This window comes from Choloepus didactylus, chromosome 9, assembly GCF_015220235.1.
Source record: "Choloepus didactylus isolate mChoDid1 chromosome 9, mChoDid1.pri, whole genome shotgun sequence".
Taxonomy (NCBI): domain Eukaryota; kingdom Metazoa; phylum Chordata; class Mammalia; order Pilosa; family Megalonychidae; genus Choloepus; species Choloepus didactylus.
The window spans coordinates 102938752-103003274 of NC_051315.1; the positions used below are offsets into that span (position 1 = coordinate 102938752).

General features: G+C 36.9%; 1 protein-coding gene and 1 pseudogene across 1 annotated transcript; both read right to left on the minus strand.

The window, feature by feature from the left end:
- Positions 1-13915: 13915 nt before the first annotated feature.
- On the minus strand, positions 13916-14154 carry LOC119544968 (annotated as a pseudogene).
- Positions 14155-36686: 22532 nt separating this feature from the next.
- MYL1 (myosin light chain 1) lies at positions 36687-60329 on the minus strand. The gene is made up of 7 exons (XM_037849716.1): positions 60198-60329; positions 48633-48660; positions 44666-44809; positions 40152-40325; positions 39618-39695; positions 37560-37602; positions 36687-36988 (listed from the first exon to the last, which is right to left on the minus strand). Exons 1-6 carry the CDS (start codon positions 60327-60329, stop codon positions 37574-37576), a joined length of 585 nt encoding a protein of 194 aa, XP_037705644.1. The 3' UTR covers positions 36687-36988; positions 37560-37573.
- Positions 60330-64523: the final 4194 nt, after the last annotated feature.

Here is a 64523-nt window from a genome sequence, read left to right on the forward strand (position 1 = left end):
AAGAAGAGAATGAGAAAGAGGGAGAACAACTAAGGAAAAGGAGAGAGAAGTAGTAGGGGCCAGACTATTTAAGATCTCACACAACTTTGTAATGACTTTGACTTTCCGAGTGAACTGGAAATGCACTAGAGAGTTTTGAGCAGGGAGGTGAAATAATCTGACTTATGTTTCAAATTGCTCATTGCAGCTGCATTGTGGAGAACAGATTGTAAGATGGACAAGGATAGGAGTAGGGAGATGAATTCGGAGACTTTTGCAACAATCCGGTTGAATTGTGGTAGCTTAAGAACCAGGTCCTAGAAGTGGAGGCAGTGTGAGTAGCGGTCAGATTTTGGGTCTATTCTAAAGAAAAAATAGGTGGGATTTGTTAATCTTTAAATCTTTAAATCTTTAAATCTTTAAATCTTTAAATCCTTTTAATGCATTGGATGTGGTGTGGTGTGGTGGTTAGGTTCATGTGTCAACTTGGCCAGATGATTGTGCCCAGCTGTCTGATCAAGCAAGCACTGGCCTATCTGTTGCCATGAGGACAATTTGCAGACTTAAATCATCAGTACATTGATTACCTCTGTGGCTAATTACATCTGCAATTGGCCAAGGGGAGTGTCTTCCACAGTGAGAGATGTTTATTCTAATCAATGAAAGGCTTTTAAGAGGGAAGTGATAGCTTCGGCAGACAGAAGACAGAACTTTCGTCTATCCTTCGGCCAGCCAGCTTCTCCAGGGGAACTCATCAAAGACATTCACTGGAGTGCCAGATTGCAGCCTGTCCTATGGAATTTGGAATCGTGTATCCCCACAGATGCATGAGACACCTTTATAAAATCTCATACTATTTACAGATACCTCCTATTGGTTCTGTTTCCCTAGAGAACCCTGATTAACACAATGTGGGGAGTGAAAGAAAGAGGTAAATCAAGGATGATTCCAAGGTTCTTGGCCTGACTAACTGGAAGGATGGAAATGCCTTCCTAATATGGAAAAGACTGTGTGAGGATGAGATTTTGGAGTGGGCAATCAGGATTTCATTTTTGGATATGTTGTGTTTGAGATAATTTGTGTGGCATCAAATGGAGAGATTGACCAGGCACTTGGATATATGAGCTTGGACTTCCGGGGTGAAATATGGGCTACAGATATAATTTAGGAGTTATCAGCATATAGATGCCATTTAAAATTATGAGTCTGGATGGGATCCCTATCCAAATTAGTGTGAAAAGAAAATCTGAGGATGGATGTCAGGAAAACAGAAGAACTTCCAGGAGATAGAGGAAAACCAGGAGAGTATAGAATCCTGAAAAGCCAGTGCAAAATGTGTTTCAAGGAGGAAAGAGTGACTAAATTTGTCAAATGCAACTGATAGGTCAATTATGTTGAGGACTGAGAATTGAACATTGAATTATGGAATGGGGGTAAATTGGTGCCTCGATCAGAGCAGTTTTGGTGGAATGGTGGGAGGAAAGCCTGAAGAGTTCAAGAGAGAATTCAAGGAAAGGAATTGGAGGCAATGAGTAGGGACAACTCTTTCAAGGAATTTGGCTGTGAAGGAAAGTAGAGAATTGAGATACAAGCTTGAGGGGGAAGCAGGATCAAGAGGGTTTTTTAAAAGATGGGAGATATTATAGCAGGTGTTGTAATGGTGGAAATCATCAAATAGAGAGGAAAATTCATAATTCAGGAGAGAAAAGGGAAAATTGCAGAAGCTATGTTTTTGATGAGGCAAAGGGGGATGGAAGAGGGTGGCCTTAGAGAGGAACAAAGCCAGCGTTTCCTGAGTAACTGGAGGGAAAGAAGAGTTTACGGGCACAGATGCATGTAGGTGGGTAAAGAGGTAGTAACAGCTTTTAGAATCCCTCTTCTGGTTCCTTCTATTCTCTCAGTGAAATAGAAACTGAAGGCATCCTTTGAGAGTGAGATGAGGCAGGAAATGTTAGAGATTTGCAGGTAAAGGAAAAAAATATGAAATCATCTCTAGAAGAGTGAGGAAGTAAATGTCTGAGGAAAAAGTAATAGGATTGCTAGATTAAGGATCATATAAGGTCATGAATTGAAATTGAGATCAGTCACCAAGGCTGTTTCTCCAGACCCTGTCTGGAGTTTTTGGCACAAAGTAGGCTGAAAGATGGATTTCACCAGGGCTTATATTTGGCATGTGAGTACTACCAGAAAGAAAGGGGCATGCATGGGCATAATTATCATAATGGACAATGGAAGCTAAGCTATAGTAAGAGTGAAGGAAGCGCATGAATGTTTGAGTGATAGTGGAGAATCAAATCATGGTAGAATCAATGGCTTGCAGAGCCAAGCTACTAAAGAATTGAGCTATAAAGTTAGGAAGTGCTATGATGTTTGAATTTGAGATTTTGGAGAGGGTACAGTTCTTGGTAATGGCAAGGTCTTAGGGCATGATCATGTGAATAGGTGGCTGAGGTAATGTCAGAAGACAAGATCACTGGAGTAGAGGAGGCCAACATGCTGTGAAGCCAGAGTGTTGGGGGGATTATTTACATGGATATTTAAACCACTGATAATTATGAGGGTGAGTGACTTGGGGATCTATGGATGACTGCAGCAAGAAGGAGTAGCAGCTGGCATGGCCTGAAGTCAAGATGAAATGTTCTAGGGTGGATGGGGAGAGAATGGTCTGAAAGTAGCTCACCTCACTTCCAGGACTAGTTGTTTATGGGTTGTGAGAGAGAAAACAGGTTTCACTTGCAGGGAAAATGGAATTCTCAAGGGGATCCAGATTAAAGAGGGAAAAGAGGAAAGTGTAAGCAAAGTATGGTTGAATTCCCTCAGTATCACTGGCTGTTTTTTTTTTAAATAAATTGGATGTAATGAGATAAAAGAAGTAATTTTAAAGGGAACTTAAAGAGGAGAGGCTGAGGCTATATGTTCTCCTTCTTTTACTGTTCAAAACATTTTCCCTTAAGAGACAAACAATTGTCCATTCTACTATAAGCAGTCTGATTGAAGAAATGTTACTGTTTGTCATTGTTGCATTAAGTGGAAATGAAATGCTTTTGAAGCCATCTGTATTTTCCATATGAAACATAGATTTTTGATAATAGACATTTTAGTTGAATACTCTAATGAAGTGTAATCTAAGTCATAATGAACCAATTAATCTAGAAGGATGATGTAAGACCAAAACATTTTGTAGCTAGTCAGATGTTCTGAATATAATTATCTGGTTAAAGGAACAGCATTACTTAAGATATGAGAGGAGTAGTAGAATACCCTACTGATAAATAGGACCTCACCTAAAAGTAAATTTGATTTTTTTTTAACCAAATGAGGATGAATATTTAGATGAACATGGATTGAATTTTAAGTGAGACACCTGAAGACTCATGATTTAATTTGGATTGTAAAAACCCAGTTTTGATACATGCAACAACTTGGGTGGACCTGAAGGGAATTATGCTTAATGAAAAAGGCCAGTCTCAAAAGGTTACATACTATATAATTCCATTTATATAACATTCTTGAGATAACAAAATTATAGAGATGGAGAACAGATTGTTGTTTTCCAGGGGTTAGGGATTTGGGGGGAAGAGTTGGTGTGGTTATTAAAGGTTAGCAAGAGGAAGCTTGCTACAGAATAGTTCTGTTTCTTGATTGTGATGGGAGTTACATGAAGCTACATGTTTCAGTTTGCTAAAGGTGCCAGAATGCAATATACCAGAAATGGGTTGGCTTTTAACAATGTGGATTTATTAAGTTACAAGTTACAATTCTAAGGCCATAAAAATGCCCAAATTAAGGCATCAAGAGGATACCTTCTCTGAAGAAAGGCTGCTGGCATCCAAGGTTTGCCTGTCTCATGGCAGGCATATGGTGACATCTCCCATTCCTTCTCCCCTGGGTTCTGGTTTCAACGGCTCTCTCTCTCAGCTCCTGTTGGTCCTTCTTGCTTCTCTGAGCATTTCTTATCTCTCTGCTCTCTGGGCTTTTACTGTCTTTTATCCTCTTCGCAAAGGACTCCAGTAAAGGAATTAAGACCCACCCTGAATGGGCTGGATCACATCTCAATTGAACCAAAAGGTCCCACCCGCAATAAGTCTGCCCCCACAAGAATGGATTAAAAGAACATGTTCTTTTCTGAGGTACATAACAGTTCAAAACCAGCACACTACACATGAGGTAAAATTGCATAGAACCACACACATACACACACACACACACACACACACACACACACACACACACAAGTGCATCTGAATAAGCTTGGTGGATTTTACAAATATCAATTTTCTGGTTTTGTATTGTACAATAGTTTTGTAATATTGGAGGAACTTCCCTGTATATATTTATTTGCAACTTCCTGTGAATCTTTATTTTTAAATTAAAAAGGCCTGCTAAGTGTCCCCCAAAACACAAAAAACAAAACCAAAAAAATAACACAGAGATCAATTGATACATAATTTAGAAATCCAGCAGTGAACTGTGGGGAAAAATGGTATGAAATTTGAAAATTACTCTTTAAGAAGCCTTTTCTATTTTCATGCACTGTTGAGCACAATTGACTGATACTCCAACTGACTTTTCAGCATTTTACAGACCAGGAAATTACTTTTAGTTCTTTCCACATATTTGTCTTATGGGCCCACTTCCTTGCCACATTTATTGACATAATTTCCCCTAAGAGTGTGTTCCAAAAAATATCTATATCTGTGCAGATGAACTGTTAATAATTCCTTTTTTGCAGACAGTGATAGGGATGGAATCCATTGTTTCCCTTTTTGACTTGACTCTCAGGAAATTCACAGCTGAGATTTAAGAAATACAATGAGATTTATGTCCAATAGCAAAAGGAATTACTTTATATCTGAATAGATAAATAAGACAAAGATTATTAAAATGTCATAAGAAGTAAAAGAGCACTACTGTGTCATTCAGCCTGACTGGTTCTTTGACTCTCTCACATTTTCAGTAAATTAGCTCCGCTTTGTGAATACATCTAATACAAGCTGATTTTAGTCAGCTTTTTTCTTGTTTCTCAGAGCAGTCTGTCTCTGCCCAATATTCTTCCCCTTTCAGAGTATCTCTCTTCTAGAATGATTTCTGCTTCTGGTTTCACTGACCACCCATAAAAGAAATGGGGAAAGAGTACATCCACAGCAGGTCCTAACAAAGACTGGCTTTTCTTAAAGCTATGTACTGTTCCATCTGCAGGCAAAACTATGTCCCAGTATTTGTTTTGCTTCTATTTATTTAACTTCTCACAATCACAGGATCCAGAAAGGCTGGCTTAAACAATGGGAATTTATTACTCACAGTTTTGAGGCTAAGAGAAAGTCCTAATCAAGGTGTCATCAAGGCAATGCTTTCTTCCTGAAGACTGGCAATCTGGGGCTGGCTGCCAGGGATCCTTGGTCCTTGGCTCTTCTGTCACATGGAAATGCATTTGGTGGTGTCTCCTGGCCTCTCCCTTCTCTCCCTGGTTCTCTTCCTTGTTCAAGGGAAGCTCTTGCTTCCCTTGGCTTTCTCTTTATATCTGTTTGCATTTTATTCTGCTTATAAAGGTCTCCAGTAATAAGATTAAGAGCCATCTGGATAGAGGTGAGCCATACCTTAACTGATATAACCTAATCAGAAAGTCCTTACAAAGTGTTCACATCCACAGGAATGGATTAAGTTTAAGGACATGTTAAACCACTATAGGCGCCTTTAATGGAATTTAACCTAAGGAGACAGGGGCATTGTCCCCTACTTTGAGGCAGAAAACTGCGTTCCTTTGACAATAAAAGAGGCTTCAATGACTCAATAGGGACAGGAGGTAATGGTGCTCAGCAGACATGACCAAGTGCAGCAGATACATAGTGGAAAATTGAGGGTGTCAGCAGACATAATGGCGCCCAATGGAAGCTTATAGATATGGCAAGTTCCCAGCAGATGTCATAATATTCAGCAGATGCCACCAGCACCTAATACCCATCAGCTAAGGCACAGGATGTTTTGAACTGGGTGTTCAGTAATGCAATAGGAAGGACAAGCAGAAACACTTCTGAAACACACCTGGGGATTCTCAGAAATGCTTGCTGGGAGCAGGGTGAAGGGAGAACCTTACATAGGGGCCTGCAGATCTTGCCTTAAGGTGGGGGTAGGGAATGTTACTGAAATCTGGCTTTTTGTTGTCACATAAATAGAACATTTCAGATACACTACTTTAAGTAGCCCAGACTTAGTATTTTGTCTTAGGCCAAACATATAAAAGGATTTTAGAGAAAAATGTGGCCTGGAGTCACTCCTCCAAGAATGTTGTAATTTTTTTTTCTGGCAAAGAAAATTTGATAGGCTTTTGTACTTTTGTATAAACCACATCCAAATCTTCCTACAATGAATTCCTAATATAAGAAGGAACAATCCTCCACACACCATAAATGATTTAATAAAAGCCAACTAGCTGAACAGGTACAAATGACAAGGAGGTGTTGGCATGGGGGGGGGTGTGTAAGTGATGCACAAATAATAGATTTTAGAATTTAACTGACTGATCAAATTCCATGAAGAGGAAAATGACTTTTTGAGAGGTGAGAAAATCACTTGGAAAAAGTTCTTTTGATATTTGATTTTGTAATTAATTTTGCAGAGAAATGCCATGACACAGTACAAAGGCAGTGAGATAGCCGTATGGCCATTGTTGCTTTCTATATGAAAGAGGCCTGACAACAAGGAATTGCATTCTAAAAATAACCATGCTTTTGAACCGACCAGACTTGATGAGGTACAGATGGAAAAACAGCTTTATTTTGTCTCACCACTCTCCTTTACAGTCTCTCTGTTGAACATCTTTCCCTCTGGATAAAATCCTCCATCATCCCTGATGGATTTTCCAGTCGCTCTTACACAATAAAAAGTACTCCTGTTCCTTTTAGTCAAAAGAACAATCTTATTTTCATAATTAGAATGTCCCATCCACTCCAAGGACCCTAAACCCAGTCCACTACTGCGTAAAATGTCTCCCTCCACCCCTAACCTGGACACCTGTGGTGAGAAATGGAATCAGCGGCACTGTCCCCCTCGCTGTCATCCTCCTTCTCCTCTGACCTTCTCCTTAGCTGCTTTTTTCTGATTTGATGGTCAGGCCTGGGGAGTGGGGCAAGAGAGGATTAGGGAAAAAGAAACCCGACTTTACAGCTGGTGTGGTCACAAGGGAGCCTTTGTCCCTCTGGCTGTACGGGACACACACGGATGGGAAAGAGGCACATGATAAGCCTCTCTGCCTAATGAGCTCCCAGCCTTGAGCTTCCAAATCAACTCTACACAGACACTTTTTTGGGGTCACAACCCCCCTCACCAGGCAGTCCTCTGGGGTGAGATTCAAGCGATTTCATGTGGGCTCCTTCCCACAGATCTACCTGGTCCACAGGAAAAGTCTTCTCTCCTCCCTGCTGAGGTGCCATTGCAACTTCCTTCCATGTAGCCCTTTTTCTTTTCCTTTTGCTGTCTCAGGGGCACCTCAAGGCAGAGCTATTCATGCATTCATTCATTCATTTATGTTAGAGAGGTTAAGGTTTATAGAAAAATCATACAGAAAATACAGAGCTCTAGTACACACCCTCCCCCCCACACACAGTTTTCTCTATTATTAACACTTTGCATTAGTGTGATAACTGTTACAATTGATGAAACAAAATTATTACAATTATACTATGAACTGTAGTCCATAGTTTATATTAGGGTTCACTGTTTATGTTGCACACCCTTACGGTTATTTTTTAAAAAAATTTATCCTAGTAACAACCTATAATTCCCCCCCACCTTTTAGCCACATTTGCATATATAATACAGTGGTGTTAATTACATTCACAATGTTGTGTTCCCATCACCACCATCCATTACCAAAACTTTTCCAGGAAGAACTTTTTAAGTCCTTTTAGATTTTTTATCTAGGAGGGGCCAAGATAGAAGACCTCAAGCTCCTTTAACCTCAGAAGGCCTGTGCTAATTCCTCCTGGTGGTCCCCTTGCAGATCTTCTCAGTTGCTTAAGGTAAGGGGGTCGAGAGATGTAAGCACTCTGATAACTCCTCAGTCTCCTGTAGAGACTCATGCTTCTGCTGGCTGATCTACTTTTACAGTCTCTTAGCAAGTCCTGCAGAGGTGCTCTGCCACCATGCTCCAGGATGCAGGACACTTGTCATGTTCTGCCTGAGAAAGTAAGTTCCAGGGAAACTCCTGGAGTCTGCATCTCGTCTGCATCTCGTCTGCATCTCTGTTAACAATAAAGGGTAATAATATAGGTGGATGAGGATCATGATTTTAAGACATCAAGAAAATACCATGTTTAGTACATCCCATTAAGAAGATGTGCTGGTTAGTTTCCAAGTGCCCTTCTAAATCTTTCCTCTGCCCTTCTCCACCCTGCTCTGTGGCCTGGGAGTCTGACCTTTACAGACCCTAATATCCGGGCTCCCTTGTCCTTTGGCTCTTGCTTGGATTTTGCCAAAAGAGGTAAACCCAGGAGATTGGAAGGTGGAAAGAGAGAGAAGCCAGGGTGTACAGTAATGAATTTGGCCTCCAAAAAGAGGAATGGCTTTTGTCCCTGTTGGGGGTGGTGCTGTTGGGGTGGAAGCCTCTACATCCTTGGAATGTGTTTTTTGTTGTTCATGGCAGGCCCAGGACCTCACCTGATAGTTCATATGCTAACAAGAAGAGAGGGTAGGGCCAGTCATATCTGTAGTCTTAGGGTGGGGGCTGGCCACACCAGACAGAGAGACCAGGTGATCAGGGGGTGGGGATTTGTGCCACCTCATGGCAGCCCTAGACGGTAGAGAGGGGTCTGGAGATTGAATTCAATCACATGGGCGTTGATTCCACCAATCCTGCCTATGTAATGAAATCCCATATAAACTCTGGACCCTGAAAACTCAAGTGAGTTCCCACGATTGATAGGATACATGTCTCTCCTGGGATGGTGACATGTCCTAACTCCTCATGAAGACAACACAGAAACTTGTGTTTGAGATTCTCCCAGACCTTGTCCTATGCTTCTCTTCCTTTGGCTTCTTCTTCTTTTTTTAATCATATTTTGTTATTGTAGAATATAACATATATACATAGCAGTGATAACTTTCCAAGTGCAATTTAACAAGTAGTTAGCAAATTTCAAAGAATGCTATGAGTTACAGTTCCAGTTTCAGTTATTTCCTTATTGTGAAATATAACATATCTACGAAAAGGTAATATCTTTTAAAGTATGATTTAACAAGTGGTTATATAGGAAATTTCCAAAAATGTTATGAGTAACAGTACTATAATTTCAGTTATTTCCTTATTGTGAAAAAAAACATATATACAAAAAGGTGATAACTTTCAAATTGCAATTTAGCAAGTAGCTATAGAATGAATTTCAAAGGATGCTATGGGTTAGAGTTCCACCATTTCAATTCTTTCCTTCTAGTTATTCTAATACTCTAGCAACTAAGAAGAAAATTATAGAGAGATTCAGTAGTTATAATCCATTGTTAAATTCCATCTTGTCTGTCACTACCCCTTCCTCTAGTTTAATCACTTTCCCATTCTTCAGGGATGTCTAGGCAATTATGACCCTAACTTGTTCAGGTTCAACATTGTAGGAAAAGAGGACACATCTGGTTGATATTCTTGAAGAGGCTGTTGCCTTTGGGTTTTGGGACTTAGCTGGCATAGGAGCTCTCTGGAGGATTTGAGTTTCTGAATAATAAACTTAGTAAGTGAAATTTTTATAGAGTATCACATAGGAATCTGGGTATTCTTTAGGGTTTTCAGGACTACCATTGACTTGGGCTTATCTTACTGTGGTCATTTGACACATCTAGCTGAAGCATGCATAGGAGTAACCTCCAGGACAGCCTCCCAACTCTTTTTGAATTCTCTTAGCCACTGAAACCTTATTTTGTTGCCTTTCTTTTCCCCCTTTTGTTCAAAAAGGCATTCTCAATCACTCAATGCCAGGGTAAGGCTCATTCCTAGAATCTTTGTTCCATGTCACCAGGGAGACTAATTCATCTGGGGGGTCCTGTCCCACGTCAGGGGGAAGGTGATGAATTTGCTTGCAGAGTCGGGCTTAGAGAGAGAAAGTCCACATTTGAGCAACAAAAGTGGTTTTCTGGAGATGACTCCTAGGCATAACTATAGATGGGCTTAGCTTCCCCTTTACAACCATAAGTTTCACAAGAGCAAGGCTCAAGATTGAGGCCTTGACTTATAAGGTAGGGGCCTCCTAAGTTCACATAGCATATGTTCTGTCCATGATAATCCATCCGTATCTTACATTATCATCACTTAGTTGTACAATCCTCTTCTCTCCATTTTAAACAATTCTCATGACCCAAAACAACTCATAGCTCCTTTCAGTCTTTAATTATTTGTCCTTAGTATTTGCATGGTACCAGTAAGGTATTCCAACTAATTATAGTCCCTAGTATGTAATAGGTAGATTTTTCCCATATATCATTCTGTTGTCAACTCTATATACTAGTGTCATATCTTAGAAGTATATCATACAAGCACCTATCTATATTTGTGGTGCTGATCTGTGGGATACATGCCTTTAAACAACCCCTTTCAATCATATTTGCTTTCAATACACCTCTGATACTTATAATCTCATTAACAAACAATCACCTTATCCACTCCCATACATTTGAATTCACCATCATTAACATATCTGAACATATTAGGTTGTCATTCCTCCTCCACTAACTTCTGTCTATCATTAGGTCCCCAATATTCTACATTATAAGACACTGATTTTACATTATTCAGGAAGTTCACAGAAGTGGTACCATAAAATATCTCTTCTTTTGTGTCTGACTTATTTCACTCAGCATTATATCTGCAAGGTTCATCCATGTTGCCATGTTTCAGGACCTTGTTCCTTCTTACTGCTACATAGTATTTCATCATATGTATATACTACATTTTGTTTATCTACTTGTCTGTTGAAGGACACTTGGATTGTTTCCACCTCTTGGCAATTGTGAACAATGCTGCTATGAACATCAGTGTACAAATGTCTGTTTATGTCACTGCTTTCAAATCTTCTGGGTATATACTGAGAAGGAGAATTGCTAGATCGTAGGGTAATTTGATATCTAGTTTTCTTAGAAACTGCCTGTTCTACTTTGCTAATGCTGCTGGAATGCAAAACACCAGAGATGGACTGGCTTTCACAAAGGGGGTTTATTTGGTTACATGGTTACAGTCTTAAGGCCATAAAGTGTCCAAGATAACACATCAACAATTGGGTATCTTCACTGGAGGATGGCCAAAGGCATCCAGAAAACCTCTGTTAGCTGGGAAGGCATGTGGCTGGTGTCTGCTCCAAGTTCTGGTTTCTAAATGGCTTTTTCCCAGGATATTCCCCTCTAGGCCACAGCTCCTTTTCAAAATGTCCCTCTCAGTTGCTCTTCGGGTGTTTGTCTTCTCTTAGCTTCTCCAGAGCAAGAGTCTGCTTTCACCAACCTTCTTCAAAGTGTCTCTCATCTGCAGCTACTTTCTCAGCTTCCGTGCATTCTTCAAAGTGTCCCTCTTGGCTGTAGCAAGAGTGCTCCTTCTGTCTGAGATTATATAGTGCTCCAGTAAACTAATCAAGGCTCATGCTGAATGGGCGGGGCACCACCTCCATGGAAATTATCCAATCAGAGTTATCACCCACAGTTGGGTGGGGTGCATTTCCATGGAAACAACCTAATCCAAATGTTCCAATTTAATCCCCACTAATATGTCTGCCCACACAAGATTATCTCAAAGATAATGGCATTTTGGGGGACATAACACATTCAAACCAGCACACTGCCAAACTGTCTTCCATAGTGGCTGTACCTTTCCCACTAGCAATGACTAAGAATTCCAATTTCTCCACACCCTTTCCAGCATTTATTGTTTCCTCCTTGTTTAATGGCAGCCCTTCTTATTGGTATGAGAGGGTATCTCATTGTGGTTTTGATTTGCATTTCCCTAATAGTGAAGATGAACATTTTTTCATGTGTTTTTTAGCCATTTATATTTCCTCTTTGGAAAAATACCTTTTCATATCTTTTGTTCATTTTATAATTGTGCTGTTTGTACTACTGTTGTTGAGTTGTAGGATTTCTTTATATATGCAGGCTATCAGTCTCTTATCAGATACATGGCTTCCAAATATTTTCTCCCTTTGAGTTGGCTGCCCTTTCATCTTTTTGACAAAGTTTTTAGAGGCACAGAAGCTTTTGATTTTAAGGAGTTCCCATTTATCTATTTTTTCTTTTGTTGCTTGTGCTTCAGATATAAGAAGCAACCTCCTATTACTAGGTCCTAAAGATGTTTCCCTATATTATCTTCTAAGAGTTTTATTGTGCTTTCTCTTATATTGAGGTCTTGGATCCACTTTGAGTTAATTTTCGTATAGGGTGTGAGGTAAGGGTCCTCTTTCATCTTTTGGTTATGAATATCCAGTTCTCTAAGCCCATTTGTTGAAGAGATGGTTCTGTTCCAGTTCAGTGGACTTGGGGGCCCTATAAAAAATCAGTTGACCATAGATCTGGGGTCTATTTCTGAACTCTCAATTCAATTCCATTGATCAGTATGTCTATCTTTGTTCCAGTACCATACTGTTTTGACCACTGTGGCTTTATAGTAGGCTTCAAAGTCTGGAAGTGTAAGTCCTTCCATTTTGTTCTTCTCTTTAAGGTTGCTATTGGCAATTCAAGGTCCCTTTCCCTTCCAAATAAATTCAATGACTAGTTTTTCCAAGTCTGAAAAGCAGGTTGTTGGAATTTTGATGAGAATTGCATAGAATCTGTAGATCAGTTTGGGTAGAACTGACATCTTAACGATGTTTAGTCTTCCCGTTCATGAGCACAGAATATTTTTCCACCTATTTAGGTCCTTTTAAAAAACTTCTTTTTGTAAAGTTTTGTAATTTTCTGTGTAGAGATCTTTCATGTCCTTGGTTAAGTTTATTCTTAGGAATTTGATTTTTTTAGTTGCTATTGTGAATGTATTTTTTTTTTAATTTCCTCTTCATTTAGGTCATTGTTAGTGTATAGGAACATTACTGACTTATGTGCATTAATCTTATATCCCACCACTCTGCTGAATTTATTAGCTTAAGTAGTTATGTAATCGAATTCTCAGAATTTTCCAAATATAAGATCATATCATCTGCAAATAATGACTGTTTTACTTTTTCCTTTCCAATTTGGATGCCTTTTATTTCTTTATCTTGGCAAACTACTCTGCATAGAACTAGCTCAATGTTGAATAACAGAGGTGACAGTGGGCATCCTTGTCTCATTCCCGATCTTAGGGTGAAGGCTTTCAGTCTCTCACCATTGAATACTATGCTGGCTGTGGGTTTTTCATATATTCCCTTTATCATATTGAGGAAGGTTCTTCAATTCCTACCTTTTGAAGTGTTTTGTCAAAAATGACTGTTGAATTTTGTCAAATGCTTTTTTAGCATCTATCAAGATGATCATTTGATTTTTCCCTTTTGATATGTTAATGTGTTGTATTACATTAACTGATTTTCTTATGTTGAACCACCCTTGCATGCCAAGAATGAAACCCATTTTGTTGTGGTATATAATTATTTTAATGTGCCTTTGGATTTGTTTTCAAGTATTGTGTTGAGAATTCTCCCTGTATTCACTAGGTAGATTGGTCTATAGTTTTCCTTTTATTTTATTTTATTTAATTTGATCCACAGTGTCTTTTATTTCAAATCTGCTGTTGTGTGTCTCTAGTTTATTTTTAATTTGATCCACAGTGTCTTTTTTTTTTATTTTTTTTAATAAAAACAACCCCACAGCATTTATTCTGATCTGCTAATAACATAAAGGTAATAAAAACAATATGAGCAAATGTTTTAGAACTACACTCCTAACAAAGGACACCTAAAAAAATGTGTTGCTTCTCAACAACCTCTCACTTTATTGATCATTTCTAGTTGGAAACGCTTTGTAGCAGGGTAATATTATCTCCTATAGCATGATCTGACCCAATTATTTTCTTGACTTTGTTTTAGAATGAATCTCTTCTGCATCATCTAATATGAGGTCCAGGTACTCATCAAAACCAATAGTACAGCCCTCTATCCCCATATTTACCTGTTTGTAGAGCCACACCTGAATCTGGGATCTATTTTATAAATATCTAAAGAAGAGGTTGATGGGCTGCACCATCTTTATGTTCTTCTAGAGGCTTCTTGATTTCCTTTATATCTTTAGCCATCTCATTGAAGTTGTTTTGGAGATTTGTGTGTACTTCTTTAATTAATTGCTCCAAATTTTGTGTCTCTTCTGGTTTTTACTTTTTTCATTTGTCTTGTCCATATCTTCTGGATTCTTCAAGTGCTTTGTGATTTTCTGTTGGCTTTGGGGCATTTGCTTGTCTTCATAAGGTTATTTTGGGAAATGAGGACTATTTTTGCATTTATATATAATTTGGGGGAGTTATAGCTTGTTGGAGTGCAGTTTTCCTATCCTACCAGCAGGTGGTGTTCTCAAGCCAGTTTTCCCTGAACTTCCCCTATCTGCTGGATGGAGTCCAAACCAGGTGAGGAACCAATCAGTGCACCAGATCTGCATGTGCACTGGGGACTGCCTGCCCTGGGGCTGTGATGTGGGTGCCATTGGCAGGGAGTCCACTCAAGGGCACCCAGATTAAACATGCCTAGCTCCCTGCCTGCTTAGTGCCTGTGAGCCTCTGGGGGTGTGGGAGGGACTCCTGATTCTTCCTTATGGTGACTTCTCCTATCCCCACTTCTTACTGTGCACTCTCCCAGACTTCCATGGGTTAAGAGTTAAATGCTGCCTCCCCAGTTCCCTCCAAGAGCTCCCTGCTGTCTGGCTGTGGAGGATCACCTCCCCAACTAACTGCCAAGGTGGATGCATGGGAATGGAGAGCCTCTTCTTATTCCTTTGCCTGGAGGTTGTCTCCTGCTGCTGGCCTGGGAGGTGGACCCAGCCAAAGAAACTCACCCCATCCCTGGAGTTGAGGTGCCGTCTCTCCGCACTTTTGTCCACGTCTCCTCCACGTACTGTGGGGGACCCTCGATGGCTGACCACACCCTGAAACTGTGTTCCCAGGCATTCTCCAGCCCCTCTCTAGTTTCTTTCATGGAGGAGAAGCCCATTCTGCCTCAACTACTCTGCCATGTTGCAGCTTATTCTTATTTGTACCCTTTTACCATAATAAAACTGTAATCATAAATGTAGCACTTTCAGTGAGTTCTGTGAGTCCTTCCAGCAAATTGTCATAACAAAGAGGGTGGTAGGAACCCTAAATTTCTAGCCAGTTAGTCAGAAATGCAGGTAGCTTAAGCTCTTGAGTCTGAGCTGGTGCCTGGAAGGCAGTCTTGCAGAGCAATGCTTGCCCTTTACCATTGGGGTCTGGCTTCCCAACCCCCAGTAGAGTCAGAATTGACTTGAATTGTATGTAGCTGGCGATTGGGTTACTGCAGTATTTCTAGTCGATCAAAGAGTTGACACAGTTGTAGAAGTTTTTGCAATTTATATAGAGAGTATTCTCTATCAGGGTCTGGGGTGATAATGACTTCCCATCGTTGCTAGTCCCGGATGCTTCATTCTCTCTTGTTGGTTTCCTAAATCCTAGCCACACCTCTATAAACATCCCTTTATTACACTTTCTTACATTATTCTTTTGACTATGCCTTCTGTATGCTGTTAGGAGCTGTTACAAAAGGAAAGGAAATACATATTTCCATTAAAAAAGGGCTATGTTCTAAAAAGTTTTAGAAGTTTGAAGTGGTTAAGAAGATGGACTCTGAGTCATCCTGGACTGTCTAGATACAAATTCTAGCTCGAATACTTCTTAGCCAAACATTATTTATCTCCTTAAGCCTCAATTTTCTCACATATAAGATGGAAAGGACAATACTACCTACCTCATAGGATTATTTTAAAGATTAAATGACCAAATCCATGTAAACTACTTAGCACAATGGCTGGTCCATAGCAAAAGTTTACGAGTAGTATAATAACTATTTTTGTTTACTGTTTAGAACTGCTGTACTATTTTTCCAAAACAGGGAAAGTATGAAAGAAGTTGAAGTCATGGCCTTACTGAAACCAAACAAACAAAATGAGCAGGCTTCCTGGCCTGCAAGCCACAGTCCCTGATTGACTTTTTAAAGGAGAAATAAAAATTTATGGAAGAATATGAGGTACCTTCCTTAAGGAGAAGTAAAAATCAATGGAAAAATATGGAGGTGCTTACAGGTCAGTGTCAGGCAGGAGGACCAGGCTTGGAACAGACAGGATTACAGTATGTCCATAATGCAGAAGAATTCCTGGAACATTTTACCTGGCTGCTACTCTGGAATGAATGACCTCTAAACATTTCTTCTGTCTTTGAATCATTTTGTTCATGAATCCAGACCACAGAAGCTACTGGGCAATTGAGGCCACCTGCTCACCCCTAGATTTACTTGGGCTATGGGAGAAAGGAGCCGAAAAGGACCCAGGATCCCTTCAGCTTATGTGGTGGGAGAGGAGGAGGTAACTGTATCTACTGCACACAAGAGGGGAAGATGTCGGTTCAAAGGAAATCATGGTGCTGTTAGGAGGCCAAAAAGGAGCCATGTCCTCTACAGATATTATTTCTGCCTTACAAGAATTCACATCTTAGTTGAAATAGCATATTACTGACTTAATCACAAGGAAGAATCTCAGCTATTGTAGTGCAACAGAGGTAGAGGGATGCACTGCAGAGAATACTAGACAAAGTAAGGATGTATGAGTTCTAATCCTTATCCCATCTTTAGCAAACTTGGGTAAGTCTCCTCTCCATCCAAAATTACCAGGGAGATTAAATGATCTCTAGCATCCTCTAAAAACGGTTTTCTTTGTTTTTCCATGGAAGAATCAATGTTCATGAGAATTTCTTCCCATTGTAAAATGTGTTAAGCATTACTTGCAGGAAAACTGATCTGGATTTCTTAAACTATGAACTCAAACTGAACCACAAAACACCCTGCAACATGCAGAATCTCAGTTTACCTTGTAATTATTTATGACAGGGTCTATTTCCCTAACTAGACAGTGAGCTCTTTAAGGGCAAGACCATGTCTCACTGATTTTTGAGACTCCAGGCCCAATGCCTGGTGTATGAGAGTTGCCTAGTAAATGTCTGATGGTAGAAGAGGGAAACAGAAGCCGAGTAAAAAATCATAATTCCCACTTTTGGGTTTTGACAAAATTTTCTTTTCCTATGCTGATTATCATGAAAGTAAATCAATTTATTTTGGTAAATCAGTTCATTTTAATTGCCCCAAATTTATTAATAGTCGACTATGTGTTAGGTATTATGTTAGGTTTTAATTATGCAATATATACATCCTAAAAAAAAAGCCACAAACTATTGCAAAACCATCAACATATCAATGTAAATGCTGCTTGAGCCCAGAAGTGCTCTGGATATGGGGAAGGGATAGGTTAAGGACATCTTCAGCTAGGAGGCCATATTAAATCTGGATATTGAAAGATGAATGAATTTCTCCAGATAGACAAGTGGGGAATGTTCTGTAGTTTTTAAAATAGTAATAATAACCATGGCTAATATGTATTGATTGCCAGGCACTTTGTTAACTGCCTTGTGTAGATCATCTTAAGTATCATAGCTCTCTTAGGTAGGAATTATCCTCATCATCCTCATTTAGAGCTGAGGAAACTGGAGTTGAGATTAAGTTGGGTAACATGCACAAACCCATAGAAACAGAAGAAGTGGAGTTTGTATTTGAGCCCAGCAAGGCATGAGAACCCACTTTTAACCACACACTATAATGTGGATGTGTTCAAATAGTTTGAGACTTGTGTGTGTGACCACCAGGAATGAGTTAATTTACCTACCCTTTAGCTGCCCTCTTGTCTGCCTCTTTCGCTATCTTAAAAGCAACTAAACATTAGCGAGTCATTTAGAAATTTCTGGAGAGAAAGCAGGAAGAGGCTTTACATTATATATCCCCTAGCAGATTAGTTCAAAATCCTCTTCAGTTTGACTTTCCTCACAAGTGCCCTTTGCCCATCAACCCTCTCCATCATTCTCTCTGACTCTTGCCTAATGCATTTCTATCATGTGGACCAAATTCATGTGCTCCACTCATCTTTGTGCTCAGCAAAGCACACTACTGAAAAACAAAAACAAAACCCTGAAATTAATTGGTCCCACCTTCCTTGAAAGGTAGTTCAATGACTTTGGGATTTGACTCCCTTCTCCATGCAGTTTATTAAAGCATACACCGTCATCTTCCCAAGAAAAGTTCTACTAAATATAATTTTCTCCATCTTATTACATAAAACATGTTAAATGGACAAGGAGATTGGATGTTGTGAAAAATTATCTTTTCATTTGTTGGCTTTGTCCCTTATCTGATGGAATGTGCATTGGATTAGAGGAGTCTTCATGACAGAGACCATCTCCAGTATAAATTATTTAATGGCCGTCCTGTTCCAAAATAGCACTACTAAAAGAAAACCACCCAGGCATTTGCTTTACATAATTAGAGCTTGCAAGGTGAGATAATAAGTGTCAGTAATTGAAGTAAATTAGGACTGGACTCTTTCTTTAGAGGAGGAGAGCTTTTATCCTGCTCTTTGAAACATGTTAATCCCACTTCCACATCTCCCCACTTCACAGGCGTGGGCCATTGACACTCTAGTTCTGCAAGTTCAGGTCTCCTCTCAGAGAGTCACTAGAGCAATTCACCTTCTCCCTTTCCTTAGGCATGCTGTTTTAATGGTTTTCTAGGTACTCATTAAGAAGCCAATTCTCATATTTTTCCTTTCCAAAATTATTTTATCCTTGTTAATATAGTAGCATGCATTTTCAGGATGACAGACAACCAGGTGACTCCCAAATATGGGTAAATAATTTACATGGGGAAAAGCCACAGTAGTTCATTCTCTAATATTTTTATGTCAAATTCTGAAGGGACATTTTAGAGATAATTCACCACAAATATATAAGCTCCTTTATTCAAAAAGAAAATTATCTAGAGATAATTAGAGATGTCGCTGTGATCTATCTATATATGTATCTATCTATATATATATAATGTTGCTGTTTTATATATATATATATATATATATAGTACCTGAAGTGAAACTTAGAACACAGAAAAGTAAGCTACACATTATCACCAGAATAGTAGCTAACATTTACTGAGTAATGACTATATGCCAAATGTAGTCTTGTTCACCTAATGCACAGGGCTGTCTAATCCTCACCATTCCTGGGAAGGTGGTATTATCCCCCTTTTTAAAGAAAAAGAAACAGAAATTCAGCAATATTAAGTGGCTTGCTTATGATTTCGTATCTAAATCTTTCTGGCTCTCTAGCCCATAACCTTCTACAACAGCTCCCTACTCAAAGAGCAAAACAAAATGTAAGCAGCTCTCCTTAGTACTTTATAAAATGGTAAGTGAGCAGTCATTTATTCAACAAATATTTAATTTGTAGTTGTATTCTCCACTTCATTTCAAAAAGAATGAGAAAGCTTATGAAAGCAAATAGAGTAAACTCAATAGGTTATAAAATAAAAAAGAAAACTAGATAAAGTGAAAATAAAAATTAAACAGATGAATCAACATGGATAAAGTTACTACAGAGAAAGTGTTTACAAAAGCTGTACTGCAAGCATTGCCCCAAAGACTCATATAAGGGAAATGCTTCTTCCCTTTTAGTCATAGTATTAAATTATATATTTTCAATATTTCACACATGCTTTTTGTTTGTTTACTTCACAATCACATGTCTAGTTAACCAACAAACGAGTGTGGATTGAGGCTGATTTGCTGCTTTGGTGCATTTATTAATTTTCATTGTTGTCAATTTGTGTTAAATTTATGGGACCTAAGCTTCTTATCAATACCATGAACACTTCAGTTTTTCAGTTTTGGGCTCATTTTTATAAGACTATGTATGAAATGCAGTAAAATATTCAAATAATTCCAGAAAGACAGAAGTACAGGCATCCACTGTACAAACCCAGACGGTGTTGCTTGGCCAAAGGTAAACTGTTTTTTTTTGGTAGGAAATGGCAACAAAAGACAGGTGGAAACAGCCATTTAACTGGAGGCCAAAAAGGGGGTTAAATTTAGCATATAGATGGTGGTTAAAGAAAGTCACCGAATAGTGTTTGTTGGGGATTAAATTGTGTACTCCTCAAAAAACATGCTTAGATCTTAATCTGTGATCCTGTTGGTGTGAAACCATTTGTAGATGTTATGAAAATGCTATTATTTGTGAAAGTGTGACCAAATTCAATATGTCAGTTTCTCTTATTAAGAAAAGAAATTTGGACGCAGTCAGAAGAAGCCAGAGGGGAGAGACAGACCACCATGTGACAAAGACTACCATCACCAGAACATTACCAATCCCAGAAGAAAGCGCATTGCCTTGTTGACATCTTGATTTTAGTTGTCTAGCTTTCAAAAATGTGAGACAATAAATATTTGTTGTTTAGGCCAAGCTGTCATGTGGTATTTCTCATAGCAGCCCTGGCAAACTGAGACAGTGTTCAAAAGAATAGTTGAACGAAAGTTGAACCTCAGAGACTTGTACGCAGAAGCTCATGCTGTAGTGTCCTGCACAGATGCTGGAGGTGGGTTGCAAATGTGTTCAAGAGATCACAACAAAGAGAAAAAAACAATTAGTTACAGGGTTTATAGTATCATGAAATTGGGAAAAAAATTCCGTTGTTCATGACAACTTTTCCTAGTTCTGAGAGAAATTTTCTCAAAGGGAAAACCTGCGTGATATGAATACTTAATTTACTCCCCTTTAAGAAATAATAGGTTGCCATTTAGGAAAAATGTCTTCAACTTGGGTAATTATTTTCTCTTCTCCATGACCTCTCTAATAAAATTGGTATAGAAATTCATCAAGTGACAAGATTGACCTCTAAGCCTATTCAAGATTCTGGGAACAAGCTTGTAATAGGTATGGAGTTTTCTTTTTTAATTGTATTCAAGCTTAGCATGGCTCAAGAGAAAATCAACACATATGAGGAAGGGAGGTGACACAATCAAAGGAAGAAATGACATGGAATTTTAACTTCAATTCTGGCTATATATAAGCTATTATTAAGGGATTTCAGGTGCCAGTTTTGTCTCTGAAGTAGGAAAACTTACAATAAAGGAGACCATTTTATCATTATTATTCCCTTAGGGGTCTTCATATTTTTCAATTAGACTATTACCACTCTTCTCAGTTTGGGTTTTTTTTTTTTTTTTGTTGTTGTTGAAACAGTTAAAAAAAAAAAAAACTAAGATTTTTGGTGTTTTAGAGAAATTTAAGTAACTATCAGGGCTTAGCAAACTCAACAAATAAACTCAATCTAAAACCATATAAACTTCAAGGGAAATTAAATCCATTTCTGACTTAGTTATAGTTTACTCATTTGAACTATTAATTGGATGAAAATGCTTGATATTCAGAAAACCTTATGAACCATTTTTTAGCATCCTTTTTATTTGATCCAAGAAGTTAATTTTCATGGGTTATAAATAAAGTTTATATCTAGAAAGATGAAACCATGAAGTTTATCAAAGTTTTTTATATTTTATGCCACCAATATTTCCAAACAGATTTGATATGGCTTAAAATAGAAACACAATTCAATAGGGTAGTTAAAAATAAAGGCAAAGGAGGAAGAAGATGGTGGTATAGAGAGGAGTGGAAGCTAATTAGTCCACCTGGAACAACTAATAAACAACCAGGAACAACTAGTAAATAATCTGGAATAATTGCGGGGGGACAAATGTGACCATCCACTCATCATACGCTAACCTGAATTGGGAGGAATGCCTGACATTGCAGCATCAAATCTGCAAATAAAAACTGTGGATCCGAGTTGGGAGCCCCTCCCCCTACAGCCTGAACTGCAAAGCCTCACTGTGATAGAGCACAGCACTCTCTGAACAAGTGAATATAGTTCAGCTGAGCTCCAACTCTGGTTTTAATCAACAAACATGGACTGCTCAGTGCAAGCTATGAATCCCCAATAAGCAGACAGAGGCTTTTGGTGATGACTGAGCTTGGAGAGCTGGAGGACCTCTCTGGGAGGGAGGGGAAGCCCAGAGTACCTGGTGCTATCTCTGGCTGATGGGTGAAACTGAGGGGGCCACAGACTGGCCCTGAAAGGGGGCTTTCTGTCCTTTTTTTTGGCTCAGTGGAGAGAGCCTCAGCCATTTTCAGTTCACACCACTCTGACCCGGACAAGGGTGGAGGTAGCAGAGTCAGAGAGACTATTTAAATGCTAATGACCTCTCCCTAGGGGGTGTATCTTCCCTAAGAGGAAGAAAGTGGTGCCAAGCTCTACCACCCACCTTCCATTCAGAACCAGATCCCAGATCCTGGGGGAAAACAGCCATGGGCCACACTTCCTTACACAAGTCTGGAGTTACAGGCTGACAGGCACTACTTGCTGGGCAGAAAAGCACAGTGACTTGAGGCCTCTCAAGGTGTATCAATCTTCTAAGACACCTTTAGGTAAACCAGATACTATTGCCTCCTTCCAAGACCTGAGCCCGTTCTGGTCTGGGAAAACCTGATTGGGGTAACCAAGAAAACTAGATACCTAGACAACAGAAAACTACAACCTACATTAAGAAAAACAAAGTTATGGCCCAGTTAAAGGAACAAACTTACACTTCAACTGAGATACTGGAATTGAAACAACCAGTGCTGAATCAATTAAAAAATTTTAGGGACGATATGGCAAAAGATATGAAGCATACAATGAAAACACTGGGCATACATAAGGTAGAAACTGAAAATTCAAAAAAACAACTGGCAGAATCTATGGAAATGAAAGACACAACACAAGAGATGAAAGAAACAATGGAGGATCAAAACTTTTATTTATCTTAGTGTGGTAAGTAATAAAAGATGCGACAACAATTGATAATCATTTTGGGCCTTGTGCTGGAATTTTGGTGAAAATGCTTCTGTTGGACACTTTGGGGCTCTGGTATTTTCTTTTGCTTTAAAAAATGGCCATGGCTAAGCATAGAGAGCAGTGGAAGCTAGTTAGTCCCCCTGGAACAATGAATAAAAACTAGTAACAACTAGTAAATAATCCAGAATAACTGCAGGGGGACAAATGTGACTGTCCACTCATCATACACCAACCTGAATTGGAAGGAATGCCTGAGATCGCAGCATAAAATCTGTAAGTAAAAACTGCAGATCCAAGCTGGGAGACCCCTCCCCCCTCTAGCCCAAGCTGCAAAGCCTCGTGGTGCTAGAGAGAAGCTCTCCCAGCAAGCGAATATAGCTCAGCTGAGCTCCAACTGGCATTTTAATTAGTGAGTGTGGACTGCTCACTACAGGTACAAATCCCCAACAAGCAGAGGCTTTGGGTGATTACTGACCTTGGAGAGCTGGAGGGGGCCACAGACTGGCCCTGAAGGGGGCTTTCTGTCCCTGTTTTGGCTCAGTGGAGAAAGCCTCAGCCATTTTCAGTTCCCAGTGCTCTGACCTAGACAAGGCTGGAGACAGCACAGGCAGAGAGAGACCACTGAAATGCTCATCACCTCTCCCTAGGGGGATTATCTTCTCTAAGGGGAAAGGAGTGGGGCCCAGCTCTACTACCTGCTTTCCATTCAGAACCAGACCCCAGAGCCTGGGGGAAAACAGCCACGGGCCACACCTCTTCACACCAGTCTGGAATTACAGGCTGACAGGCACCACCTTCTAAGCAGAAAAGCACAGTGACTCAAGGCCTCACAGGGTGTACCAATCTTCTAAGACACACCATCAGGGAAACCAGATACTGAGTATTCTTTCTAGGACCTGAGCCTGTTCTGGTCTGGGAAAACCTGATTGGGGTAACCAAGGAAACCATGCCTAGACAACAGAAAACTACAACCTACACTAAGAAATATGAAGTTATGGCCCAGTCAAAGGAACAAACTTACACTTCAACTGAGATACAGGAATTGAAACAACTAACAATAAGTCAATTCAAAAAGTTTAGGGAAGATATGGCAAAATAGCTAAACCATATAATGAAAACACTGGGCGTATGTAAGGTAGAAATTGAAAGATCGAAAAACCAACTGGCAGAATCTATGGAAATGAAAGGCACAACACAAGAGATGAAAGACACAATGGAAACATACAACAGCAGATCTCAAGAGGCAGAAGAAAGCACTCAGGAACTGGAGAACAAGGCACCTGAAAGCCTACACACAAAAGAACAGATAGAGAAAAGAATGGGAAAATATGAGCAACGTCTCCAGGAATTGAATGACAACATGAAATACAGGAATGTACATGTCATGGGTGTCCCAAAAGGAGAAGAGAAGGGCAAAGGCGCAGAAGCAATAATAGAGGAAATAATCAATGAAAATTTCCCATCTCTGATGAAAGACATAAAATTACGGATCCAAGAAGCGCAGCATACCCCAAACAGAATAGTTCTGAGCAGGCCTATGCCAAGACACTTGATAATCAGATTATCAAACATCAAAGATAAAGAGAGAATACTGAAAGCAACAAGAGAAAAGTGATCCATCTCATACAAAGGAAGCTTGATAAGACTACACATGGATTTCTCAATAGAAACCATGGAGGCAAGAAGGAAGTGGGGTGATGTATTTAAGATACTGAAAGAGAAAAACCACCAACCAAGAATCCTATATCGGGCAAAACTGTCCTTCAAATATGAGGGAGAGCTTTAAATATTCTCTGACAAACAGACAATGACAGTTTTTGAACAAGATATCTGCTCTACAGGAAACACTAAAGGGAGCACTACAGACAGAAAGAAAAAGACAGGAGTGAGAGGGTGGAACACAATTTTGGGTAATGGTAGCACAGCCATGTAAGTACACTGAACAAAGATGACATGAGTATGGTTGAACGATGAAGGTTAGGAGCATGTGGGACACCAGAAAGAAAGAGGACAGATAAAAACTGGGACTGTATTACTCAGTGAAATCTAGGGTGCTCGACAATTGTGATAAAAGGTACAGATATATTTTTACATGAGGTAGAACAAATGAATGTCAAGATTGCAAGGTGTTAAAAATAGGGTGGGATTGGGGGGAAAATACAATCAATGCAAACTAGAGATATAGTTAACAGAAACATTGTATTATGCTTCCTTTAATATATCAAAGGCAATATACCTAAGCTAAATGCATATGGGGGGGGCATAGGGAAAGAGTATGGGACTCTTGGCATTGGTGATGTTGTCTACTTTAGCTTAATGCTATCTTTCCTTTTGTTGCTTCCTAGCTGTCATGTTTTGTGTTTTTTTCTCTCTTTTTTCTTTCTCTTTTGTCTGTCTACCTTCTTTGACTCTTCCTCCTTCTTTGTGGAAGAAATGGACATGTCCTTATATAGGTAGTGGTTATGGTGCTGAATACATAAATATATGACTATACAGGGAACCGTCAATTGTTTTTTGGATGGAATGTATGGTGTGTGAATGAAACTGTCTTAAAAAAATGTGTTGATGAAGAAACCTTGAGGGCACTATATTGAGTGAAATAAGACAGATACATAAGGACAGATATTGCAGGGTCTCACTGATATGAACTAATTATAACATGTAAACTCATAGCCATGAAATATAAGTTACCAGGATATAGAGCAAGGCAAAGAATGGGGAGTGGTTGCTTATTATGAGCAGAATGCTCAACCAGGGTGAATTTAAACATTTGGAAATGGACAGAGGTGATGATAGCACATTGTGAGAATAACTAACAATGATGAATGGTGTGCGAATGTGGTGGAAAGGGTAAGCTCAGAGTCATGTATGTCACCAGAAGGAAAGTTGGAGGTTAAAAGATGGAAACGTATCAAACAGTGACTCTTGTGGTGGATAATGTCTGTGACTAACCATACAAATATTAGAAATCTCTCTCATGAACTAGAACAAATTTATGACACTATAACTAGAACTTAATAATAGAGAGGCATATAGGAAAAAATATACCTGTTGCAAACTGTATACTACAGTTAGTATTTTAACATTCTTTGATCAACAGTAACAAACATTCTATACCAATACTATGAATCAGTAATGGAGTGGCGGGATGGTTGGGGATATGGGAGTATTTGAGTTTTCTTTTCTTATCTTTATTTCTTTTCTGGAGTAATTAAAATGTTCTAAAAATTGAAAAAAATTAATTGTGGTGATGGATACACAGCTGTATGGTGGTACCATGGGCAATTGATTGTATACTTTGGATCTTTGGATAATTGTCTGGTATGTGAACAATATCAATAAAAAAAATAAAGGTAAAGACTGAGGTGTAAAAGATGTAGGGGAAAGAAAAAAACAGTTACATGGGGAAAATTTGAAAATACAATAAATTTGCACTGAGCTTCCTGATCACCAAAGCAAAAGGTAAACCAAATGTTCTATTTACTTTGGAAGCAAAACCTAACACCTTGTTCTATCAACATCCTGGGTAGTATGCACATCACATTGCAAAATCAAAATTAAGAAGATAAATCACCAACTCAGGGACATCTTGTCCAGCAATAATTCCTAAAATAAATAACAATGAGCCTTCCTGTAAGATATTTCTTAACAAAAATAATTTCATCCCTGACTTTTGGAATCATGTGAGAAATATGCTGTTTTCCCACCATGAACAACTAAATTGAAACTGGGTAATCTTGGTAATTCTGTGGTTTTTTTCATTAAATATCTGTTCAAGTTTTTATCTGGACAGCCAGTCCTTTTAAAATATAGGTATCCTTGGAAATTTTTTTTTTTTGAGTGTGGGTGGGGAGTGTAAATACACTACTCTTTTAAAAATGATTTGTCCCTGGGTTTTCCTTTGACACTGGTTGAACACACATTTTGTTTTTATTTCCTGATTATGAAATAACGTACCCTCATTACAGAAAAGTTAAGAATGTGCATGTAAAGTAAAGAAAACAAGCAAACAAATCTCATTTTACCTGCCTATCAGTAACCATTGTTAACATCTTGCTATCTTTCTCAAACTTTGTGAAGAGTGTACATTTATTTTGTAGCATAAAGTGTTGTACTTGCTAAAACTAATGAAACTGAAATTGAGAGTATTGAGACTGAAATCGATTGCAGAGGTCTATTAATTTTACTGGATTAAATATTGTTAGATTTTATTTGCTAAGTCATGCTCATGGATTCATTTATAGCTTAAGATATTTGACAAATAAACTATGAACTTATATGTTGGTAATGGGAAATAACAATTTGGATTACTTATCAGTAAAGAAGAAACAGTTGTCTTTGGAATTAATAACAAAGGAGAATAACTGGGTTAACCTATTTCTGGTTTTTTCCTCAAATATCACTTTCTCGGTGCAGCCTTCGCTGGTCTTTCTGTCCCTAACCTTCACTTCCCTTGAGGCTTCCTCTATTAGTCAACATTCTCCAGAGAAACAGAACTGACAGATTGTATATTTAAATATTTAGAGATTTATTTTTTTTATAGGTATTGGCTCACACAACCATGGTGTTCCAGTTTGCTAATGCAAAACACCAGAAATAGACTGGCTTTTATTTTGTAACAAAGTTACAGTCTGAAGTCCATGAAATGTCCCAATGAAGGCATCAACATGAGTTGGCCTTAAGAAAGGTCAATGGTGTCCAGAAAACCTGTCAGCTGAAAAGGCACGTGGTTGGCATCTGCTGATCCCAGGTTGTGTTCCATCTCTTCTCTCAGCTCCTGTACATTCTTCAAATGTTGCTCTTGGGGCATTTTGACCTGTCTTAGCATCTCTGGAGCAGACTGTGGGCTACCATCTCCAAAGTGACAGCAAAAGTCTACTTTCAATGGCCTTCTCCAAAATGTGTCTCTCAGCTGATCTAAGGTCCTTCTGTTTGTGAGCTTTTTTATAGGGCTCCAGTGATTAAATCAAGACCCACCCAAAATGGACAGGGTCATATCTCCATGGAAATAATCCAATCAAATGGCTCACTCACAGTTGACTGAATCACATCTCCATGGAAACACTCAATCAAAGGATTCCAAACTAATCAACACTAATATGTCTGCCCCCACCAGATTGCATTAAAGAACACGGCATTTTGGGGGACAGAATACATCCAAACTGGCACATGTGGTGATTGACAAATTACACAGGGAATGCTGCAAGTTGGAAACCCTGATAAAGGTGACCTTGAATTCCCCAGATGTATGTTGGCTGAAGTAGAGATAGAAATTCTTCTTTCTGAGTGCTGAGATGTTCAGTTCTTCCTTTAAGCCTTCTAACTGATTGGATGAGGTGACTCTTTTCATTGCTAAAGGCAATCTCCCTTATTGATTGTAGATATAGTCAGCCATAAATATAATCAAGTGACTAATAATTGAAATCCATCTACAAAATGCCCTCACAGTGCTTGTTGGGCCAAACAAGTAGACACCATAACCTAGCCAAGTTGACACATGGAATTTGCCATCACACTCCCCATTCTCTCCTCCCCTACCATATATTTTTTCCTAGCGGATCGCCTTCTAACCTCCTGTATCATTTGCTTACTTATTTTCTTAATTATCTATTTTCTCTCCAACAGAATGTAAATCCATGAGCGCTGCCATTTTTTCTGTTTTGTTCAATGACATACTAGATAGAGGCAAGTCCCAAGTGAATAATTTTGATATGGGTCAGTTCAATTCTGTCCTCATGATATTTGACATTATTGAAATAGTCTGACAAAGAAATAGACTGACAAAGGGGCAGCAAATATATGGCACACATGCCACCACTTTTGTGTGTCATGGGATGCAGGCTCAGGCACAACAAAGGATTTCAGCAAGTGACTGCTTTATTACTTACACAGCACAAAGATTCCAAAAGCACAGGGGAACAGACCCCACCCTGAAGAGGCCAAATGCTTGGTCAGGCTCGGTGGATGGTAGTGCCACCCGCCTCTCTTTGTGTTGGAGATGAGGGACATCTGCCCTGACTGATGAGCTTTTATACACTCGGGGGTTGGGGGAAGGGGGCGGGTTCTGCCAATGAGCAAATTTTATGCCCTGGAAGGAAGCTGGGGCTGATTAAGATTTAATGGCTCCCCTGGCCACCTGCAGTATCTTGCAAAATAGAAACATAAAAAACACCTACATGCAATAAGCACAAATGGAGACATAAACATCTGCACACAAGTAAGCAAAAGGGGAAATGGAAGCAGATAGGTGAGTGCAGAGAGATGGCCACTGAGTGCATCCTTGACTTTCCCAACAACTTCTTCCTTCCATTCCCATGGCAGACATCATTAGTCAATTACAACACTCTTCCCTATTGCAATTAGCAACAGCCACATAATTATGGTCAAAATAGTGTTCTAGACAAACACTACCAATTGAAAAAGAGTTTACACTCATTTTCCATCTGGATCTAGAAAGTGGATACCTAGTTCGAGTTGTCTTATCTGCAGTTCTAGAGATTTCCATTTATCAGCACTGTCATGTGTTCATTCATTCATTCATTCATTCATTATTATATCCACCAACATGGTATCCAATACCTATTGGTTTACATTGCTCTGCTGAACATTGGAGATACAAACATCAATTAGACATGTTTCTTACCCTCAAGATTAAGAGGATGGAAGAAATAAGGAATATGTTTATTTATCCATTCATTCATGCTTTCAGAATATTGATTTAGTGCCAACTATGTGTCAGACATTGTTCTAGCTGTCAGGGATACAGAATGTTGTAATACAAACAAATAATTATATCATATTATAACAAATGTGGTAATAGTTTAAGGTGCTATAGACATACATTGATGAGTGTGGGTGGAGGAAGTAAGGGAAGGCCATTGGAAGAGATGATACTTAAGCAGACTTGAAAGATGTAAAATTGTTCTTCTGAATATGAACTTCCATGACAATTTCAAGAAGAGATAGTGATAAGAATAGCTACCATTTCATTATTATTACAATATTCTGGGCCTTTCATCTATGTTGTCACATTTAATCCTTATAACAGGGCTTCCTAAATATTCTATGATATAATCAAGGTTACCAATCTAGGATGTAGCAGAGTGGCTTTGAACCCAAGTTTGTGCTTTTGCCCACCACATCATTCTGTATGGCTGGGAGGAATAAGAATAAATATTAGGAGATGAAACTGAAAAAGTTTCTAGAGGGCTTTGTGAGTCTTGATGACCTTTGGACTTTATCTTTCTGGCTCTGGGGAGTTCTTAAAGATTTAACCAGACAAATCATGTAAACAGTTTTGATGTTTAGAAAGATAAAATTATACATATTGGAGGCAAATGTGGAAACTGGAAGACCAGTTAATAGCTTATTTCCATAGTCTGAGGGCAAGATGATGGAGGACTAATTAACTGACAGTGAGAATGGGGAGGAAAAGCTCCAGGTAGAATCACAAGGTCTCAGTGATTGAATTGATGTAAGGAGGGGGATAGAAGGGAACTGAATACAATTCCCAGTTCCCAATTTGGGCAACAAGGTGGCTGTTGGATAGGGAATACAAGAGAAGGAGGAAAATCATGGTTTGGAAAAGGTAATTACTTTGGTTTTGATTGCATGGAAATTGAGATCTCATGGACATCCTCTGGACATGTCTGGTAGTTGGTGGGATGGCTGAGTCTAGGGCTCAGGAGAGGAGTCTGGGTAAAGACACAGGTCTGAGTGCTGCCAGCATTGGATTGAATTTGCAGTATAGGTGTGGCAGATAGAATAATGGCCTCCTCAAAGGCATCTAGGCCTAATCTCCCGAACTGTGAATCTGTTATGTTGCATAGTAAAGGAGAACTAAGGTTGCAGATGAAATTAAATTTGTTAACCAGCAATTTTCCTGGATGAGCCATATGGGCCCAATGTAATCACAAGGTCTTTGAAAGTGGAAGAGGGAGGCAGAAGAGGAGTCAGAGTGAGAGGGAGATGGGACTATGGAAGAAAGGCCCAAAGAAATGCAGTGTTGCTGGTCTTGAAGATGGAGGAAGGGGGCCATGAGCCAAAGAATACGGGCGGGCTCTAGAAGCTAGAAAAGGCAAGGAAGGGGATTTTTAGCCCAGCGAGACCCATGTCAGACTTCTAGCCTACAGAACTGTAAGATAGTAAGTTTGTGTTATTCTAAATTGCTAAGTTTGTGAGAATTTGTTACAGCAGCAATGGAAAACTAATACAGTAAGAGAATGGAAGTTTGTGGAGTGAGAAGAAAAACAGGCTGAGAAGAGAATCTGGGGAACATCAGAGGAAGAAGAGTACATTCAGAAAGCAGCAATGGGGCAATCAGAATAACAGCAAGAAAACAGTGTTTCCCCAAACACCAGAGAAGAGAGAGTTTCAAGAGGTCAGGCTGAAAAATGTTTCAGAGAGATTAAGGTAAAGACGGCAAAACTACCTTTGACCTTGGGCATTGACTATTTCTAAAGGAGCAATTTCATTGTACGGAGAAAAACAGAGAGCTTTTTTTCTTTTTTCTTTCCTATTGCTGAGCAACTGGGGTGTGAGGAACTGACAGTGCAGAATGTTCTTTGATAAGCATAATAATGAATAGAGGTAGCAGAAACTGGAGAAGCACTGAACAAGACTCATTGTCCTCAAGGATCTTATCTTTCAGTAAAGGATGTAAGTAATAAAAACAGGCAATTAAAATTCAAGGTAATAAATAAATGCTTTGAGAGTTAGAATAGAATGTTGTGGGAGAACAGAGGAGATGCATCTCATTCAGTGTAGACCAGATGATGTCTTTAGCTGAGGGTAGCCAGATGAAGAAGGTATAGAAGGGAAGAGTTCCTTTGAAGAGAAGGAGCAACATGTCCAAGTTTCCATAAGTGAGTGAGTGTTGGGTGTCTGAGATGCTCTCTGGAGTTTGTATGGCTGAAGTGTAGAGTGTGAGGGTGGAGGTGAGGCACAGTGAAAGATGAGACTGAGAAAGTAAGCAGAGACTAGTTACGAGAAGTTTTGCAAAACAAGTTGAAGAGTACTGAAGTTTATCCTGGGGGCAACACAGCCTTCCAAGGGTTTAGAGCAAGAGAATGACATCATTGGGTTTACATTTTAGAAAGATGACTCAGGATTAGGGATGGGATTAGGAGTGGGGGTGATAAAACGTGAGTCAGAGAGACCAATCAGTAGGCTACAACAATCATCCATGAAAGAATTGATGGTTGTGTGCACAAAGATAATGACAGTGGTAATGAAGAGAATTCAGATGGTCCAAAAGATATTAGGGAGATACACTGTTGATTGATTGATAGAATATGTGTGCCAGGGGTGAGGTAGGGGACAAAATATGATTGACAATTATTTGGGGGACATTATGAGTGTTCTCATTTGGATATTTGATTTTGATATGATTTTGAAATGTCGGTGGGACATGTCCAGGAAGCCAATGGATACACAATCTTGAAGGTCATGAGAGAAACCTTGTCTGAGTGCTGAATATACAGATTAAAAAATAATTTAAGACATTTGAGAGGCTGACATCACCTAGGGAGAGAGTTTGGAGTAAGAAAAAAGAGGGCTGAGGACAGAACCCTGAGTAGCAATGAGATTTCAGAGATGAGCAGAGAAATCAGCTACAAGAGAATTAGGAGGAGAAGCAAAAGTGGAGCATCACAGAAACAAGGGGAAAGAATGTTTTCGGGAGAGTGGTTAATAATATAAATGTAGAGAGGGAAAGTAAAATAAGAACTAAACAGCTCTTGCTAATTATCTATTGCTTTTGGACAGGGCATTGTCCATTCCTGTCTCTGTTAATTTTTTTTTTGGTCTGTTTTGATCCAGTAGATCCCTTTATAGTTTGAACTTAATCTTTGCAAGGGTTAACATAAAAATAAAGCTAATCAAACACAGTGACAGATTCTTATAAACTCAGGAGACAGTACTAAAGAAACTGAGAAGAAAAATACTTGAGGGCTTGCCATATGTCATATAATTTACATTCTTAATTTTCTTGAAATAAAAAACAACTCTTTTAAACTCCATTTCTAGAAGATGAACTGAAAATTGGAAAAGTAATTTCCCCATATCACACAACTCGGAAATGGTAGCAGTGAGATTCAAACCTAAGCCTGCCTCCCAAGTGCCTGCTCTATAGGGCAGGCTTTGATTGCTCCACAGAAAGGCTAATAGGTGAAGGTGGAAAAGTAACAAAGAATACATACATGCTTGTCATTTGGACATTTTTGTTGAATTAAGTGTTCAAACTGAACTTCACCTTCATCAAATGATAACCACTAGGTACACTTTAGTCTATATTATGGGTTGAACCTTAAATATGCCATTTAAAAAATAACAAATGATATTTTTGTTTATTACCTTACAATTTTTCATCATACCCTCAAGCATTACGGTTACCTACTGCTATGCTAATAGCCTTGTACTTATTCTCATCCAATATAAAGAGTATTATAAGTTATTTTTTCCTCCATGGGTTGAAGGAGGACACTTGGAAAGGATAATATGTTTTATGCTTTCAAGGATAAAGAGAAAAACCTCACCTATTGCTACTTAATTCTTCTCTGCCACTCACATGATTTCTAGCCAAGGAATTTAACTGATTTTTTTGTTTAAGTTCAAAAGAGCTAGGAGTAATTTTGGGCAATTTCAAGATCTGTGCCTGAAAAGTCTAAGCTTTATCCCTTCTCAGTGGGCCCACCCTTAGATTTGTGGGCTTGGAAAGATGGTACAAATGGAGATCCATCCACATACCAGAAATTTAAATACATGAGTTATCCATCAAAGTAACAAACTGTTAAATAATATATACTCTGATCTCCTCACTTGACAAATATAGCTTCATAATAACTTGGAAGGCCAGGTTAGAATTCTTGGGCTCCTCTGTGATCTGCCCCAGAATATGGTGGTTTGTCCTCCTCCTTTTCCCGCTTCTGCTCTATTCTGTGCTGCAGAGGTCTCGTGGGTACTCACATGTGTGAACTCCAATCTTACTTAAACAAACAAACAAGCAAACAAAATAGCTGGCTTTGTCTACCCCCTTGGTCTTAGGGTTGCATATACCTGTGGAGAAGTTCTCCCTTAGGAGGAGAGACTTGGGACGAATCCTGCTGGGTTCTGGAAGAGGGTTTGGGGTCATTTAGTAGGGAAGGGTGGGGTCCTAGGTTTGTGGAGAGCAGTCTAGGAGTAGCAGCATGAGCTCTAAGGTTGCATGCTCTATGCCTTGGTAGACAGACTCTTTGGACCTGGGGGTGCGTGGCTGGAGGAGGACCAGATTGGGATCCTCCAAAATATGGGTCCAAAGGCATGGGTCACATTTGCCTGGTCTAAAGGTGGTTCTGCTTCTTGGTTCTGCATGGCCATGGTGGAGGCAGAGTAGCTCTGGTCATTCACATTGTAGGTGCTGTTAGGTGAAGGCCAAGGCAAGGTATAGCTAGTACTTCCAGCTACCAAATATTAAAGATTATCTAAGAAAACCTATTGTGGGTTGAAGTTTCTGGAAGGATTTCCAGCAGGTCCTTAGTACCCTATCACCCTTCTGTTTGCACTGACTTTCCTTAGCCCAGGGCTCATTCATCAAACTGTAAAGTTTGACATAATTGACTGTATTATTACATCTTTTTGTTCCTTCTCAGCTTCAGTTATCTTGATCATTCAAGGAAGCATAATTCTTTAGTCTGAATTATCCAGATATTTGCAGTCTAACCTCTTTTCTTTGAGGATTTAAACTTGGTTTGCTGACTCAATCTACAAATTCATGATTTTTCTAGCCTTAGAATTTAAGGGAAAATATTCTCTAATCTAAATTTCAAGTTGTATTTTATACCATGAAAAAAAGGAACATGTAAATGGAATTAGAAAGAGACATATTAAGAGTTCTTTCTGACATAATTTTTCTTGAGAAATATGACCATGAATTCTAAAAGTAAAATTTATTTTCCCTTATTAAATAGTCATAGTTTATTTCATCCCTAGAGGAAATTAAGTTCCTGTGTGTTATTTAGGTTTCAAATATAGCTATGAGGCAAACAACTAATATATAATATTACATTTTATCAAACAGGTAGCTTGAAGATAGTTTGAAAGCAAACTTGAAAATATTTGCTTATGCATCATAACCCTTTAAAAGTTATTTTTAAAGACTGAGGAATTAGGCACCTGTCGTTTTTCCCAGCTGGTGTAGATGTTAAAAATTACTGTCACTGTTCTGCCCTCTTCTCTATTTTGCACCTGCTACTACTTGAGTTATGAGCATTTCACACATGGTAATTTAATAAGGTTAGGTCACATGGCAGTGTCATAGATGTTACCCCAAAGGGGTTCAAGCAGTTTTATAAGGTCTTGAGGGAGAAGCATTAAATACAAACCTTGAGTCTGAAAGTTTTGTATCTTGTAGATATCACACTTTTCTAAATGAACTATTCTAAAGGAGTGAAGATGGGAAGTTTAGCCACATACCCTAAAGCAAAAATGAGCCTTTTATGATTGGACTATTTCTACCAGTCAACTTACCCACATAATGATGTGTATTTAAAATTCTTAAGTATATTTTTATTTATATTTTTATTGTCTGAGTTAACAGATGAATATAAATATGTACTGAGAGCTGTACTATTGATTACAGTAGTCACTAGCCACATGTGTGTGGTATTTAAATTAAAATTTATATCAATTGAATTAAATACAATTAAAAATTTAATTTCTTGGTTGTTCTCGGTTGCCACGTGTCTAGTGGCTACCATACAGAACATGCAGATATACCTTTCTGTGGTCACAGAACAGTTGGACTATTGGACAGTTCTGTCTGAAATTCCCCAATTCCTGTTCTTAGGCAAACTTGGCCTTAATGATCACAAGGCTATAGTACATTTTCTTTTAAAGAGTGATTGCAATGTTCCAACATCACCTTAGCTGCAAAAGCACAGGTCAAAAGCGGAGCTGTTGGCTACTAGCATGAGTGATCCTTGCTAAAGAAAGAGGGAGCAAGTTGACCTGAAGCTTGCAACCTCAGGAAAAGTTGTTTCAGCATCTGAAAATATAAAGGCAGGCAGGCACTTTTCAGAGTTTTTCTAATCCCATATATTAACAGAGATCACTTTTTGGGGAATGGGGAGAGTTATCGCTTTGACTCTTCTAAATATTCAACTATTAAATTTCAATTTCTGCTTCTGTTCTAAAGAAATAGTGATACTTTGTAGAATTCTGAGATGATAAAGTCAGTTTACACTACGAACTTTACTGTCAATTAGTACTACCTTTTAGAACATGTAGTAAAAGCCTAAACTGAAATCTTGGGTCATGGATATGCCAAGTTGGGGGGATCACTGCAGCAGGGAATCTTAATAAATAGGATCTTGGGAGAGTTTATTTTTAAGTAACAACTGAAATGTCACTTTAAATTTTACCCTTGAATACACACGGAGAAGAATCAAGGGCTTCTAGAATTTTCTAACGGGCCAGATTATCAATAGAAGTGAAACAGTTCAAGCCACAAATGTAATGATTTACACAAAACTGAAGGAACTTACTTTTACTTTATACAGCTTGTATAGCTTACATTACAACTTCCCTAGTCCTATCTGAATTTCCTCAGTTCTCCATTTCACTTTTTCAATAATACATGATTTTCTTTCTTATTCAAATTGTTATTGCTATGTAGATTGCAATGATTCATTCTTTTCAAAATTTATAATTCAGCTTAACAAAAGATTGTTAAACACTTAACAACAGAAATGAGGTTTTAAAGATTATTTTCATTAAGCAAGAAGATAAAAATATAATGCAAGCTGAATATTTCGACTGACCAAAATTATTTATTGATTTGTTATTTAAGTCATTGACTCATGGTAGATAATAAAGTGAGGTGGTTAGATTTGCGATTGTCATGGTTTATCCTTCTTGTATAGAGCAGCAAACACTTGGTTTGTGCGGCACAAATACCATTCAGAGAGAAACTTAAGGGATATAAAAAAATTCAGGGAGTTCTTCAGTCTTGAAGCATCTAAATTGTTTTGTTTTTCTGAATGATGGTAAACAGATCTGGACAGTTAGTCACGGTGCTATTAATCTCAGGTTGTAGCCAGTCTTCATAAACAATGCTTTTTCTGTAAAGGAAAAGAGAAAACAAGTTAGATATTAATCGCCTCTTTTCAGAACAAAAGCTAAGAAGGAAATAATGCAAAGAGCAAAAGAAGAAAGAGCATAAAATGAACCAGCACTTACAAGATAAACATTTCCTAATCTCCTAATTGTAAAAACTTGGCTTCAAGTGCTTAACTTTGGGTTTTATAACATTGTTTTCTAGAGCAGTGATTGTTAAAAGCTATCTCAGTTATTCAAAGAATTTAGGCTCATGCTTTTATTAATGTCAAGTTCTAACTAAATTAATTAACTAGTGTCTGGCTTGTTAAGTCTCCACTGCACAGTTGCAGAACAAAGATAGGGTTTATGGATGAAGCAAAATCCTTGTAAGTTTTTTGTTTATGCAAGTATATTTAAAGATTCTCTATATCTAAATAACCCATTTCAAGGAGTTGATGTTATCTGGTTAATATAAATAATTCTTAATTAAGAACCAGTCTTAATTATGTCTAAAGCATATAAAGTGAAGCTACTGAATTAAAAAGATACAATTTCAAGAAAGCCTTATTTATTAAAGAGGGAACAGGTACATACCTTGAGATCTCTGCTTAGATGGACATGATGTGCTTAACAAAAGCTGTAGAGGTAATACAGACATTTAAAGTTAAGAAACAGTCACATTTCATGAAAGAAATGCTTATGAAGTTAGTGTGACCCGAACTCTTAGTTGTAACACTTAGTTTATTTTCTTAAGCTCAGTATGGCTCATTATTCTAATACTGGATTTATGAGCTTTCCCCATTTTGTAAATTTAATGTTTTAATAGATGGTGTATTCCCATGATTAAATTATTTAAAAAAAAATACAGAGGAGAATATACCAAAAAATTTCCTTCATTCCATCTCCCAGCTACCTACTTCTGCTTTGTATAGCTAAGTTGGCAGAGCTGTTTATGCAAATACAAGAAAATATAAATACATGCTTTTAAAAGTCTTCTTTACACACATGATGGCATTCTCTACACACTGTTTTGTACTTGCTTTTCTCAATCAATACTTATCTTGTGGATATTACCATAACTATACATTAGAATATCCTTATTCTTTTTTAGGCCTGTAGAATATTTTATTGTGTGGATGTGCCAGAATTTATTTAACACATCCTACACCAATGGACATTAAATTGTTCAAATATTTGTCTATTATGAATAAGATAGTAATGAATAACAAAGGACATATGTTCATTCCAGATATGTGCAAATATATCTAAGTATTTCTAAAAGCTATGTCCTTAGAAGATTTACTACAATTGATAGTTATTGCATCACCTTTCATAGGGGTTTTAACAATTTACATTCCACCAAGAATGCATGAGATTGTCTGTTTCCACACATTCTTGTCAATGCAGTGTGGTCAAACTTTTCATCTTTGGCAATAAGCTGATTGAAGAATTGCATCTCAGTGTAGTTTCAATTTGCATTTCTTCTATTACTTGTGAAATTTAACATCTTCTCATATTCACTTTTAATTCTTTTTCTATGAATTGTCTTTTCACATACTTGCTAATTTTTCTATATGATTATGGTCTTTTGTTAATTTGTGGTAGCTGTTTATTTTATTAGGGAAATTGGCTCAATATTTTCTCCTACTTTTACTTGTAAATTGTTGGTCCATTTGGAATTTATCCTGGTGTAAGATCCCGATTAAACTTTATTTTCTAGTTTACTATCGCCTTGTCCAAACAGCTTTTTTTGAATGAAGCTTCTTTTATGTAATAGTTTTATGGGAATACCCAAGTATGAAAAATTCTTTACAGACAAAGTAAAGTTTAATCAAGATTGCCAATGAAGCTATTTTGGGCTGAGTTTTTTCTTTTTCTTTCCATTTTTAAGTTGTGGGACTTCATAAGGCTATCTTTACATCAAATCTATTAACAGAGTTTTATTAAAATGTGGCTAGATTAGTTTTCTTTGGAAATAGAAGGCTCCCAATTTTATTGGAAATTAAAAAAAATTTTTAAATTTATTATGCAACTTTATTCTACATCTTTATTTTGTGCAGTGCATTGCTTTTCAGGCACTCTGAATGAAGCTACTTAATTTGATAGCAGGAAATAGATAATTGGCTACTATAAGGTGACTTTCATTTAAGGAAAAACACTAGACAAGGAGAACTAAATTTAGCACCAGCCATGTCATTAATGACTTAACCTTCACCAAGTTACTAAATCATTTTTGTCCTCAGTTTCCTCATTTTTATGATTGCATGATACTAGTAAATGATTTTCAGATTTCTGCTGGCTTTAACGTTCTACTAGATTTGGCACTGACATAAGGCCTGTCTATCTCACATGGATTTTGTCAACATCTAACAAGAGAATACATGAGAAAAACATTTAAGCTATAAAACACTGAACGGTAGTGTGATAAAGAACACTGGAATAAATCTTACACTGTTAGATCCTCACAGGATATTGTTTTAGAGTAATTATGCAATTGATTGATAATAAAAAAAGTGTATGTTTAATAAATAACATGTATTTGTTCAATAAGAGAGGAAGGGGAAAAGAAGAAGTTATTTTAAACTCAAAAGTGTGCATTGTCAACCCAATCAGTTATGAGTTGCTATAACCACCAGAGCAAGTAAGATGTACCTTCATAGTTGATGCAGCCGTTGGAGTCCTCTTGACCTGCCATTAGGGCTTCCACCTCCTCCTCTTTCATCTTTTCACCTGATTAAACAAAACTCTTTGTTCAGAAAGCTAGAGAATATTCTCAGAATTCCACCATATGTGATCAGTCATGGGCTCTTGGAGACTAAGACTGAGCTCTTGGAGGACAGGAGCCATTCCCTTCCTGTTCCTCTGACACCTAGCTGGTGGTCAATACTATTTGTCGAATAAGTGAAGTAAATGCACATTATCCTTGATCTCCAAACCATATCCTTTAAGAGTTGCCATGCTTTGCTTTGTTTATTTATTACCAGGACTTGAAGTTCCCGTTTTTGAAAAACAAACTCAGTGTCATTGAGGCCAGCTGAAATGGTCATTAAATATTGACTATTCTTTTTTGTTTGTCCTTTGAAGAGTTAGCCCTACTTATTTTGATTATAATATGATTCTCTTAAGTCATGCTTTTTCATGTACATTCTGTCCTTTACTAAGTTCACTGAAATGAATTCTCCTTACCCAGTGTGGCTAGAACATGGCGGAGTTCAGCCCCCATGACTGTGCCATTGCCTTCCTTGTCAAAGACACGCAGACCCTCAACAAAGTCTTCATAGGTGCCCTGGTCCTTATTGTTAGAAATAGCTTGCAACATGGGCAGAAATTGTTCAAACTCAATTTTCTTGGCCTTCAACTCTGGAAAAAATCACAATTTGGTGAGCTAGTAGGAAAAAATACCATCTCTGAGTCACAAATCAAACTTGAAAGTTTTTTCCAGATGATCTGGAAATTCTTCATGAAGCTTTTATTTCAGTTGTTAAATTTCTAAGATAAGAAAAATATGGTAATTAGATAAGAGCATGGGCTCTGAAGTCTCAGTGCCTGCACTTTTATCCCGATTCATCAGTTGTAACTATGTGACTTTGGGAAAGTTTCTTACATTTTTGTGCCTCAACTTCTTTATATATAAAATAAAGATATTTCATAATGTTTTGTAAGGATTAAATGAGGTAATATATGTAAAGCTTTTTACAATACCTGAGACAAATTGAGTGCTTAGTAAATGTTAGCTGCTATTTTATTAGTATTATCACTTTAATATTACCCATAAATACCAGGGAAGCAATATAAAAATATATTGAGATAAAACAAACCCCTAGCATATAAATATAATTTATATTATGTTATAAATATTCTGTCTTTGTCCTGAGATCTTGTAGGGCCTTTAAGTTCTTTGAATTTTAGGTAATTTTAAAAAGACCCTTATGAGAGTGTGCATGTGTGAAATAGTCTATCAAATATTCTGTGATCTCCTGACTTCTTTGGAGTTTAGAAGCCTGGAGATGAGAGAGCTTTCCCTGACATCTTCTGACAAAGTAAATCTCATTCACAGTAAAAGTGTAAGATAGATTATCCAGAGATAAACAAATTTATACCCCCAAAATCACAACTTCTGTTTGCTAATCTTGCTCACAGAATAGATATCTAGTATGTTAAGTAATATTTTTTAAAAAAGATTGAGGTTGAGTGCTGAGTAAATGAATCCTTACCTAATAAATCTCCTAAAAATGGATGTTTGGTAAATGAGAAAATGTCATTTAAAAATAAGGTTTGGCCTATTGCTCTGGCTCACATGCTTGCATTTACTTTCTGCATGATTTAACTGGAAATTTTCCTTTAAAGAAATTGTTTTCTAAGGAATATTCCAGGAGACTGATTTAAAAGTAGGTTTTCTTTTTTGTTTCTTTTTTTTTTTTAAGAAGAAAAATCTTTAAAATATTTCAGTTATCAAGGGGGAAAATTATTTGCTCCTCTGCCTTTTTCCCTAATGTCAAAGGTAAAAAACCCAAATATCTATTTGAAAAAAACTTCAGTTTTCTCTGTCTTTTTGGTTTCAGGTGGCATTTTTCAGTAGTCTATTATATTTTGCCATGAACCATTAGGATTAAAAAAACAAACCAAAAAAGAAGAAAAATATTTTCTTGTCAAGACAGCTGGATTTCTGTATGGAGTGAATGACTTTTGCAATTTTGCAATTAATGTATTTTACTAATGTTTGTCCCAGGATTTACCTTGGGTGACTGAGAGCAGGTTTTAGCATAGGAGTTTTAGGTTTTTCTGTAATTCTTTGGAAACAGAAAATACTCTTATTAAAATGTCATCCTATGATACCATGAACCATTGATTGTACACTGTAAATGATTGTATGGTATGTGATTGTATGGTATTCTCTATAAAATTGCAGAGAAAGAAATAAATGGAGGATACAAGTGCTGGAGAAAATGTGGAGAGAGGGATGTACCTATTCACTGTTGGTAGGGAAGTAGAATGGTGTAGCCTATATGGAGGACAGTGTGATGGTTCCATAAGAAGCTAAGTATGTAGGTGCCATAAGATCCTGCAACCTCATTATGTGGTATATACTTGGAAGATCTGAGAGCAGGGGCAGGAATGGACATTTGCATAGTGGTGTTTATGGTGGCAGTATTCAAGATTTGCAATGGATGGAGGTGACCAAAGAATACATTGACTGATGAACAGAATGGTGAACTGTTGTATATGGCATACAATAGAATACTGAGCAGCTGCAAGAAGGAATGAAGTTTTGAGACATGCAACTGGGTGAATAGATCTTGAGGACAGCAATCTGAGTGAAGCATGCCAGAAACGAAAAGACAAACATTATAACACTTCACTAAAATGGACCAATGATAGTGTGTAAACTCTGAGGATTGAATATTAGAGTACAGGTTATCAGAGGAATGCTTATTTTAAAGATCCCTAGACTGTAAGCTCTTACAGCAGTCACATCATACCCTGAGTTGTAATGATTATCTCTAAATTCTGAGACACTGAGCTCTTTGTGTATAACCTCATCTGTCTATGGAACTTTGGGTATCTGTGTGACACCTGAGACTCAGAGCTAGAGTTTGACAGGTATGAATGTCAGTATTACCTTATACTAAGCAGCTGTCAAAAAAGCTGAAAAAGAGTTCAGACTTCAATTAGAGATATGAATAAAGTGGATCTGGTTAGGACTAAGGCAAATCAGGCCAAAGGGTAAAGGATGATATTGAGTGCATTTTAAAACTTCAACTTCTGTGTGAGACCAAGTGAAGAGATGTTTATTTGGTGCAGGATCTATATTTTTTGTAGCACACTAAATAATTTAACTTGCATGATCAGTTTATTCAAACACCATAATAACATGGAACGTTGAATAGGGAGTGAGATCTGGTAGGTTTGTACAGTTTAGTGTGAAGTTCCATACATCTCAAAGTAATTTGGGCAGAGAATAAAAATGTATTTGCAGAGCCTCCCCTGAGGAACTGGGGGAAAGTGTGGAAATACTGGACTTCCCCACTTGGGTTATTGCTGGTGTTCTCACAAACATTGAGGACTGTCAGTTTGGTGGACAGAGCCCTTGATGTTGGGGCTTGCCCTTATGAAGCTTGTTATTGCAAAGGAAAGGCTAAGCCTACTTATAATTGTGCCTAAGAGTCTTCCCCAGAGAACCTCTTTTGTTGCTCCAGATGTGGCCTCTCTCTCTCTAAGCCCGCTTGGCAGGTAAACTCACTGCCCTCCCTCTTATGTGGGACATGACTCCCAGGGGTGTAAATCTCCTTGGCAATGTGGGACATGACTCCCAGGGATGAGCCTGGACCCAGCATCATTGGATTGAGAAAACCTTCTTGACCAAAAGGGGGAAGAGAAATGAAACAAAAGAAAGTTTCAGTGGCTAAGAAATTTTAAATGGAGTTGAGAGGTCACTCTGGAGGGTATTCTTATGTGCTACATAGATATCCCTTTTTAGTTTTTAGTGTGTTGGGATAGCTAGAAGGAAAAACCTGAAACTGTCAAACTGCAACCCAGTAGCCTTGATTCTTGATTCTTGTAGCGTACATGGTGTGACTGTGTGATTGTGAAAACCTTGTGATGCATACTCCCTCTATCCAATGTATGGACAGATGAGTAGAAAAATGGGGACAAAAATTCAAAGAAAAATAGACTGTGGAGGGGGGATGGAATGTTTTAGGTGTTCTTTTTTACTTTTATTTTTATTCTTATTTTAATTTTTTTTGGAGTAATGGATGTTCAAAAATTGATTGTGGTGATGAATGTACAACTATATGATGGTGCTGTGAACAATTCATTGTACACTGTGGATGATTGTAGGGTATGTGACTATATCTCAATAAAACTGAATTTTAAAAAAAAGCATTTAGAGCCTCATTAACCATCTCTGGCACCAGAGCAGTTCATAGAACCTGGGCCCAGGGCAGGGGAAACTGGGTAAAGGATATATTAGAGCTCTCTGTATTATCATTGCAACTTTTCTGTAAATCTAAGTTATTCTACAATAATTCTAAAATCTAAAATAAATAAAAAGCTTGCTTAAAAAAATGTCATCCCTGTCTATTCTTAATTACGGTAGCTGAATTTCTTTTAAGATTATCACAGAAACATGGTGCCAAAGACAGAGCATTTGGGTAAAGTCAGGCAGTATTTTCAGTCCTCTAAAGCCACTATGATTTCATTTCCATAGCTATTATCAAAGACTAGAGCTTTTCTAGAATTGTGTCATTGCAATTTACTCAGAGTTGTTTATAAAATGCATTGTGTTTTAATCATTTTTAATATCTTTGTCAAAATGTACTTATACCCTTGAAGGTTGGATGTCCGAAAAAAATGTGCAGATTTGAATATTATTTTTTTCATTAGCCTTTAAATTATAAGCATTATTCGTATTATTGATAATAATATATTAGCATTTTATATTATTTCCTTTCATTGGCATGCAATTTATCTTGCAGATTCTCAAAGGAAGGATAACTTATTTTATGAAGGAAACACTGAAAGTCTAGATGGCCAAGAGGCATGCTCACCACCATCAGAAGCAAACTGAGCACTATTGTAAGGAATTTATTTCTCAATAAATTACACACACACACACACACACACACACAAACACACACATACACACACACAATTCTTCCTCACACGTCTGTACTTCTTGAAACACCTGCTGCAGTTACCTTCGTTGCTGGGGTTTCCTAGAACCTTCTTGACCTCTGCATTGGTGGGATTTGTGCCCAGGGCCCGAAGGACATCACCAACCTGGCTTAAGGTGATCTTGTTTTCACCTGTCCTGTCAAACAGGAGAAACGCCTCCTTGAAGTCTGCAAAAGGCAAGGAACGTGAGGGTGACTTTTCCTACCTTGGACTGTCAATTAACCCTAAATCTTATCAAGGATCCAGTTAAACTCTTCTCTATCCTGACAACTTTTGCCAACTATTCAAATTGTCATTCTTTGGACTCTTCCTCTTTTGACTCATTGGCAAACTCTTTATTTCCTTTTGGGATTATTTTAAAGCAGCATTTCCAATTTCAAGTTGTATGTTGTTATTAATCATGTATGGCAATTGGAGCTCCCAGTTATGTTTGTTCATATTCCTTTACCTCCCTGGGAGGCAGGGCTGGGTTAAGAAATTCCAAGGGTTGTCTTACGTGAGGTTAACCAGGACTTCTCAAGTTATAAGAAAAACCTCCTCCTGAGAACCACATTTTCTAGGCTCCAAGTTTGTCCCTAATTAGTTTCCTCCATGGAAAACTACATCTCTCATGACAAAATTTAGAAAAGTGAGACAAAACTCTAATTTCTATTGTGCTCTTCAATGTATGACTCCAGTTGGTTCTCAGTATAATTGATTCAGAAGGAGAAATATTTGTTTGGATCTATTGCTAAGGTAATGTCTTTAAACTTTACCTTTTTTTTTTTTCAGAATAATACATGTGAAAACATGTTGCCATACAACTTTAGAATTTAAGTACATATTTTGGAGATAATTGTAGATTCACATGCAGTTGTAAGAAACAATACAAATAGATCCCTTGTACCATTTGCCCAGTATAATATCACAACCACTATCACAGTGATACACTCCACTGAATTTATTCAGACTTCCCCAGGTTTGCTTGTATTAATTTTTGTATGTGTGTATGTTTGTGTTTTAAGTACACATTTTTAAATTTTGTCTATTATCATAATCACTTTCTTGGTTATTCTTCCTAAATTTTGTAATTCTCCTTTGTTAGGACTCATTTCACCTTTCAGAATTTCATTAACAAAGTATTTAGAAGTGTGCACCAAAAAGACAGAGAGGGGTGTCACTAAGGATTTAGGAGTTAGCAAAGTTATTTCAACTGAGTCTCCTGAACTTAAGTAAATGAAATTTTCTGGGGAATGCAAAAGTACTGATGGCCATTTGTTGGAGTTAATACCAACAGCACTAAAAAAACTCATTTGTGAATGATCTCATAGAGTTGAAAGCTTTGTTTTTAGGCCATTAGGAAGCACAGTTCAAAAGATGCTCTCTAGATAACTCAGCAAACATACCCTATCTGGCTATCTCTGCAGACCTTAATATAAGATTGCATCCATCAGACACTATAGTTACAATTAGCTTGAGATCATGTTACCATTCTTTGCTAAAATTTCCTCCTCAAATACAAATTTATCATTTCAATTCAAATTATATACAATTTCACTGTAACAGATCATTTCCCTAATCTAAAGATCATACGATAGGCACTATGGTGTCATTAGTCAAATATTATTTTTCATCTTTCGAAGGAACAGATGAAACAACTATTCTTGTTACTCGCTCCAGCCTTACATGCACATATTGCTTGTAGGGCTCACTATTACCCTGGTCAGATGCTAATGTAGCAACAGGATTTTATGGGATGTAATAGTATCACTCTGGCATTGACTTTTTTAAAGGCAGAGTCCAGAAAGAAAATGTTCTTCTTACCCCAGATTTGTAAGCTAAGTCTTAGTTATTTTCTTGAAGAGTGTAGAACATGGGTTGGCTAACTATTGCTCAAGTGGTGGCTGTATTTGTAAATAAAGTTTTTTTGTAACACAGCCACATTCATTTGTATTTATATTGCCTATGACTGTTTTTACACCACAGTGACAAAGTTGAATTGCTATGACAGAGATTGTACAGACAGAAAGTCTAATATATCTACTATCTGTCCCTTTAAGAACTGTTCTAAAACTTTCTGTGATGACGGAAATGTTCCATATTGGTGCTGCCCAAAAAGGTAGCTGCTGGCTACCTGTGGCTCTTAAGTGTTTAAATGTAACTAATATGACTTAAGAAATAGATTTTCAACTTTATTTTTCATTAACTAAAATTTAAATTTAAATAGCCACATGTGGCTAGTGGCTACTCTATTGGACAGCCCAGAACCCAGACTTTTAGAATGCAGTAACTTTTTAGTTTTTCTATTTTATTTCTTTCCTCCAGCCCCATCATATATTAAAAAAAGAGCAGCCATGAGTGATGCTTTAGTCATTAAACAAGGAATCAAACAAAGAAAGTCCTCATTCATTTCTGAAAATACTGAATTTACATTTAATTTAAAATGTTTCTATTTGTTCTCTCAGTACAAGGGAAAAATAGTCCACCATACTAATGTTTACAGAACTTCTATATCTAAAAGTTATTTCACAGGTGGAATAATAGGTTTAATGCCAAACAGTAAGTCTGTCTCCTGCAAGGGTTTTTAAATCTTCTGTTGCTTGATTCTGTCATAGTTTGGCAGTAAAGATGCCATTGTGAAATAGATATTTAAGAGAAGTAGGATGCAATAGCTGAAGATGTAGTAGCATCACTAGTTAAAAATGCATTAAAAAATCAAACAAATTACAATAGATACAGTAGAATCAAATTGAAATTGTTTTAAGTTTAAGAAACAGGCCTCAATGATCTCGAGTTCTGTGTCTCATTAAATCATCTCATCTGATTACATGAAGTCATTAACCATGATATAGATGTTTGTGAGTCTGTACTATAGCAAATATCCTTTTTCTCTTAATTGATGTTCAAACATGAAATTTTTCAGTCATGAAACAGACTAAAGAATGTGGAATCCTTTAAGTAGAAAGCTGAGTATTTGAATCAGTCCTTATTAATCAACTATAATTAGAATTATTTATATATTATATATCATGCTATATAATATGCACACACTTATTATGATCAATATTCTAATCTATAAGATATCATATAACTAAATTTTTTCTCCCTCTCCCTTCTCTAGATGTATTTCTGTCTCATTTCATTTGGATGGATGACATTTTCATTCCAAAACACATTCTTTGTTATACTTCCTAATTTAAAAATAAGATATAGTATCTGATAGTTCCAAAGACCTGGAAGGAAAAAAGTAGAAGTGTTAGGGAGATTATTCAGAGTCTCTTCAATTTTAAGTTTGATGTCTTATAGCCAGTAACTGTTTTTATGAAAGAAATTTCTAATTGGTTTAAACTAGTACCAGTTTTTACTGCCAACACTAACTTGTTGGGTCCATGGGCAAGTCCTATCACCTCTCTGGGAATCCATCACATCTCCAAGGAAGGATTGCCCAGGAAAAGTCCAATGTTCCTTCTATAATTCTATGGTAATTTACTCCTTCCTCTTTGTCTCTGAATTCAATTTTAGTCTACATCCACATCACCCTCCATTTCTTGCAACTCATTCTGATACCATTTGAAAGTATTTCAGAAAAAGTAAAACATGCAGACTTGGCAATTGGGCAGTTTTATAATCAATTTTATTTTCCAAATCGAATAATTCAGACCTTCCAAATTTCTCCTTAGGGAATTGATGAACAAATCAGCCATCCAAATTTTACTCCTTTTTGGGTGTATATGATATCACCTATTGTGTCAAATTGGTTTTATTTAGAAATTAGTGACTACAAGAATCTATTTTGTAGTGTTTATCTTTTGTTTGCTTAAACCTTTGATTACTGATTACAAGTAAGGTTGAGAGTATTTATATTTAGAGTGATTGAGAGCATTTATATTTAGAGTGACAACACCAGTAGGGATAATTAAGAAGTGCTAATCTCAAGCCAAGGGACCTGGTTTATTCACATGCCATCTTTATGAGTGTCCACATACTAACAACTACATCTTTTAAACTTACCATCCTGCTGTGCCTTAGAGAACTCGATCTGTTAGAAAGAAATTAACCACAAAGAATATTTTAACCAAGCAAAAGTGTCCTTATTTTTAAGTGTATCCAGCTCATTCCCTGAATAATCTTCAAAGTAAGCTCCAAAAGTAAGCCTACTTTTCAGAGATCAGGCATAGCTTGGACACTAACAGGTTGGGCCACAATGTAACATGCTTTGGAGATGTAGTTTCGGAAATCAGGCAGGGCTCTGCCTACACCCAGAGTAGAGAAGCTCATTTCACTTACCAGCAATCTGGTCAGCACTGAAGGACTGCAATGGCGAGAAAGGAAGAAAGAAATAAACAACCAGTACTCTTTCCAATGCATTGACAGAAGAGTGAGAGCTCTCTGATCTGAGTTTTTTAGGAGGTCATTTAGGTGTCATAGCTTAAGAAGGTTGCTTTTGGGTAGTTTCTAATCTAGAAACATAAAAAGCTATTGCAGTAGATAATTAGGGACCATCTCTCTGTATCTTAATCAATAAATCAATGATTTAACAAATGCTAAGTCAAGTACTTTCTGGAATAATATAATAATCTATGGTGTTATAATGGCATAAAATAAATTATATTTGCTGCCTCATCATCTTGCCTGGCTTAGTCATAAGTTCCCCTTTAAGCATAACACAACTAGCAAGGCCTGCACCTCCATGCAGATTGGATGATAAGAGCTGCCCTCAGCTTCCCCAAATGGCCCTTGCTGCTGCTGCTTTTTGCACCATAATTTTTAAAGCTTCCAATCTCCAGCATCGATGGGAAAGTCCTACTCCTCTCCTCTAGATTACAATAAAGGCAAGAGTCTGGGACCCATACCTTTTGCTTTTCCCTCCTCCTCCACTGACCCTCATGGGATCCTAGGTTAGGTAAACCCTGCCCCCACGTCTCCCTCATTCTCCCTTCTCCCCCTCTAGGGCCTTTGATCTAATAACACTGTCCTTTAATGTATTCTTGGCTGTCTGGTTAACTGTGTTCACGTTTCATCACCCGAAAAATATAACATCCAAAGCAGGTGTTTTTTAGGAACGTCTAATATAGATATACCACCTTAAAAAGTATAAATATACTGCATTAAAAAGATCACCCTAAGTCTTTCTGCTGTTTAGCCAGTACATCTTTATAGTAGTCCATAATACCATAATACCCAACGTATCAGAAGAAGTTAATTATAACAATCAGCATCATTGGATAGTATTTTGAGGCATAATATTTTTTCTGTAGTTGTAGTTTCTCCCTTAAATTCAGGTAAAGAAACCTTATGTGACATCGCAAAAGTTGATGAAGCATAAAGGTACCACTTTTAGTGTAAGACGGATTTTTCCAGTTGGCGTAATCAACTCGAATATTCTTCTATCCTTAACCCACCTCGACAAAAACCAAAAGTAGATTCTAAAGACCCTTTCTTGCATATGTTCTCCCCTCAGTTCTATTGCCTGTCTGCCTTTCTTTTCAATAAGATCACATCTAGTATCTATATCCTCCTATACATGACAGATTCTACTCATAGGACCCACCATGATGGAGCTGCTGGGCTGCAGAACAACGGCGAAGCTGAAGAGCTAGTTGAGTGCTGCTCCAATCCCTGAGTGGAATCCTCCCTTGCTGAGGCTTCCTTTTATTTAAGGGGAAGCTGGGACCTCAGAGCCAGCATCAGGTTTCAGAAGGAAGACGCCACTCCCCTTGGAGAGTTCTTCAGCTTTCTTAGGGCAAAGGGAAAGAAGTATCTTTCCCTTGAGGGCTATTTTTAGGAAACCAGAACCTAGGAGTGGAGAGCCATGGTGAAAATGAAGCCTGCCAGTACTTATATGGTCTTTCTCCCTGACAGCTACTCTGGAGCATTTTCCTTTAAGAAACTTCTTATTTGTTCAGTGGCAGAGGAGCTTAGTAGTTGTCTACAGTCTCGGCCTGACCCCTTCTCTAGGTGAATTATGGACTTTGCAAACTCCAGTCAGCAAGTTTTGATATTAATGGAATTGCTTGAATTGGACTTGTTTAGGGTTTCAGATGGCAGCTGCTATAGAAGGAATATCTTCTGAAGTCCTGTATGATAAAGTTCAGAGGACCTGAGAAGGCCATGTGCTTTCTGCACGTCTCTTAGAGTTCGCTCAAGTGATAATCTGTCAGTTCTTGAAATCTATTAAAGGCCATTCCTGCTGAAAGTTGTGTTTTCAGGAGTATGGATCTTTTCTAAAGCCAGGAGTGGTTCTGACCCCCCATTTTGATCCACTCTCCCTTAGCTTTTTCCCTCCCTCCCTGTAATCTTTGTTTTTCGTTTTTTTTTTTTTTTTTTGGTTCTTCTAGGTAGGAAAGCTGGGTAGATCATTTTTGCATTCTTTTTCTCTCATTTTATAGGTACTCTTTTGTTTGTTTGTTTTTTAATTAAATTGTTTTATTGATACATTCATGTATTCATCCATGGTGTACAATCAACTGTTCATAGTAATAGGTACTCTTTTGAAATTTACTAGAACATGCTAGTTCTGTTCTTGCCTTTTCAAACATTTTGTGGCTCTGACTCCAGAGGTCTCCTAAACTTTTTACAACCCTAAAGCATAGAGAAAAACATGGATGATTCCATTATATGTCATAGCAACACTTGTTAGGGACCTTAAAGGACCCAAAGCAGGGGCTGTGAATAAAGGTATCTAAAGGATTGGTCGGCAATGGGTTTTCATACCTGCTTACCTGAAATTAGAGGACAACTCCATTCCTATAAGTAGTACTGGGAAAAGATCAGTCCTAGGATAATCACTAAAGTTCAGATAACATATTTATCAGTTTTCTATATATTTAGAGCAGCTCACAGGCTCAAAATATATTGGAAATGAATAGTAGCTTAAGTAACTGTTTTTAAGGGAGTTGTTCACAAAAAGCATGAAGTCTCCTTCTGCTAGGCAGATGTATATTTTGCAGCTTTCCCTCAACCCATCTGGGAAGAAATCAACATTTAAAAGCTTACCAATTTCTGCCCAACATTTTACAAGTAGTAAAAAAATGTTATAGGGTTTTGATTCCTAAAACAAGGATTGAAAATAGAATTTTAAAATTACTAGTACCCAGGTAAACATACCTTCATAAAGAGACTGACATTTTGAGAGGTTGTTGAGAAATGGCAGTTAAGAGAAAATTAAAACTGCTTTGAATTATTAGAAGGAAATGGAAGAGAGGGACAAAAGTAGAAATTCGTAACATTTGATAATTGTGTAATTTGGAGTCTCATGATTTTTGAGATACAAATTAAAGCCATTAGATTAGAGTGTGTTTGTGTTGTGCTCTTTTTCAGTCCTGTAATTGTATTTATGTAATTTTGTCCTTAAATTTAAATTGAGCTATAATTATTATTGAGAACTAGCAAATATTTTTAATAGCGCTTACAACTACAAAATAATACAAAATAAATCCATCAAAGCTGTCCTCCTAGACATAATGATAATTCCTTTTTTTAAGTAGAAAAGCATGTCCTTTAATACCTGTAAAATATGATCGATTTGTATAAAATCCTGTTGCATAAAATGGAACATCATTAAAAAATTTGTATTTATGTTATGAGTAGGCTATTCCTAAACACCTGGATATTATGTAAAGACTTATTATTATTAAAACAGAAGTGATAATCTGTTGTCAAACTACTTCAGTCTTTCTCCACGTTCATATCACATACAGAATGAGAGTTTAGATTTTTTGTACCTACCGAAAATCAGTGTAAAAGTTTACGCCAGTTTTTGGCAATAGGGAAGGCTACCTCCTAGTCTGGTCTAGAAAATAAACTACAGTTTAAAAGCTGGAAGACCTAGATTCTGTGCTCAGAGAATAAATTGAAAATGCTATTTATCCTCTGATACAACTTTACAAATGGCAAAAACTTTCTCTTTGATATTATCCCTGGGATGTGGGCCTCAATCTCTCCCTCCTAGAGCACTGCCCTGTCTTATTCTTAGTTTTTACCCCCGATAATTCTACAAAATACATTGCTTATATTAGATGCTCAAAAGATTTTCACTAAATTAAAATCATTAGAACATATGTACAGTAAGCTCCTTTTTCAAACATAAGCGCCTCCTGTAGAATATTACATTCCTTTAGGGAAAGGACTGTGTCTGTTCCTTCAAAGAGCTTGCATTCTAGAGGAGGTGCATACGTTCTCATTCAGTGCTCTATCTCCAGCACCTAGAACTGTCTAGCACACAGTAGGTGTGCACAGTTTGCATTTTTAATATATTTACCTTTGTGTTTCTGGTGCCTTTCTTTAGATTTTACACAAATGTTTATGATCAGGACTACTGATTTGCCAACATACAATGTTTCAAGGGCTCTTTTCCATCCTAGCTTACATACTTATATTATACTGTTATAAAATAAGTAAATTCTGCATTTTTTATGACTCATGTTCTATCATTTGGTCTTGGATTTAGGTACATAGTAGTCTGCAAGATGCTGATACTGAAAGGATTTTTATGGCAGTGTTTATAGATTCTTTCTCAGTGATCACGGGAGTTGATTTACTGATTAAAGATATAAAGTTTCTGGTGTATAAAAGCAATTATTTATAGGAAAAATAGCAATTAATCAAACAGGCTCTGGAATTGATGTATGTTAAGCTTTACTATATTAAAAGAAGAAAATCTATAATTGAAGATCATTTGGGGGATATGTGATGGAAATACTAGTGGAAAATGCCCTACGAAGGAACAGAGACTACAGTCTTCAGAGAAATTTGCCATCCCTGCAAGATGCAATGGGGACTAATGACTGGTAACACTGAGTAAAGAAAACTAATCTAACTAGGGCCAGTTTTCAATCAAGGAAACGTTGCTGTCTGTTGTCTGATCTAACGTCTGACAGAGAGGCCAAAGACCTGGATGTATACAAGCAATTAGGAAAATTTAACATTAATTTTCACTCCAATCTCACAGTTACTAGAGTGACTCACTGCAAAAAGCCATCAGAAACACCATTTTGGAACTCTTAGAGTTTTGTGCTTTAGACCAATTCACTTAAGTCATAGGAAATAAAGATTTTTTCCTTGTTTTTTGACCTCAACAAAGGATTTACTTAGATTTATTTTTATAATATGTTATAAACAGGAGAAATTGAGAACAATGAGAATACAGTACCAGCCCAAGTTGGATAATGTAAGAGAGATTAGATGGGTAGATTGAATAAATTGATGTAAACTGAAGAGGAAATGAGTAATTCTGTACTCAGAAGTCCTAGACCAGTCAACTGAATTCAGTTGCATAAAAGCATGGGACAAATTAGTAAAATAATTCACAATTAAGACTATGAGAACTAACAAAGAAACAGATGGATTTTAATAAAAATTTTTAAAATGTTAAGTGCACATTTCTTCAGTTTTCTCTTCAACTTTCTTATAGTAAAAAATTGATAAATTAATTTAAGATTTCTTGAGAGTTGTGTCTTCTCTATTTTCTGCATTTGTTTGCATGTGTAATTTACTAAAAAATCAAATTGTGTTTTTGTTTCTTCCTCCCCTTTTTATTTTTAAAATGTAAATGTTAGAAAAACTATTTATGTATGAAATATAAGGAATTAAAAGGATTTGCTTTTTTCTTACTCATCAGGAATAAAAGCTCCTTTTGTGACAACAGGGATACATGAATATTGAAATTGCTATTCTAGAAATTTCAGGGTTTTTTTTTTTTATATGATGGGGATTGAAGTATCCAGAATTGTATTTTGGCTCTCTCATAACAAATTATGTGTCTTTTGGCTAAATAACTTCTCTTCACTGGGTTATACTCTTCTCAAATATAAAATATTAGACTATATGACATATAGGGTCACTTATGAATCTACAATTCTGTGAGTTTACCATCCTTTTTTCAGTAGAATCTATCTCAACTCACTTTTTTGAATGGAAAAGGGCAAGGTGTCTATAAATTCAAAAAATAGTATTATTTAGAGATAATTCAGATAAAAGTAAGTAAAATATAATTTCATAATGCTATGTTCCATTCATTTGGCTGTTATATAAGCAGAAGATAGTAAACCATTGGGCACCTAATATGAACAACATACCTCACTTCCCATAGTGGAAAAAATACTATGAAGCTGAATAAAATGTTTTCATATTAGGGAAAATGTTCTCTAGCTTCAGCTCACTGTAAGTAATTTATGATCAGAATGATAGAGATATATTATCCATATAAAGTTTGACTACTGTAATTGAAACCATTACTACTTCTATATTTCAATTTTGCCCACCAAATTCTGGTTTGAGGTGAGAAATAAACTGTAGAAGTTGATGTAGAAACAAGTTGTAGAAGATCTTATTTTCACAGAAAAGTATTTTAGTATGAATAGAAGCAGAAGAAAGTGCAGTATCAGCAAACTAAATATAATCCTTGCCACAATTTCCATGAGTCAGATGGTACTTAATACTGGGTAATTATGGAATGACTTCTAAAGACAACATGCCAAGGGGTTCATTTGCAGCACTAAAATGTTAAGAGGCTAAATTTGGCACTGCCACTTTGTGAGCTCCTTGTCTGTCAAAGACTTGATTCCATTATCTTTAAAATTAAAAGCATTTTCACTATTAATTGGTGAAAATATCTATTCCTTTCCAAGCTGAACTTTAGTTTGCATGGACATTATCCAGTTACATATATTTTAAAATAAAATTCTAGAGAGAGTTACTTAATGCCTTTGTAATATTTTCCCACTTTTCCACCTGTTGTCTTCTTTTATAGCATAGATATTTGAAAGAAAAAAGCTGATGCTGGTATCTACAGAGAGTCTCAATTTTTAAATTTCCCCTGAGGTTGTAGTCACACTGCAAGTGGATTAATATTGCAATTGATTGACATTGAAGTTGTATTAAAAATTTATTTGTACCAATCAAAGACCAGAAGAAAAGGCAATACACTTTAAAAATTATATAATGAAAATTTAGAGACAACTTAAAAATATTTTTACCTACTCCTTCTAATTGTTGACTGTGTGTGTTCTTTTCCTAAGATTGTAACCATACTTAACCATTGTAACCATATTTCTATGTAGCATATAGGTCCAGTTTAAATCACACTATTTGTGAACAAAACAGAGATCACATACCATACTCAGAACACTATCTCATGGCAAAATTTGAAGGTCAGATTTGATATGTGTGTGTTTATTTAAACAAAAACAAAATTATTTTAAAGTTCAGTTTCATTACATTTAACAGCATTTTCTTTTAATATCCATGTTCTGTTTACAACTCTAAATACAGGAAGCTGGAGCAAAATGAATAGGATTCTTTCTCAGTCCTTAATATTCTACCCTCCATCTATAAAAGAGCACTCAACCTGTCAGCAACAGGTCCCAGGCTAGTGGAAAGCCATGGAAAATTGAATAGTAGTGCGTCACAGTGTCAAAAGCCTTGGGAAACTTGCTCTTATGTGTGCCTGTCACTCCCTCTCCTGGCTACATGGGGCTGTGCAGGGCAAGAGAAGAACCACCCCATCTCAGGTCCTCAAGAGCAGAAAAGATATCTTTACACATTCTTAGGAACAACAACATACTCAGTAAACAAGAGGTAGTTTATAGGATACCAGTTAAAGCAGTGGACTCTGAATTTGTCTTGCTTGGTCAAATCCTAGTACCATCACTTGCTAGCTATTTAATTATGGGGATATCACTTAACCTCATTCAGGCTCAGTTTCTTTACTTGTAAAATGAGGCTAATAACAACCTCAATGTTAATATTGTGAGGATTAAATAAAATAATTTGGCACAGAGTAATATCACTATGAATATTGGTTATTATTATTATTGCAAAGAACTTCACAGTTTTCAGCACCATTTGTGGGGCATGACTTCATTTGATTTTCCCAAGAATTCTTCCAAGTGAAACTGTGTTTGTATTAGCTTTGTTAGAGGTAACAAAAAAGAATTTCTAGATTAACACAAACAATCCTAGGTCTGGACCAGAGCAAGTCAGGTGTATACTCATCTATCTGCTTCCCCTGAAAACACGTCAGTGAATAGATGTATTTGGCAACGCTAGATTTCCAGCCTACCCAATAAATTGAAAGTTTAAATCTTTTTAAGCATGTAGCCAATTGTTGCTGTAAGATTTGTCATTTGATGGATTTTCTGTCAATGCATTTTGTATTTTTACCACTTTTTGTAATATCGCCAGCAGGATATAGTCAGGGATGACTTGATTGGGTAGTGAATACCATGAGAATTAAAATTTAAGCCATACAATGAGAGATGTGATTCAATATCCCATCACTTCACCGCAATCCTGACATATCAGCTAAGTCATGCAACATGCAAAAAATTAAATTACACATTAAAGATCTTTTTAAATCTAGGTACATGATCATCTCATTACTTACTCACTTTTGTTATTTCACTGGTGACAGTTTGAGGCAACAAGTATCTTTTTTTTTTCCTTATGTTTACATAAGAAAAACATACTAAACATACTTATGGTGGATTTTAATTAGTGCACTTTGGAATAGGTCAGGCAGTGTCCTTGTAGCCTAGACATGGCTGCTCCAAGTATCAGCTCTCTGAAAGCAAAAAACTCTTGGAACCATCCAGAACAGCAACTTTAATGTTCAAAAACCAGCAGGACTTGTGTTTTTGAAAAGGATACTTAGAGGAAATCCATGGCGATAAGATATCATTTAAGCATTCCCTCAGAGTATATCAAAAGTTTTATAGCAGAACAACTGAAGTAGGGTCCTAAACAAATAACCAAAAAACCTGGAAATCAGTTTGAAAAACATTTATGAAAATGTTTTAAAAATAAAATTAATAATTAAAAATACCCAAGATCATTCAGAGTTCATGAGGAGTCCTAAATAACCATTAAAACTTGTATATTATTAAATGGAATATAGGTATTATCTGGGCATAATATTGAAGAATTTAGTATTACTACTGATGTGTCTAAAATACAACACAAGTTATACTGCAGTTATATGATTGATAAGAGAATGTCTATAATCCTATTAAGCTTTATTCTTTATGGAGTTTTCAGAAAGTTAATGAACATACATAACAGCTCTGTTAATGTCTTTAAAGTACATTTCTATCTGCTTGAAAAAAGTTCATAACCCATATGAGGTAATCTATTTAGAAACATCATTGAATGATTAAAAGCATCATAATATGAAATGTTTTAATGTACATTTTAATTAGCCCCGTTACCCACTAAGATGAAAGTAAATTTTATAAAATATCAAGTTGCATCAAATTCTTTGGCTATGCTGTAATATCTATAAATATGCACTGATTTCATATTAACAGATGTAAATCATTGAAGGCATCTTAATTCCTTTGCCAAAAAACATTAGTTTCAATTCTGTTATTTTGTTTTCTTCTCTATTAGGAATGGTCCCTCCAAATGAAAGTTAAAGGTTAACTTCCTCCTGCTTCATTTGACTTCTCTTTTTGATTTGTGTCCCTCATTAGGGGTCTCCACATTTCTCATTCTGCAATGAAATAATGGAGATAGAGCACATTCCACCTTTACAGAGATTCTCTAGCAGTGTTTTTTTCTTTTGGTTAGTCATTCTAGCCAATACTAGCATTAAATTCAACATACAGATGGAAGAATAAACCAATTTTCAAAAGTCAGAGAAATATAACTTCTCTGCTGACTGTGAACAAGTAATTGGCTTAATTTCTGGATTTAAAAAGTGATTTTTTTTTTCTATCTTTTCATGGAGAAAAGACTGCCAGACTAAATTTTTATTTTTTTATTTATTAAAACACAGTTCCTGGGGGGGAAGAAATTAACGCCTGTTTTCATTAGTAGGATTTTTCTTTTTCTTCTTATGTAGAGAAGGTTAAAGTTTTTCCTTCCCAGATGCTTGTAATCACAGGTATGAAGAAATGGTATTCTCTTATAAATTACAATAAATCTAAAGATAAATGGCTTTAGCACTGATTCATGTCTCTAATATTACTATAGAGTAGAGAGTTAAAAAGTAGGGACAATTGGAATTACTGTAGTGGATGTAATCATGCTCATTTTATCATGTAGTCAGTCTGCATCTATAAAGATACATTATCTAGGATTGTTGGAGAAGAAAAATTTGGCTTCCTTTAATGAACTTTATGCATGCAATCCTCAAAGTAGAAAAACATTTATTAGAAGATCTCACATTAATTTCTCCTCCTAACTGGATATTCATTAAGAATAGTTCCTAACCAATATTAGATTCTATGACTAACTTTTTTCAACTATGGCTTCAGGTAACTGCAAACTCAATATGCAATATTTGTGATAATTTACTTCTCCTATTTTGAAGCATAAAATTTAATATTTAAAGAGAATGCTATAAAAACAATAATATATACATATATTTAATTTCATCATGTATTTTCCTAAGGATGATCTAATTCAATATTCCAGAGATTTTTAAAAAAAATCTATGATTAAACTAAAATACCTAAGCAAATGATTATTTATAGGTGAGCATCATGGTTGCAAGTAAACAGTGTTAAGTTAGCAAAATTCAGATTTATTACATACATAAATTTTGGCATAAGTGAAAAGATCCCTTCAGACACTTTCACCCTCCAGTTTCCCATATAAGGCAGGGTTCCTTAGATGAAGATTTTCAAACTGTCATTTGCACCAATCAGAGTCTAGTGAGTGAGAAGATGCACACTATATGGGCTGCATCACTGAGAGGTAACAGGCATATCCATGCCATCATTTTTTCCAAAAGCAGATAATTTTACAGCAGTTAAGAACTTTGATCACAGCAGTGATGACACAGAAATCAATCACATTCTCCTTAGTTCAAGATCAGTATGTAAGAGTACAAAGACATAAGCTAAAAGCCATATAACTAACAAGTTTTACAATATTCTTTGGGTTAGTTTCATTTAGAAGCAAGTCACAAATTCTTAATTATATACTGTATATAAATAAACAGGTTGACAGTTATAGTCACTGAAACACTTGAGTGCATAATTTTCTGCACCAAGATCTCATTTAGTGTTGTATCAAATTTTATTAGGCAAAGCTGAAGGGAGAATTGACTTCAATTGCAAAAATCTTCTCTTTTGCAGATAATACAAAGCAGCTGTCAAATAGATACATCCAGGACAACTAGGTCATCAGCTGTTTTTGAACTTCCGGAAACAAGTAAAGGCTAAAACTTTCTTTTTGATGTGGCTTTAAGGTAAGGGATTTCGTTTCCTTATAGGTTTTATTTTTTCAAGAATACTGGTTTAAATATTTATAAAGGCCACACCTTACATTTGTATACTTTATACACACACTTTCCCCCTAAATTGCATTTAGACAGTTGAGGGAAAAATGGAAACTAGAACAAAAAATAAAATGAGCAAGTACAGATTCCACATCCAAAACCATACTCAAAATAATTTCACTGAAATTAGATGATACGGTCTATTTTTTTGCAAACAGTGTTCCCCCAAAATCTAGCAGTTCACTGAGTAATATCATTTTCTTTCAATGAAAAATACTCCCCCTTACAAGTTCCTAGAGTTCCTTAGTGTTGAGAGATGTTTCAGTGACCAAACAATTCACCCATTTGGTTACCTTAATGGAAGAAAGGTCAATTTTTTCTTCTTTGGGTTTAGCTGGGGCAGGTGCAGGTGCCGCCGGGGCATGGGCAGGGGCTGGGGCAGGTGCGGCAGCAGTGGGTTTCTTCACATCCTTCTTTGGTGCCATTTTGTTTAAAAGGATGGGTTAAAAAAAAGAGAGAGGGAGAGAACGAGCTCCTCCAAAAGAGCCTGTCAAAATGATTCCTGAAAGAGGAGTGGTGGCTCGGTTGATCCACAGCCCAGAGTTGAAGGTGGACCCAGAATGTTAAATGGTATAAGGGCTTGCATATATATTTCACTTAGTGCCTAATAGAACCTTGACACATGCAGCTGGATTGGACAGTTCACTAGTCAAGGGGATGGCATTCCAGCTCAGACTATAAATGGAATCTAAAGGATCAGAGCTTCATCAATTTTTTTAAACTCCCCTTGCTTGTCATTTTTTTTTCCCCACCTCCACATATAAAAGAAAGAAATGTGACAAAGCCAGCTTCAGATCCTTTGGTGACAGTAAAGTAGATTGATACTTTTTCTTGGTAGAATTACAGTTCTGCTGAAGTTAGAAATCTTTTTTTTTCCCCTTCCATACCTATGAAACTCTACTGAAGGATTCTGTTTCAACTTGGAATTTTGGCAGGGAGTGTCACCAACTTTCACCCAGCTCCTTTGCTCATGCTCCTCCCTCCTTGTCATAATTTGCCAGAAAATGTTGGTCAGCAAAGAGGTGGTGGTGTTTAAAAATAAAAAGCAGGCATATAAGGAAAGCCCATCAAGTCTTAAACTGGTTTCCCTTCTAGGGAGCACAAACTCTGACTCTTTTTTTAGTTGTAGTGAACTGTGTGCTAAAAGAAAAAGGAACAAACTTACTTTCTATAATTTAATTCCTTTCTATAATTTAATGAAGAATAGCAAATGAGATGGAAATGACAGAAAGATTGGCTTCCTTGGAGAACAGCCTTTCTTTTCTAATAGCAAAATAACCTCAATCAAAGTAGATACTTACCCACTTTGCTTTCTAAATGGCATAAGTCTAATTACCTATTATCTCCTAAATCTTTTATCCATACAAGGGAGATAAGATAATTTTTAAATTTACCTAAGTGGCTAGAGTTTATCAAACGTGAAAGACTTTAATTATCAATACTGTTTAAGTTTTGATGAACAACTCAAAGGATTTTCCTTTTCTGTTCTTGACTTCTTCATTTTGCAAGACTAGATTGTCATATTAAGTATAGATAACCAATGGATTCTTTCTAATGTGGCAAATTCTGAATGGGGTGGTGATGGAGGTTACATTTAGTGATCACAATGTTCAGTACCACTCTCACATCTGTTCTTTTAACTTAGGAGAGTTTAGTTAATGAGTAGTTATTAATTAGTAAAAAACTAAGTAGCTAGTTTGGGATTTTAAAACAGCATATTTATACATTAAATAGAATGCATACACATATGTTTATATACACGCATATAATTCTAATTATGAAATATAGTTGTGTTTAAACATATGGGTTCATTAGGCCACTCTCTTTTGGCCTGATATTTAAAAAGAGCATCACCCCACTTGAAGGCCACTATTCTTCTCCATACATTACAGCTAAGAGAGATTAAGATTCATTTTAGCAATAACTCACCTAAGTCTTAACTATTTCACAGTTATTAAGTCTCCTTATCTCATGTAGTGGCCTATTTTCTGATCACTGGATTATCTTATTTATTATTTTTCTACTGGATTATTACATTTATTTAGGAGAAGCTTCTTGATTTTCTCCCTCCCCTGTGCTGCTCCATCCCAAGGACTCAATCACTATCTAAATTTAGCTGCTTATACTCATTTCTTACATACAAGACTTCCAGGAGAATCTGAACATATTTTACCTAAGGATATTACCTATCTCACATTTTAATATGAGATATGTTTTATAACAGGCATACTATTTTTGTAAATAGCAGAAATTTGTTCATCAGTTTGTTTTCCTTTGATTATCCAAGGATAGATGGGGGTTATCAAATGTATATCAGAAATTTATGAATTTGCAGAAGAAAATATGTTAGTATGGAATTATCTACTTTCAATGCATAGAAAATGTGTTGGGAGAAATCCCAGAGGTAAATTGCCATTGTTTATCACATCATACCAAGTGTACATCCTAGCAAGATGCCTTGTCACTGTTGATGTCGACCTTGATCTGACCAAAAACAGTCTAAAAACATTATGATGTTTAGGTTCATGTGTCAACTTGGCCTGGTGATGGTGCCCAGGTGTCTGGTCAAGCAAGCACTGGCCTAACCATTTACTGCAAGGACATTTGTGGCTGGTTAATAAATCAGAAGACTGGTTTATTAAATCGTCAGTCAATTGACTGCACCTGTGACTGATTACATCAAGGAAGGGCATGTCTTCCTCAGTGAGAGAATTCAATTAGCTAGATTTAATCCAAACAGTCAAACACTTTAAAGGTTGAAAAAGAGAGGACCCTCTTCTTCAGCTAGCCAGCGTCTCCTGAGTAGTCCATTGAACACCTTCATCAGAGTTGCCAGTTCGCTGCCTGCCCTATGGAATTTGGACTTGTTTAACCTGTTCTATGGAATGTGAACTCCTGCATCGTCACAGATGAGTGAGACACTTTTATAAAATCTTCTATTTACAGATATCTCTTGTTGATTCTGTTTCCCTAGAGAACCCTAACTAATACAAACACCAAATTCAAGTTGAAGAATATTATACAAAATACCTGACAAGACTCCTTAAAACTGTCCAGGTTATAAATTCTGAGAAACTGTTTCAACCTAAAAGAGTCTAAGGAGACATGTGGGCTAAATGCACTGTGGTATCCTGGATGAGATCCTGGAACAAAAAAGGGACATTAGGTAAAAATTAAGGAAACCTGAATAAAGAAACGACTTTAGTTAATAACAACATATAAGTATTGGTTCATTAGTTGTGACCAATGTACCATACTAATATAAGATGTTAATGATAAATGAAACTGGGTGTGGGGTACATGAGAACTCTTTGTACTATATCTTCTCAGCTGTTCTCTAAATCTAAAACTGTTCTAAAACAGAAAGTTATTAAAATAAGTAAACAAAAATTAAAAAAGAAATGTAGGAATAATTCAATCTGAAACTTCAAGGAAATGAAATGTAAGATCTCATTCCTACTTAGTCAATACCCTTTAAATGTTTTTTGTCCCATTTATTTATAGAAGGAGAAAGCCTAAAAATGTTCACCACTTATAGCACTGAGTCCTTTTTTGGAAATGGATTGTCCCATTGGACACAAGGTATATGTCACTTAGTCAGGCATTATTAGATATACAGAAAAATTGCATGTGGAGGAAAAAAGATTTAGAGGCTTTCTGAAACCACGATCCTGAGTAATTTAATAGGATAATCTGCATCAAAACGAAATTTCTTCCTTGACTCTATTTTATGGGGCTATGTGACAAGACTTACTTGTAAAGGGAAAAAAAGGGCAACAGCTGAGGATTCATGTTCTTGGTGACAGCTGGCACCCTTTGTGCCTAGATCTTCAGAGTGTTTCTTATGCTTAACTGTACCATTTGCTCTATAAATTTTTTTAGATGCTTATCAAAGTGCAGGGGAATGGCAGAGAAGGGACAAACTCATTCTGAAATGTCAGCCATTATATTCTATCTTCTAATTCCCACCATGTTTCTTTTTATCACAGAGTTAAGATTTTTCACACATTAATCTGTTTCTTATATGACACTTTAGGTTTTTAATTTTTTGAATTATTAATTTTTGTTTGCAAACATTCAATGCCCACCAAACAAAAATTCCCCCTTCCTCCCTTGCCCACTCCCTGGCAATCTATTTTCTCTCTCTGAGAATTTGCTATTTCTAGATATCTCACATGAGTGACCATGTACATTTTGTCCTTGTTTTATTGAGCATAGTGTTTCCAAGTTTCATCCATGTTGTGGCGTGTCTCAGAACTTCATCCCTTCTTATGGCGAATAATGTTCCATTGAGTATTTGTACCACAATTTGTTTATCCATTCATTTGTTGGGTTGTTTCTACATTTTTGTTATTTTGAATAATGCTGTTATGAATATTGGTGAACAAATATTGTTTAAGACCCTATTTTCACTTTCTTTGGGTGTATACCTATGAGTGGATTGCCAGGTCATATGGTAATTCTAGATTTAACCTTTTGGGGAACCGCCATGTTGCTTTCCATAGTGGCTCCACCGTTTTAGATACAAACCAACAATGCACTAGAATTCCAATTTCTTGACCTCTCCAACACTTATTTCCCTCACCCCCTTTTAAAAAGTAAAAACATAACAAGAAAAA

Excerpts from the sequence above, each read along its gene's own strand:
- MYL1 (XM_037849716.1), bottom strand. The coding sequence starts at position 60,329 with ATGGCACCAAAGAAGGATGTGAAGAAACCCACTGCTGCCGCACCTGCC. Across the intron at positions 48,661-60,197 it reads TTGACCTTTCTTCCATTAAG|ATCGAGTTCTCTAAGGCACA; the intron begins GTAACCAAATGG and ends TCTTTCTAACAG. Across the intron at positions 40,326-44,665 it reads AGGAAACCCCAGCAACGAAG|AGTTGAAGGCCAAGAAAATT; the intron begins GTAACTGCAGCA and ends GATTTTTTCCAG.